Source organism: Primulina huaijiensis, chromosome 18 (genome assembly GCF_012295235.1).
Source record: "Primulina huaijiensis isolate GDHJ02 chromosome 18, ASM1229523v2, whole genome shotgun sequence".
Taxonomy (NCBI): Eukaryota; Viridiplantae; Streptophyta; class Magnoliopsida; order Lamiales; family Gesneriaceae; genus Primulina; species Primulina huaijiensis.
This window is the reverse complement of record NC_133323.1, coordinates 916,345-977,665: the sequence shown is the minus strand read 5'-3', so window position 1 is coordinate 977,665 and position 61,321 is coordinate 916,345. Positions and strand designations below refer to the sequence as shown.

General features: G+C 34.5%; 7 protein-coding genes and 1 pseudogene across 11 annotated transcripts; 4 read left to right on the top strand and 4 right to left on the bottom strand.

Moving 5' to 3' along the window:
- The first annotated feature begins 717 nt into the window (after positions 1-717).
- Positions 718-6,282, top strand: LOC140964492 (glycine-rich domain-containing protein 1-like). 2 transcript variants are annotated; one of them, XM_073424329.1, is made up of 9 exons: positions 718-1,258; positions 2,082-2,199; positions 2,291-2,542; positions 2,716-3,165; positions 3,840-4,378; positions 4,914-5,109; positions 5,489-5,656; positions 5,739-5,877; positions 6,080-6,282. In XM_073424329.1, the coding sequence occupies exons 1-8, from the start codon at positions 1,101-1,103 to the stop codon at positions 5,847-5,849; spliced, it is 1,992 nt and encodes a 663-aa protein (XP_073280430.1). In that variant the 5' UTR covers positions 718-1,100; the 3' UTR covers positions 5,850-5,877; positions 6,080-6,282. The 2 variants fall into 2 exon arrangements, with proteins under 2 accessions (XP_073280430.1, XP_073280431.1); XM_073424330.1 differs by lacking the exon at positions 6,080-6,282 and having other exon boundaries at positions 4,917-5,109; positions 5,739-6,003.
- A 50-nt stretch (positions 6,283-6,332) lies between these two features.
- LOC140964497 (uncharacterized) lies at positions 6,333-9,208 on the bottom strand. Its single transcript, XM_073424339.1, is given in 8 exon segments — positions 6,333-6,477; positions 6,799-6,829; positions 6,832-6,934; positions 7,018-7,126; positions 7,892-8,028; positions 8,158-8,277; positions 8,462-8,542; positions 8,617-9,208. Coding segments are annotated over 8 exon segments (801 nt in total). The 5' UTR covers positions 8,692-9,208.
- A 725-nt stretch (positions 9,209-9,933) lies between these two features.
- Positions 9,934-14,869, top strand: LOC140964493 (uncharacterized). 2 transcript variants are annotated; one of them, XM_073424331.1, is made up of 10 exons: positions 9,934-10,134; positions 10,892-10,980; positions 11,079-11,308; positions 11,780-11,897; positions 12,410-12,484; positions 12,566-12,689; positions 12,792-13,297; positions 13,386-13,522; positions 13,637-13,723; positions 14,355-14,869. In XM_073424331.1, the coding sequence occupies exons 2-10, from the start codon at positions 10,960-10,962 to the stop codon at positions 14,452-14,454; spliced, it is 1,398 nt and encodes a 465-aa protein (XP_073280432.1). In that variant the 5' UTR covers positions 9,934-10,134; positions 10,892-10,959; the 3' UTR covers positions 14,455-14,869. The 2 variants fall into 2 exon arrangements, with proteins under 2 accessions (XP_073280432.1, XP_073280433.1); XM_073424332.1 differs by lacking the exon at positions 9,934-10,134 and having other exon boundaries at positions 10,896-10,980; positions 11,065-11,308.
- An 825-nt stretch (positions 14,870-15,694) lies between these two features.
- Positions 15,695-22,737, top strand: LOC140964532 (kinesin-like protein KIN-8B). The gene is made up of 16 exons (XM_073424395.1): positions 15,695-16,487; positions 16,614-16,685; positions 16,749-16,865; positions 17,376-17,464; positions 17,954-18,098; positions 18,187-18,282; positions 18,494-18,585; positions 19,030-19,131; positions 19,222-19,368; positions 19,509-19,659; positions 20,024-20,086; positions 20,166-20,402; positions 20,617-20,721; positions 20,802-20,915; positions 21,534-22,121; positions 22,252-22,737. Exons 1-16 carry the CDS (start codon positions 16,440-16,442, stop codon positions 22,513-22,515), a joined length of 2,430 nt encoding a protein of 809 aa, XP_073280496.1. The 5' UTR covers positions 15,695-16,439; the 3' UTR covers positions 22,516-22,737.
- A 1,863-nt stretch (positions 22,738-24,600) lies between these two features.
- On the bottom strand, positions 24,601-26,032 carry LOC140965094 (homeobox-leucine zipper protein HAT22-like). The gene is made up of 3 exons (XM_073425151.1): positions 25,478-26,032; positions 25,129-25,214; positions 24,601-25,059 (listed from the first exon to the last, which is right to left on the bottom strand). The coding sequence occupies exons 1-3, from the start codon at positions 25,943-25,945 to the stop codon at positions 24,774-24,776; spliced, it is 840 nt and encodes a 279-aa protein (XP_073281252.1). The 5' UTR covers positions 25,946-26,032; the 3' UTR covers positions 24,601-24,773.
- Positions 26,033-31,297: 5,265 nt separating this feature from the next.
- LOC140963763 (AP2-like ethylene-responsive transcription factor ANT) lies at positions 31,298-35,109 on the bottom strand. 3 transcript variants are annotated; one of them, XM_073423152.1, is made up of 10 exons: positions 34,609-35,109; positions 34,060-34,403; positions 33,311-33,965; positions 33,122-33,204; positions 32,989-32,997; positions 32,820-32,908; positions 32,660-32,733; positions 32,491-32,541; positions 32,314-32,390; positions 31,298-32,084 (listed from the first exon to the last, which is right to left on the bottom strand). In XM_073423152.1, the coding sequence occupies exons 2-10, from the start codon at positions 34,343-34,345 to the stop codon at positions 31,498-31,500; spliced, it is 1,911 nt and encodes a 636-aa protein (XP_073279253.1). In that variant the 5' UTR covers positions 34,346-34,403; positions 34,609-35,109; the 3' UTR covers positions 31,298-31,497. The 3 variants fall into 3 exon arrangements, with proteins under 3 accessions (XP_073279253.1, XP_073279252.1, XP_073279254.1); XM_073423151.1 differs by having other exon boundaries at positions 34,060-35,109; XM_073423153.1 differs by lacking the exon at positions 32,989-32,997 and having other exon boundaries at positions 34,060-35,109.
- Positions 35,110-49,344: 14,235 nt separating this feature from the next.
- Positions 49,345-49,959, bottom strand: LOC140964571 (uncharacterized). The gene has a single exon (XM_073424442.1). It carries the CDS (start codon positions 49,957-49,959, stop codon positions 49,345-49,347), a length of 615 nt encoding a protein of 204 aa, XP_073280543.1.
- Positions 49,960-59,203: 9,244 nt separating this feature from the next.
- Positions 59,204-60,802, top strand: LOC140964874 (glycosyltransferase 6-like; annotated as a pseudogene).
- Positions 60,803-61,321: the final 519 nt, after the last annotated feature.

Sequence of the window (61,321 nt, the reverse complement as noted above, 5' to 3'; positions counted from 1 at the left end):
AAAAAAAAAAAAACCTGTTTCTACAGAGTCGATTCACTATTGTAAACAGTGATTCCACCACTTGTCTCTCACATATTTTTCAAGAAATAATACTAATACTAATACTAATAATAATAATAATAATAAAAATTGGGAGAACAAAATAAATATTATTCATGATAATAAAAATACTTAATCATAAGAATCAAATTAATAATAATATGTAACGTTCGAAATGTTGTATCCTATATAATTATTATTCTTAATAATTTTATAATAATATTATTAATTTTGTTAATATCGTCATTATTATTAACAATATTATTATTAATTTAATCATTATCTTCTATTATTATCATCATCATCATAATCAATATTACTATTATTAATTAATCCTCATTATACTTTATTATTGTTGATTGAATTTTTATTACTAATAGTTTAAATTGAAAATTAGGAAAAACTAAATAAACAAAAAAATAGTTATTACCACTTTGAATTTGATTATTGTAGATAGTTAATAGATATTTTGGAAAACGAAAATATATCGATTATATATATTTTTAAAAAAAAAACCCTCAAAATTTTTCCTTTATAAATTATTTAAATTTCTTCTCATTAAAAATAAGCATCTATTTATTTATTTAGTTACACAAATTTCCCAACACAACAAATGCCTCGTTGCCGCGTGTGTAATTTTTGTTCAGCCCACCTGTTTCTTGTATTCGTTGACCAATAACTTGTAAGACAAAATCAACTCAAATCTATTCAACGAAATTACGTGCCATCGGATATTTAAGATCAAGCAATTACGTTGGATCTTCCTAGATATTTACGATTGACTTTGGCATTGCATGTTCAATTTCTTGATTGTGTACTGTTTCAGTTTCTGTATAAGTAAAGTTATAGTGAATTTTGAGTTCTACGCCTATATTTTCACGATATTTCATTTGGATCGTATGTTATAGTTGCCCGCTGTTAACCTTTTCAGATTGCGGCTATTTTTCTAATTTCTTTCCAGCTTTTAGATTGCTAATTTGTTAAATCCATCAAAGTTGTTATCGGACTTGGAAAATCTGGCTTTGCTGGCAACTGATTGTGTAGTAGACGAAACTTCAAGAATGGAGGTGGAGCAGGAATTGGAGTGGAAAGCAGCGCAGAGCACTGCAATAAGTTTGCAACTTGTCCCTGCGGCAAAAAGACACCTAAAGTTTCTTGCCACCGTTGATAGGAACCGTTGGCTCTATGAAAGTCCAGGACTAGAGAGGGCAATTTACAGGCAAGAACCTGGTTTGAAACTTGTTAATTTTTTAGGATTGATCAGCCTGATATGTTTGATGGAGTTTGTTATTAACTAGTGATACTAAGCAATGTCAAGGATGCAATATTTTGGTTGATGTGGCAAATATTGTGTATTTTGGGAATGAAATTTACTACACTGGAAATATTGGAAATAATGTCGAATATTTTGATTGCGGCTGCCTCTTTGTAAGTATGCAATTAGGTGTGACGCATGGGGATGTGGTTATGATTCTTAAACAGAATTATTTGTACGGTACTCCTTATGCTTACATCTGAGCTTTGTTGATTTGCTGTATTTTATTAGCTGAAGTATAATTTTGGCATTATCGGTAAAGTAGAACTGCACCATTAATCTTGGAGATTTTTTCATGATTCTCTTTGTAATTTTTTTTTTAATGTATTCGTGATGCTTAACTTAGAATTTCATATATGTAGTCTAGGCAGTGACTGGAAATGATCTGTTTTGATACGGATGAACGATATTGTTAGCACGGTTGTTTTTCCTGTTATTGTTGAATTTTAACGGAGTAAACAAAATTATAATTTTGATCCTGTGTTTCTGGATGATCGAAGAGATGTTATTTCTGCAATTTTTTTTTCCAAGGTTGTAATAGATACACGTCACTATTTCTTTTAGTAAAAGTTTTAAAGACAGCTTGATCTCATAAATTTTTCCTTAGCCTAATTGTCATTAGCAATACCATGCCTTTTGGCGCGGACTTTAGTATCACATCTTGATTCGGGATGATTTTATTTGGACACTTGTATGAATTCATTGAGTTTTGAACTCCAATTTTCAGGTACAATGCTTGTTGGCTTCCCTTACTTGCAAAACATTCGGAATCCCCATTTTTCGAAGGGCCATTGGTTGTCCCTTTCGATTGTGAATGGATTTGGCATTGTCACAGACTCAATCCAGTATGATCCTCACCGTGTACTTTCCATAAAGGTCATTACTCTCTGATAGTTGTGCTGCACTAAAATGTCAACTACCACTGTATCTTTCCAGGTTAGGTATAAATCTGACTGTGAGGAGTTCTATGGGAGAATTCTCGACAATGAAAACGTTGTTTCTTCTTTAGATGTACCATCAGGCAGCGAAACTGAGAAGGTTTGGAAAATGTTGTACTCAGGTGAGCCCTATGATTTGGATTTCAGCAGTGCTCTTCAAGAAAATGCCTACCCTAAAAAAGGAGATAATAAATGCACAAAGTACGACTTAATCTTGGCTGTTCAGAGACAAAGTCCATTCTGTTACCAGGTAAGTACATTGATATTTATTGCTATCCACTTTTTATAATCAGATTACTTTATAGTATGTTCAAAACTTCTATTTTTGTTTGACAACATGCAGATTCCATTTGCATTGAAGTGATAGCTCTTTTTATTTTCTGACCGGAGGATCATACATGTTTCTCGTTTTATGCGTTGTAGGTTTCCAGGGCCCATATGAATGACAATAGATATCTTGAGGGAGCGGTGGCCAGGTACAAAGGATTTCTGCACCTAATTAAGAGAAACACAGAGAGATCTATAAAGAGCTTCTCTGTTCCAACTTATGACATTGACCTCATCTGGCACACTCACCAGCTACATCCAGCATCTTATTGCAAAGATCTTTTAGAAATAATGGGCAAGGTTTTAAACCATGACGACACTGATTCAGACAGAACCAAGGGTGAGAAACTGGATGTCGGGTTTTCGACAACCACCAAAACGTTTGAGGAGATGTATGGTTCTAGGTATTGGAGAGCAGGAGCAATGTACCGGGGTAGTACCCCTTCACCTGTGAGAACTATGCCTTACCCCATCAGTACGACCAAGAAGGTGGCTGCTGCCAGTGAGAATCAGAAAATAGATATTCCAAAGATCAAAGATCTGGAGGTAGTTCATATGGAGCTTTTTCCGACCTAAGTCCTAAGCTTTTCATAAATTTGTCTGTGTTTGTGTTTATACAGGGGTGTCAGTTTACATCGAGGTAAGTTGAATCTCAGTTATTATTGATGTGTTCAGCGGACAGTGACAAGAAGACTCTAGAATCATGAACGATATAGTTAATATTGAGTTCCACCTGTGTTTCATAAATGCTTTTTGCAATTGCGTCTTTATCCTGGGTCTATGAAACAATGATTCGTGGGTCGACACCCACAAACTTCCTCAGCAAGCCTCTTCCCTATTTACAGCCCAATATAGAATTTATTTCAGCCTAGAGTTTCTCTGAATTTTATCCAACATGAGTCCCATCGCATTTCAGAATTTTGACCTTGTGAAAAGTGGTGCACTTGAAAGAAATTAGATTACCTCATAAATCTTTTGAAGAGTTCCGAAATGGCACTTTCGTTACCTTCATGTACAAATATTTGTCCACAACATCCCAATCCACTGCACAATAGGTTGTTTATGTATCTTTCTTAGAAGCAAAGCATCAGAGCTATCGTTTTAAATAAAATGGTGTATGTTCGAGGTATCTTTGTCTCAGAAATAAGAGCTGTCTTAAGCCGATTTAAGTGTTGTTTGATTCCTTATCTTTCCTACTGATTTGCTATGTAATATTTCAGGTCATGTTGGAGTTTGTGAATGTGAGAAATCTGCCAGAAGAACAAAAGGGAACTCTCTCGGTTTCCTTTAGTAAAACACAACCCGATGCAATCTTTAATGCAAAGAGAAGCCTTAAAATTTTTTCTGAATCTGGGTTAAAACAGGTAGCTACCTTCCATTGTGAACCTACTGGGCACCTGATCTTTGAACTTATGTCCTGTTCTCCTCCCAGTTTACCCCGACCTAAATCATCTAAATCTCTGGGTGTTACTTCAGTATCTCTGGAAGATTTCTTGTCCCCAGATTCCAATCTTATAGTTGAGAAATGGCTCGATTTAGTGCCAAATCCAAACACCATAGAATCCGAACCAATCGGCTTACGTGTGGGAATCTCGGTTACAGTACCTACCCCACTGCCACATGTACTTCATATTGTTAATTCTCAGCCCTTCTCAAAAGCTTCCTGCTTGTTTCCACTGCTAAGGACTGTTAAATTAGCTAAAAGTCGTACACGTGTATTTGATGCTGCTGGAAATTTGGTCATGAACCTACAAATAAGGTATTTTTTTTAGAACCAATTGTGGTATTTAAGAGCTGTAGAAGTTAAGATGCAAAAGAGATTTTGATCATGTAAAATTTTGTTTTACAATTTTGGATATCATGATTCCTTTATTCAGTATGATAAATTATGATTCGAAAGGATATCCAATTACACTTGTCATCCTTGGTGGATCCAAAAAAATTGTACTTTAGTTGCTTAGATATTTTCTTGATCGAACTTAGAGGTTGTTTTGTGGTCAATAATCCATGTTTTGTATTTTGTGGATTCATTTAGGTATGAGTTTGTCCATGTGTAAGGTTTCTTCAAACTATTTTGAAAAACTCCTGCCAGGTCAAGCGAAGAGGTGTAATGAAACTTTTACTTATCGGCTTCATTAAAATCTGTCGAGAATTGAACAACAATAGGAGTTACATCTGTTCATTTGCATAATCATTCCGCAACTTTGATGGAGTAAAAATGGCAGAATAATTTTCTTCTGTTTGGTGAATATGTTGGATTTTCCACAAGCTTATGTTATTTGATCTTATCGCAGAAGTTCGAAGAAGTTGATGGAAAAAAAAGAATGCAAGAGAAGACTGGTAATTGGAACCACGGCAGCAGGAGAAACACGTACGCTGGCTGAATCTGTGGATTCAAAGTGGTCTATGGTGAATTCCCCGTGGTTCCTTCAGCTTCCAAGTTCTAATAATGATGATGATCACATCTTGCAGCTGTCTGGCCCTCATATAGTAAGTGTTTTTCCATTTTTATCTTTCAAGTCTCATGACACCAAACCCAAACACTGAAAACGAAAATAAATCATTTTGTTTTTTAGCTTTTAATTGTTTTATTAGAAAAAAAGTATGCAATGTTCATATTTGTGGGCATTATTTTTCTTAGATAGTCTTTCTTTTATTGGTAAAATCTCTCGATACAGGGGAGGACCCATACTTATATCTGAGGAAGACGATTCTTTATGTATTTTAGGGGTAAAAGATACCATGTTAGAAAAAATATGCATGAAAATAATTGTGGTGGGCTCGGTTGACAACAGAGTGTGAAACATAGCAGCATGTTGTCTTTGCTTTGCTTCTATCAGTATGGTGGATGACCAATGATTTCGTTCAGGTACGGCTATTCCCCGGCGGAAGGCTGGATTACGAATCAAAATGTTGCGAGAAACATAAATGTGAGCGTGAAATTGAACGTCACCTAGTTACGGCCGCAGAATTCTCTGCAGACTACCCCTACGGCAAGGCAGTGGCATTACTTGACTTGAAATCTGGCACTGTCAAGGTGACATTTTCTTGAAAAATGTACTCGTTCAATTAAAGCATTTCACTCCTTGTTCATATAACACCCTTTTTGTGTATTTCAGGTCAAAGAAGAATGGTTCCTTTTTCCGTGCCTTATACTCGCCTTGATACTCGGGAAGGAAGGACTGTATCACAGTTCGACATTGGGTGGGAAAGCCACGAAGGAGAAATGACTCCGAAACGAAGAAGTTGATAGGAGATGAGGTTCTTGGTTGATACGTCCACGGTCCACCAGTTTTCTGCATATACTAGAATTTTGGCGTTAATTGATTCAGTGATTCTTGTAAGTTGTAACCCCACGTATGCGACAAAACTAGAAATTTAATGAGACTTGTGCCTTTTTTTAACAATTTTGTTTGTTTATTTTCGCAAAACATGAACCAATGAAGACTAAATATTAGATAGGTATATTGTGAAGATTCTAGCTTGTCGGCTCCCACTGAGGGGCCGGGGTGATATTATGCATACTACTTTATTGTGATCATCGGGGGAGTTTCTTTCTTCGTCCCGTGCAATACAATAAAGCATTCACATTTAATATAAACATCAGTAAACCAACTTAATTTTCCGCATTTAAGTAATAGAGTAGCGATATCATAATTGGTATGGCATAGTGTCAAAAGGTTACCTTTCGTTTTTCCCACTAAAAATCTATGTTATCTACCTATTGCAACTTTGATGCGCCGGATATCTTTATACTCAAACACATCGCCATTTTCTATTACTGGAATAGATACCACAGCTACAACATCAGCAATCTCACTCCACTTTGCAGGAACTCTGGGCCTGTCAGCAACCTTCCTATGATTCATTCAAGAATTATGGTCAGCAAAAAAGTTTTAGCATGAGCACAAATACCAAAATTTAGCTTAAAAACTGTCATATGACCATTTTAATTTTGGTGGCAAATATTTTATCTTAACGTTAACAAGAATACCAGCTAAAAAGAACAACACAACTTCTTATTCACATAAAGATAATTAATGAGATATGATCATGCAAGATCAAATAATAACTGTCAGATTTAGATATAAAATGTATACAAAGAATTTAAGCTGACATACAGAGGGCCCAAGACAGAGCTTCTCGCCATCTTTCACAAAAAAGAGATGGATGAAATACCTTCCATGGACAGCTAATGCAGAAACACCGTTTTCTCAATTCTCCTTGCTAGTTCCACAGTGTCTTGGGATGATTTTAGCAAACGGATCTTGCATGTTACAGATGTATCTAGGTTTCTTTTCAATGTTGTCAAAATCTGGATTCGTACATAATGAAATGCAAAGTCAATTGTGAATTGACATTAATTTACTCAAAAAAGATACAAGAAGGCCTGCTTGCATCATGAATTAGTTCTGGTTTGGTCAACAATGCAGCACCCATTCCACCACTAATGGAGAAAGACTTTGGGTAACTCATGTAAACATCACTTGCAGCAACATCCAAGCACCTGAATATAACAAACTCATAATATAAATCCACCTAGACAAAGAATCAACGGTCTTCAAAACATCTAGCACGGAGAGATACAGCACATTCCAGTATCAGGCTCATTAAATTTATAGGATTGACCTTTTATGTTGGGGAAATGCAAAAAGATTGGAAAACATAAAGATATAATCTTCTCAAAACTCATAGCATAAATAAATTGGGCTGCCCAATGTAATCCAGAGAACAAAAAATGAAACAAGAAGTCCGAAGTGCTGTCCTTCTAATGATAGTACACATGAATGAGTTTTGATCTCGATCCCATTATATTCCAAAAAGAAAATTTCGACACAATTGGATTTTGACACATCTATTAGCAGAAGAGGATAAACTTCAGAAATTCTCCAACAGAATTTTGGAAAAGATATCCAAATATATCCACCTAACAATGGTGTCCGAACAAACACAAACTCACTCAGATATTAACAACCAAGAATGAAATTGTGCCGACATTTTGTTGCATTGACAATTCAAGAAATGAAGGAGTTTGTGAATATCGAGATTAAAAAAGACGTCATATATTTTGTTACCGCATTCTTAGGGTAGCCGCATCATTGTGTGTGTAGAAAACATCAACGGAGAATTTTAATGTGTCATCAAAATTGTGAATACATTTATTTCCTGATGCCTGTGCATAAATATCATTAATGGAACCATCTCCTAATATCTCGTCAAATCTCATCATAATCCATACGGAGAACTAAATACAACCAAGGTAAGTACTTACACAGTTTCGGCTGCACGAAGTGCTCTAATGGCATATGAAGTTCCTATCTGGAGTACCACCCTACCTCTTTCTTCAGGGCATGTTCTCAAAACAACGTTGATTGTTTTTTTCTCAACCATTTCAATAGTTCCAAGTATCTCTAATGAACACAACACTTGAATAAGTTCCAAATATCAAGGGAAAATAAAAAAGCTTTCCATTAACTGACCAACTTGTTGTCATAGGGCAGAACCACTGAATTACAGGGAAAAATGAGAGGAATTAACTTTTGCGAACATATCTTTGAACCGGCGCTCACATTTGAGGAGCCTGTGATCAATAATCTCCTCCCCATATGTTATGTCTGCATCATATTCAGCAGCTAGCAGCCTAAATGGCAGTGTACCCTATAATTCAAATACATGGATCAAGTATCAAACAACATTTTTTAAACAAAAACATAAACCTGTAGTTTATCAAATCGGAAAGCACGAACAGCAGTTTTATGTATTGCTCATGTACAAGAAAACTTAGTGCCGTGACCAACAAGCCAGTTATTTATCCATACTTGAAAGTGGAGAGAGAACTCACAACTCGAACCATCGGGGCCAGGACAAGCTTGTTTCTGTAATCCGTTTCCATAGAAAAACGGCAAAACAGTAAAAATAGACCCTGCAAAAGAGAGAATTAATTATGTTGGATCATAATTCCGCAAGCCAAAACACCAACCATGATAATGTACCTAGTCTTAGTAATATAACCTCGCTAGAGAAAAAACAACTCATCCTTCTCTTAGATTGATTCCTTCCCCATGAAAGCATTCTTCAACTTTTTCACAACCACAAAACACATTATTTACGGTTGTGAAAATGTCATTCATCCATCAACATATAAACACATACATTAAAAAATTCTCTAGTGTCCCTGAATAAATTTGCATCATCCAAACACAGAAAGCACAGTATCGAATGGCAAACTACCTTTCAATCCTAACATAGCAAAAGGATTACGTAATCTCCATAGAATACTTTTTGCAAATTAACTGTAACACTGCTCAAGTGAACCAACAATTGAGACAGAAGGAGCTACTCAATCAAAGCAATATAACTAATCATGCATACAATTAATCATTCAAAGTATAGAAAAGTCCGTGAAGTAAAGCTTGGAACGACAAATTCATACAAACTTATGAAACGTGAATGTCTAAATAAACACGAAGGAAGACAGAAGTTGTCGCCGGAGGAGAAGCGTGGAACTTGAACAGAGTCAGTCTATTTCATAGAAATGCTGTTGGCTGACGCTTTCACAAACTTTTTATTCTCATTGACAATTATAACCTTCGCTTTGTGTGTAGATTTTTACTAGTGTGGGATCATTTTCTTTATATGCCTTTTAAAATTATATATTTTAAATATATTCTATAATCGATCTGTATTTCAAAATGTCAGGTTTGAGTTTATATTGGAATATGATTTTTTTTTTCAAGTTGATGTCAGATTATAGTACCTGACTTAAGTGAATTTTATTTTATTTTTTTTTTCATTTTTTAGATTTCAGAATTTTATGTAATCAATAATTAATAATTAAAAAAAATTACTAAAATATATATAAAGAAATACAAAGATAAATTGACAAATAGTATCCAAATATTTTTGTATTTGAAAATGAATATGACTATTTTTTTTTATTGAAGATGTTTACGGTTTTTAGAGATAAAGATAAAAAAACAAAAAAAAATTTTCGGATCAGGTATGCCCTAAAAGAGTTAAATTTCTTATAGTGAAAATATTGTATTCAAGTAATAATTTCTACAAATATATTTTTGGGAATATAAATATAAAGAAAAAAGTTTCCAAACTCATTCATATATCTATTCAATTAATAATAATAATAATAGTAATAATAATATTATTATTATATAAAAGTCGAAATACGTCTTCGTGCAACAAAATAATTAACAGATAAGTTATTTTAATAATGGTAATTATGAATAGATATGTCGAGGGGTAAAAAAGAAATTCACTCAAAAAATGTATTCTTCATTAGAATAGCACCCACCAGCGCACGATAGCAGATGACCTTGTTGTCCTAGGTCTCGGTTGCCCTAAGCGCGTTATCTCTCCAGCCTCGCGAAGGAGTCTCCGGGAGTTCAATTCCGAATTTTATTCTCAGAAGTCGTCTCTCAGATCTGTTTTCGTTTTTGCTCGCTGTCGATTTTGGCGATTGAATTTCGATTGTTTCCGTCGGTATTCGTTGATTTCTAGGTATTTGGCATTAATTCATTCAAAGATTTGTTTTTTCTATGATTTATCGGCGAATTACGTTACTGATGTTTTTATCACTGCGATTGCTGTTGAATTTCCATCGATTGTGGCGTATCACGCGATAATCGCATCATTTTAGTTTAAAAACTGAAATATATGAGATTTCAATTGGGCTTTTGCTTACGTGTTTTGAAACGATTTTTGTAATTAATGAGCGAAGAAACTGAATTTAACGTAGTTGATGGGGAGTCATTCTTCATTTTCTTGGCTGATCAAACATTTTCGGAACATATTTCAGTGATTTCATATTTTTCTCTTGTCGCCTGGTGACCGAAGATTTTAAGGTTTGACTGGATAAGAGATTCTTTTCGTTTTGTACCTTCTTGGAAAAATTTGGTAGATTTCTGTTTTCATTTTCTTAATTGATTATTGGTATCTGATCACTTCAACCATGAACCGATATTTTTCCTGTTCTTGGGTTATTTATATTTTCGGTGTGTTGGGTCAAAATTCTTTGTATGTAAATTTGAATTATTGAACAACTAGGAGACCATGCGAAATACAAGAGTAGAGGAAGAAGAAATTGGCACTCCAAATGAGTTTATGCTAGCATTTGTCAGTTTTTAATTTGAATAGTGTCGTCGGTAAGGCTGGTTTTTCAAAAGCATTCGCGCGTGAGTCTTTGAAACATATGTTATTGGGACGATCAAATTTATCTGGGTACAAATTTATTTTTTTCATACTTCTTTCTGATCAGGTTTTTGGGTTGGCCCTGAGAGAGCTAGCATCTATATATTCTACGGTTAACTTGCTATTCAAATTGCGATGCGCGGATATGAAAGAGATGTAAGCACCTACCAGTTTCACTTTCGTTGTTTTTTCCAGATTAAATTTTATGTGATTGTTGATTTGGTACCTTCATTTAACTAGTTTTGTCAGCGCAGGAGTATGAAGACTTGGACGAGTATGAAAATGATGGTACAGAGCCAGAAGAGGAAGAGGATGATGAAGGCGGATATGAGGAGGAAGAAACTTTCCAGCCTACCCAGGATGAGTTGGAATATCTTGAACTGAGGAATCGATTAAAAGAATCGATCAGAAAGCAGATGAAGAAGGAAATGGGGACTGCCAATTCTGGTTCTCGAGACAAGGCTAATACTTATCGTAAGGACAAGTAAGTTCTTGTCATCACTATTTTAATTTAATAATGCCTTATACATGATTTATTGTTCTGGATACAATTCCAGGGAAGTCATGGTCAGAGGAGGGCAATGGGTTCCCTATCACATATATTTGGATACGATTTTGGTTGGGGCATATGCATTTGTCCATTGACATGTCCTCGTTACCCTGCGATATTCCCGGCATTTTTCTTGCGCTATTTATTCAAGTTTGTTCCTCGTGAATTTTACATTGAGTTCGACAATAATAACCGAAAACTGATTACCTTATCGGGATAAGTGGTTTTTTTTCATAAGATTCTCTCTTTTAAGTCATATGCCACATTGTTTAGCACACTTACCTGTTTGGTCCAACTTAATAAATGGATCAACTTGGTGAATGTGACAGTGCTGATGAATTATGTCTAGTACATTGTTTCAAAGCATTTTAGTTCGATAACAAAATTGACTGGCGATTTTTGCAGTTATGGTTCCTTCTTTGGGCCCTCACAGCCAGTTATTGCTCAGAGAGTGATTCAAGAAAGCAAGTCCTTATTGGAGAATCCAAATTTGGCTGCAAGAATTGCTAGACCTAAATATGATGTATGTATATGAGACTCATTTTTATGAAATATTAGCATTCTTCTCAATATATCCCTGCTGTTTGCATCGTCTTCGTGGCATGGTTTAATATTTTATGTCATATAATTGATATAAATTATAGTTATGATTTGCAAAGTGCTTCAAGACCGCTGCTTTCAGTGATAATAATAATAATAGTAATAACGTGGGACAAGTCAAAGATAGAAAGGTCATATGTACTAAGGCATGCTGTTGGTTGTCTTGTTTTGTGGTTGTCGAAAGTTTTTTGTTTCACATCATTGCTCCTATGGTTGAGTCTTGAAGGTTTCCAAGAAGAGGATGCCTTAACTATGATTGTATTGTTATGTGACATGCTCCATGTTATTGGTCCTCTTTGGATTATTATGGTGATAATCCTCTCGTGTGGGAGCATGTAGTACTTGTATATCAAAATTCATTTTTAGTTGCATACTAGCATAAATGAATAATTTCGTTAGTTCTGTTGTTTGTTGACGTTCAGAATTTCTTTGCAGAATAATAAGAGCTCTGTTACAACCAATGTTAGATCAAAGCATCAAGCTAGCCTTCAAACAAAAGTTGCAACTGGGGTAATAATTCTCTATGATCTGTCACTCTCTCTTTGGTTATTTTATTTGTTTTTTACTCTTGTCTGCTGATAAATGATGCAGTTGAAAAAAAAAGTAGAAATGCTAAAGAACACAAGGGACTATTCCTTTCTATTATCTGAAGATTCTGAGGTTCCAATGCCCATGAAAAGTCCTCCGTCTAGAAATGTGCCTGCCCCCAAGTCTGGTGTGTTCCTCTTCCATGATTCCCTTTGGTTCGTTGACGCAAGTACCTATTGCGAACACTTTTTTTATGGTGGACTTATTCTTGTTTATGCTGGTTTTGAAGAGGTTCATACCGCTCGGCTACTGTCAAATAGTAAACGGGTGGTGAATGATCAAGGAAGAGAAGTCTCCAATGGTCATGAACATAGGAAGCAACTGCTTTCAAGCAGCCAAACTAAAGTCAGACCAGAGAAGATAGATCATACCAGCAGGTTGCCAGCAGGATCTAGGAAACAACTCGGTAGCAATAGTGGAAGTGGTCCAGGCCGGCCTTTGGGGCCTAAATCTGCCCCTTCTAGGAGTGGTGGCCCTTCCTTAGGGACCAAGGTCACCCAATCTCTTGCAAAAAATTCCGTGGTTGGCCGGGAAAAATCAAATCCTTCAACATCTGTACAATCTGTTGTGCATAAACCATCGTCGTCACACATTCAATCTGGTGTGCGGAAACCTATTCCTCCAAGCTCGGAACCTTCTCTTATGAAAAATCTATCATTACAAAGAAAGGAGTATCAAGAAACGAGCAAGCCAAAAATCATACCCAAACAGACATTGCCGCCCTCTAGAAATCATGTATGACATCTATATGAATTGTTGTTACCATTAAGTTGCTTATACATCTCTTCTTTCTTTTTTGATATTCGAGTTATGATTTTGGCAGGTGAAGCAGCAGTCTGCAAAAGTCTCAGCTCGAAGTACGTTGGCAGATGGTCGCCCAAAGGCAAAAATTGGGAGGCAACCTTATGCTGATGAATCTGATGATGATAAAGCTATAAATATGATCAGAAAAATGTTTGGGTAATTATGTTTATATTTCTATTTGCACTTTCTACATTTTGTACCCATTTCTTGACACTATTTTTACGCTGCAGTTTTCCAACCTCCGACTCATCGATTTGATACCTTCTGTAGGTATAATCCCAATAAGTATCGAGATGCAGATGATGATAGTGACATGGAAGCGAATTTTGATGATATTTTGAGGGAGGAGAGACGCAGGTGAGTGAGATAAAGTGAACTTAATATTGTGTTTGTGTGGTGTTTTGCTTTTTGTTTAAATTCTTTCATTTTTAGATGATAGATTGCATTGTTTACTTCTATATCTGTTTATGAAATCAATCCATTGTTTTATGCATTTGGTTGTGTCGTTCCCCATTCACACATCTCTTTATCCAAGATTGAATGTTGTGGCCTCTCTCTCTTTGATGCAATTCTATATTTTTGTCAATATGTACTCAGAAAAATTTATTTCATGTATCCCTGGCATGTCTTAGTAGTAGCACATTTTCTTGTCATTTGCGAATGTTACATAAGGATGATATATTGTGGGACTTTATGCGTGACGAGTCTTTATTTTTCTAGACTCTTCCTTACTGTTTTTTTATATTGCTACATTTATGTTCGAAGGGTACTTACACGTTGACAACAAATGAGACAGCATTTTTCGGTAACATTTGAGCTACTTTTTTTGCATATCAAGATGCATCCACTATGTTTACATGCTAGCTGCCAATGCTCATGAATTGTACCATCCGTTATATAATACTTTTCCATATTTTTAAATTTGGTCTTTTTTAATAAATCAGTATACCATTTTGAACTCTGTCGACATCTTTATCTTGTTTTTTAGTGAAAAAATTGCAATGAGAGAGGATGAAGAAGAGCTCCGCAAGTTAGAAGAGGAGGAAAGAAGGAAGCATTTGACTAAAAAACGCAAGCTGAGCCGCTAATGGCTGAATGTCACATGCATGCAGATGGCCAATGTCAATCTGATAAAGCAAATGTGAGACCTCTCAATTTTATGTAATTAAGGAGGATGATTTAAAACGTGTTCTCTCGGTTGCCGGGTTTGGGAATTCCAAGGTCGCATGCAGAATGGGGTTGGTTTCTTAATTTTGTTGGCTCCAATTCTTGAGAGGTGCAAGTGTAATTTATCAGTTTTAGTTACTAAAATTTACAGAGCTCTTGTTGCTGTCTATTTTTCTGCCCGATATTGTTGCCCTTTCACAATAAATTTGCTGTTTCTACCGTTTGTAGTGGAAAGTGGGTGCAAAAACCCAAAGCTCTTGGACTTGGAATTTAACTGTGGGTTTGATAATGCTATCATTTAATTCCGACTCAAATGTTTGAAAGTAGTTTTTGAGATGTGCATGCTTAAACTTAATTTTGGGAATTTGATTTGAAACTTGGTGTGTATGGTTTATAGTAATTATATGTAAAATTTCTTGTCTGTGTATTAATCGAGAATGTTATAGGAAAAGCGTGAGATAAATATATTTTGAAACTGGATGAAAATTTGAAGTTGAGTTTGGTGTAAAGGCTGTTGATCATATAACTTAATCCATCTTTTTAATATAATTCTTCGAAGTTTTATATAAAAAAACATATAACTTAATAATAGATATTGTTATATATAAAAAGTTTCTTGAATTTAATTCAACAAACAGGGTTTCTTAAATTTCGAAGATATATATATATACACTCATTTATTACCCACCAAACCAAAAATGTCGAACTCTCCTAATTCCCAACGACAATTAACTGTTAAATTTTTTAAACTCTGAATTTTGTAGGATTTATCATGTCTCGATTTGTTTATTTGTTGCATAACATTATTTTAAATAGTTGGGAACCAATTTCCCAATGGGAAGTTAGTAATTTAGTCAAACATATTATTTAGTACAAAGTGCACCAATTTAATTTAACTACGGATCAACTCACGAATGAATTTTACAAAATCTTGTCAGCCAAAATCATTTTTCGTTTTTTTTTTCTTTCTAATTTTTAGTAACCACTCCAATGCACGAATAACGAGTGGTTACATGTGAAGTTAATTATTTTATACGTTTCAAATTAAATAACAAAAAAGGAAATGAAACGAGTTATTTTGAATTTACCAAGAATTTTGGTAAAATTCAAAATTATTACATTTGATTTAATGTCACTATCCGGGGGACATAACTTTTCCCTTCCGATCATGCAACCAATCTTACAAAAGCTTATCATTTTCAAATTCATTAAAGTCTCGGATCAACGGTCACGATCGTCCAACCGTTCCTGAACTCTGTTGAGTTCTCGATTACCCGCGTCATCGTAGGATGCTATTTGATGCAAAACGTTACCATTTGCCTGAAAAAATTGGGACAATTTTGATTTCTTCAATCTCTGATTATATTCTGCAGTGTCATTTCATTTGCATTGATATTTGATTCTTCATTAATTACTCGTGTTTCGTTTTTCTTTTCGAGATTTTTTTTTGTGTTTTTCTCCGTCTTCCGAGAATCCAGCTGTTTCAGCTGACTTCATTTTTTTGGTTTCATCGAGGCTTCGAAAACGATGTTTTGTCGATGTTATTGAGCTTGAGGGAGTCAATGTGAATTTTTGAATTGTTGTTATGAATTTTAAGTCCCATAGTTTAATATCGGCGAAATGTCGCAGCTTTGCTTGGAAATCGAGGGTTTATGCATTTTTTGGTTTCTATCTCTGAGATTCAATGACATCGGTTGAATTTTTTTCCGACATAAACGGTGATTAATTCGAATATATATGTATTTTTTTTTATTTTATGGTAAAAGGACTGGTTTTGTCAGATTAGATTTTCCTTTTCTGGGTGCCGATTTTTTGGGAAAATATTTTTGTTTGATTGATGAAGCTATTTGAAGTTTAAAAGAAGCTCAATTATTTGGGAGAATTTTGACACGAATGTTGACCAAGAATGGCAAGCATTAGAGCTCCTGCTACCGAAAAAACCACAACTCTTACAGTGAGCGCAGCCTTTTCCTTCGAAATCCTGTTGAAAATTGTGCTATTTTTCATTTCTAATGTTGCGTGCTTGCTTATTATTCTTTGTTTTTCAAGTTTACACATTAGGTTTTTGGTTTGACTGTAGGTGGCTGTAAAATGTAGGCCATTAACTGAGAGAAAATGTGGTCGTGATAATGTCAGAGTGCAAAATGATAAGGTTTGTTAAATTTTGATTCATAGCGAGAAGAACAAAATTGATGGGGGTAATGAAAAATTGCAGGAAGTGATTGTTTTGGATCCAGACCTTTCAAAGGACTACTTAGATCGTATACAAAATCGATCCAAGGAACGGAGATATGCTTTTGATTATGCCTTTGGTCCTAACTCCACCAACGTGGTAATCATTGTGCGCTTCTCTTATTGCAAAAATGTTTTTAAGTTATGGTTGTAATCCTCTGAGTTAAATAGGATGATTTGGATAATCTTATGTGTTACGTCATATCATCTGATGATTTGGATTACGGATTATCTGAAGCGTTACTTACTTCATATCATTTGTTTGAGTGATGACTATGACTTTCTGCATAATAGAGTCTATGTTTTATGCAAATGATATACTCTCGAGTAGTTTTCTCTTCTTTAGTGGATTTTTTAATCTCTTCCTTTTCTATTTTATCCCATTAAGATATGCGGTCAGGAACTTCTCTGATTTGGTCGGGAACTTAGAGTTGAAGGATGAAGCTCGAGGCATAATACTCATCAGGATAATTCATGCTTGAAATGTGAAATGATAACTGCTGCATCATGCATGGTTTCTTATGTTAAAATTAGTTTGATAAGTATCTTTTTGATAATGTGCAAGAGTTATTGCAGATACTGACAGCCGATGTTTTCCTGCTTTCTTCAGGATGTCTACCAGAGAAGTATACATTCCACTATTTTTGGGGTTGTCCAAGGTCTCAATGCAACTGTATTTGCTTATGGTTCTACTGGGAGGTGTATTAAAATTACCAATATCCATTCAGTTGCAGCATGGCCATCTAATTGTGATTCTATTTTGTATTTGGTTCTATGATTTAATGTAAACAATTGTTCGATACAAATTTTTTTGGCTGAATGTTACTAATATATCTGTGCTGAAAAAAGTTCATTTATACCTTCCAAGCTAAGTAAAAGTAAGTGGCATTTATTTTTTACTCTTGCTGCCTTACTGATGGGCCTGATGGCCATGGAATGATAGTTAGTACTGCAATACCTATTTATTTTTCTTGTTAACTTATATCTCCCTTGACGTGTGTCAACCTGTAGTTATGTTAAGTTGCTGAGAAGCAGGTGTCAATGATTATTATACCTCAAAGACAGCACACTAAAATAGATTCTTCTGAAATTTAGGCTTAGAAAAATGGTTGCTTGAATTTTGCCATACGTCATTTAGGAAATTAATCCCATTGCATCTTTTAAGCGATTCTTTTTGAACTTATCTAGTGGCAAAACATACACCATGGTTGGAACTCAAGATGATCCTGGACTTATGGTTCTCAGTCTCAATACCATTTTTGATCTAATCGAGAAAGACAATACCTCTGACGATTTTGAAGTTACTTGTTCGTACCTTGAAGTATACAATGAGGTAGATCTATTTGCTTGTTTACTCGAGAAAATTAAGGTTTTGACAATTGATTAGCTGTCTTTTCATATTTGACTTTTCTTTCCCACAGGTCATCTATGACTTGCTTGAAAAATCATCAGGTCACTTGGAACTGAGGGAGGATCCCGAAAAAGGAATAATTGTTGCTGGCCTTAGAAGTATTAAGGTCATTTATCCTGTTTCTGTAAAAATTTCCGAGTCTTATAGTTGATTCATTGGAAATATTTATAGAACTTCATATGCATATGAATAAGGTTGATGGAAAGTTATCTGAGACATGGCTAATGTTTTTTATTCTTAATAGGCAGCCATAAAATTTGTGGAGATGATCTATGATGAACATAGTAGGTCCTTATTGTCGTTGCTGCATGTCACAGGTGAACTCAGCTGTTAAGATTCTTGAACTTTTGAATTTGGGGAATAGTAGACGTAAAACTGAAAGCACAGAGGTCAATGAAACTTCTTCTCGGTGCGTGTTTTCTACTTTTGTGTACTAGTTCTAATAGTTTTCTTTCCCTTGGTACCATGCTGCCTCAGATTTAAGAATGGTGACATCCTTCGAAAGCGAATATCAGCAGCTGAAGATATTTCCCATTGCATTTAGTACTACCATACGTAAATCTGTTTTACATTTCAAACTTAGCAATACTTAATACAGTATTGCTTGTCAAATAGATAATCGAGCTGTTGAATATAGATGCTTAAAGGAAGATGACGGGTTGCAAATTATCCCAATATAATTTTCAAACCATGGAAGGTGAACTAGAAGGGAAAGTAATGCATACCCAGATATCGCTTCATACAAAGCACATGAAATGACTTAAAAGTGCACATAACCACTAACCCAACTGATGTTCTTGAGTTGACCTATCTTTTAGCATGGTATGATGTATTTACAAATATTTCTTGACAGTTCCCATGCAGTTCTGGAAATAAACGTGACAAGAAAACAGCAAAAGAGATATCCCACTCAGTTTATCAGAGGAAAACTTGCACTGGTGGATCTTGCTGGCAGGTTTGTGTTTCTGTTTGGTATTTGTTCCAAAAAGTTTCAATATGCTTCTTTTAGAGGTATGGAGCACCAATGTGAAAAATCATAATGCAGTGAACGAGCATCTGAGACAAATAGCGGGGGACAAAAATTGAGAGATGGTGCCAATATAAATCGGTCGCTTCTTGCTTTGGCAAATTGCATTAATGCTTTGGGAAAACAACAGAAGAAGGGCCTAGCTTATGTTCCATACCGCAATAGGTCTCTCTCTCTCTTGCCCCCACCCCCTTCCATTCCACCATTTTTATCCATCTATTATTTGATGCAAGTGCGACATGTTTCCCATTCGTGATGTATGCTTTAATTGCTGATAACTTAGCAAATCTTATATTTTTCCTCAGTAAGTTGACACGGATTCTTAAAGATGGTCTGAGTGGTAATTCTCAAACAATAATGATTGCCACTATCTCTCCTGCTGACCACCAGTATCACCATACTGTCAATACTTTGAAGTATGCTGGCCATGCAAAGGAAATAAAAACACATATACAGGTGAGAGTATAAAGATGAAAGAACTGGTGATCATGTAGGGCAATCGTGTCAAGTGTTGTCTGCATTTAACAATGCCTTTTTCTATACTTGTTTGAAGGTTGGCTACATGGAATCTCTTACACATTTCAATTAATCTAGTGTCAGGTTCTTATCAATCACCCTTTTTCTCAAGGGTTTACTTTGATGATTTTATGTCTATATTTTGTACTTGTATCAGTATGATGTCTGCTATATTTTTATCTCCTTTCAATTTAGTTTCTTGGAAGTGTGATATGCTTGTAACGTACTTTTGTTTTTGTTCAACTTAATTTCATAAAGTTCATTTGGGACATTGTCATTGATATAGCGATAATATATTTGTCAGAAAAATATAGGCACGATCAATGCTCATGTATCAGACTACCAAAAGATGATTGACAACCTTCAGGTAGTTAATATTTTTAAACAATCTACGCCTTTTGGGTCTGAAGTCCTGCTATACCATGAGAGATCATTCTAATTTACAGGGGGAGGTCATCCGTTTGAGAAAGGAGTTGGCTGAAAAAGAGACTCAACTTAATGCCAAGCCTACTGAAAGAGATATAGATGATGAAATATCTTGGTTGAATGCACTGAGCCAAGAAACTAGTGAAAACGTCCACGACAGGATAAATTTGCAGAAGGCTCTAATCGAACTCGATGAAACTAACCTTCGCAATCGGAAGGAACTCCGACATCTTGATGATGCTATTGCGAAGCAGCAGGTTAGACAGTGACTTTTCCTTCCAGTTTTTTGCTGAATATAAGAATGATTTGAGCTTATAAACCGTTGTGAAAATCTGGCTGTTTATTTGTTTCTCTGCTCCTTTGATCCTCTAAGGACCCATTTTATCCAGTTTTGTGTAATTTATCTTTACTGAATGCTGAATTGATCTTTAATTGGAAATATTATTGGAGGACTATGTTTTATTATTTCAGGCTGTTGAAAATGAAGGGGCAGTTGTGCAGGCATTGCAATCGAGGCGTCAGGTGATTCTTGACAATATTCGTGACAACGACGAGCTTGGTGTCATTTATCAGAAGGTTGTGTACCCCTGAGTGTTGATTGTGTTCATATTTTGTCATACTTGCTCAAAAATTTTCACCTCGTCTGTATCATGCAGGAAGTTAAACTGAACGAGAAACGCCGGTGTCAACTACAAGATATGATAGATGAAGCCATTAAAAACAATGGCAACAAAACTTATTTGGGCATTCTCAGTCAATACCGACTTCTGGTAAACAAATATTTATATATTTACTTCTGTCATTTATTTTTTATCAGAGATTTGTGATTTGATGGAGGCCAGATTTTTATCAGAGATTTGTGATTTGATGGAGGCCAGATTTTTGGTGTCCTCCCTTCATGCAAGTTGGCAGAACTGGACAACCTGGCGGAGTTCCATTGCTAGTGTTAGAAAACTGACTATTATATATTTATCAATTCTTTTCCGTAATACATTAAACTGTAAATAAAAATATCAATTATTGAGAAAGCTTTATATATGTGAAGTATTTTAAAAAATATATTTATGATGTGTTGAATATGAAACAATTTTTTTTATTGGACAACACGTGATAGTTATAATAATAAATCATAATCTTAAATAAAATGTAAAAAGAAAACCATTTAGACATCAGCTATACTGGAGCTTGAGCTAGAAAAGTTTTTCAAGTTCAACTCGCACTCGACTTATCAGAATTTATTTGTCTATTTGAAAAAGATGGTCCCTCCAAACTTTATGAAATTTTAGTCATCATGAATATTTGTCATTGAGTTATGGTTCCTTTTTTCCTCTGTAGTCATATTTATCAATTATCGGCACGTCAATGTCTCTAGTATTGCAAATATGCAGGGAATTGCTAACACAGAACTTCAGTTTGAAATGGCAATGAGAGACCAAATTATCTCCAGCCAAAGAGAAGCCCAGAGACATCTATGGAATCTGCTTATGAGCTTAGGTCTTGATGAAAAGCAAATAGTACAGCTTGGAGCAAAGCAAGGGATAATTGTTGAAGAAGGGACAAAGATGAAACCGCTCGGGTGGTCAAACATGACTACGCCACAAGATTTGCAACGCAAAAATTACTCTCCTTTACATCGCTCTCCATCCCGCAGTCAATGTGGTGCATTAACTTGTTTTTATCCTCAAACAAGTGAGCTCATCTCAAGATCACTTTCTAGAGACAATCAGAAGCTTCCTCCTGATTTTTGCCTAGAGGACCACCCAAGTTCATTTTGTTACATATCTCGGGGTTTCTCCACATCAGCCTATCAGCCATGGCACAGCGACCAGCCAATTTTAGGTTTTGGTGCCTTTGATCAACATTCTGATGTCTTACACAATTTGTTTCCGCACATGAGAAGCTATATCTCTCCATATGATGAGTGTGGAGTGTCGACTTCATGTTTTGAGGTCAACTTTAGGCAGCAGCAGCAACAGGTAAAATGCAAGTACAACAAAATTATTGCACAAATGTCTCAATAAACTAAACAGATGGTTAATATTCTTGAACTTATTTCTCCACAGTAGTAGCCCTCATGACTTTTCTAAACTGTGTTATGGTTTACAGGATGGATGGGCAGTGGCTAATAAGCAGGAAGTAAACGTGAATCATCATGTTGAAACAAGCAGTGTATGGGACCATCGCAGAAGCGTGATCACACACTGTGGTGGTACAATGCAAGCTACATTTGGGCATCTTCCAACGAATCAAGTTGCTATCACAGCCAATTCCCCACTGGTTTTTCCTAAGCTTCCAACTCCTGCTCAACAAAATGTTTCACCTATGCTTCCTCCGCATGTTACTTCCAATTTTCATGAAAAGCGCTTTTAGTGTGAGTAATCTTTACTTTTAGACAGAAAGATTAGTTCACATCCATTCTTGTTTTGGACCTTTTGGTTCAATTTGATGCCCCTCCAAATATATATACTCCAGGTCGTGTTAGTTGCTGAAATAGTTGAGACCCCAAGTGACCAGCTCATCTCTAGGAATGGTAGAATTGTAGGAATTCAGGATTAATTACATTTGAAAACGTGCTTTTAATTTTGATGCAGAATGAATGCATTTATTTCAAAACAAAAACGTGCTTTGAACTTTGATGCAGAATCCTTCTCTCACCCGCAAACACACCAGAGTAATGGCTTTGTAAATCAAAATTCTTGGCTCGGCATCCAATATAGTGATAAATTACTACAATCGTGAGTCCAGTGTTGATTATATAATTAATATTTTTATTATGACCAATTTCTTGTATATATTATAATCAAATAATTTGTTACGTTCGTGTGGTTTGGATTGCCGTATTTAAAATTAATAACTAGCTAGATTTTCGTATGACGCGATGAAGCATGCTTCTCTCTAGTCGACTTTAATTTCTACCTCTTCATTCAAGAGCCACACCACATTATTATGGTTTGACATGCATATTTCAAATCCACGTGAAAGATGCAATTATTGCATCAATAATTGACAATTCAAACTATGCATGCATCTCGAAATTTCACAGCAACAACGCCATATAGATATAGATCTATACTTAGATACTTTGATCTTACTTTATGCAGCGAAGAAGTGTTCAAGTTGTTCTATAGCTAGCGTTATTACAATTTACAACAAAACTGACTAACAATTAATCATATGTGTTGTCTTTCAACTTTACAAGTTAGTAGAATAGTTGAATGTTTGACCAATTGTCGTGAATTTGGTTTCTTACAACACTTTATCGAGCAATTGCACCTTTTATTGTTATATATAAAAAATTAATAACACCGACAAACACACATCTCGTCCATTAATTTGTTCCCCTTTTTTATTTTATGATAATATATATTAGTATATAACCAGTTTCTACATTACAATATTTGCATTCAAATTTCCTTTTTATATCTATAGTATGGTTATATTATTAAATGTTAATCTCTTAAAATAATTAATTCTTATCAAATAAATGGATTAAAATACATAATTTTTAATTTGTTAAAAATCACTGTAAAAATTTGTTTATAATACACTGGCATGCAGTTATCATATTGCAGGTTCTCACCTATTACTAAAAAAAGTGAACGTTTTTTTATGTTAACCTTGTAATGACCCCTAATTCTTCTAATTACCATGTTTCTTATTAATCCTAATTAGGAAAGGAATCGGCGGTGACAGAATGATTGGAAACCACGTATCAATATAGTCGGAATCAAATTTTAATTGGAAGATGAAACATTTCTTTTAATATAATTAATTACATATTTATTTTTGTCTTCCAAACATAAAAATGAAGTCTAATTTATTTTAAGAAAATTGGATAACAGGAAACAAAGCGCACCAACGACAGTTTCTTTTTTAACCCACACATCTCTCTTTTTATGTGTGCACCATACAACCACAACATTTAACAACGAAAAATGAATACTCACATGTTTTAGAAAACATAAAAATTCATGTAAAACGGTTTCACGAGTCAAAATAAAAAAAATATTACTTTTTATTATAAATATAATCATAGTTGATCCGTCTCACGAAACGAAAAAAAATATGTTAGATTATCTTACAAGAGAACTATTACGTCAAGTCTACCGCATAAGCCAACTTCTACATTTATCTAATCTATCAATCATGTTAACTCACATTTTCCCACGAGGATGTATATTTTCAATCCCATTATATTGAAGAGGGCCGGGCCTCTATATTTACATCGTCTATTTTTATATATATAGAAATGTAAGTAAGAACTAGGCCTTACATACATTCATAATAATTCAACAATATTACACAAATAATTGAAGATTTCCATAGAAGAAAAAGGATGTATATGAAGAGGAACAACAAAAAATAATCACTTAGCTTCAATACATCATATTATATGATGCTTATTTGTTTCCCACCCATTTAGCATATATTAAAAAAAGATTAAGGAAGAAACTAAAAGGGGAAAAAAAGAAAATATTCTCTCTAAATTACTTAAATTTTCATATTTTTTTACAATCCCTTGACCAATCAAAAAAGAGGGTCGGAGGGGAGAGTGGGTCCACATTTATATACGCTACAAAAATATATAAAAATTTATTTATTTATATCCGAAAACGGAGGCTGAATAACTAACAAGCCGCCGATGGACTATTGAAGTGATTATAGAAATGTGGCTTCGTAGCCACCGTCAACGAGCCCTTATCCACGGCGGCGGCGGGTGACGAGGAGGCGCCGACCGTTTCACAGGACGGACACATAGTCAGGGTGGCAGCGGGAAGCTGCATGTAGAGTGGCTGTGCCGCCAATTTTAGCGCCTTCAACTCCTGCAGCTCTTTCTGCAGCCGCTGGTTCTCATCTGTAAGAGTCTCGCAGCATTTCTTCAAAAATTCGCAGTCCGCTTNATTATTTTTCAAGGTTTTGCGTTATGATTTTGTGAAGAAGCTTGAGTTTCCCTAGAAGAGGATGAATTATTGATGATTCGATTCCAACCTGGCTCTTCTATTCTGGAACCACACTTCAACCTGCCGTGGCCTTAGCTTCAACTCCCTCGCCAAATCTTGCTTTTGTTTCTGATGAAATAATGGAAAAAATATATATCAGTTTATAATGATTCTATATAGACGAAAATCAACCTGCAAATTATATATGTATTGACCATATATTACGCAGGTACAGCACCGTATCAGATCTATCAAATCCCTCAATCCAAAATAAATTTCAAATATATGTGTGATAATATTTTTTAGAACACAAGAAGTCGATTATTTTTTTTTATCAAATTCTAGGTGTCTCGGCCGGTATGTATATATGGAGAAGAACAAAATTAAATTACATGATTGAGAGTGCTGTGGATCTTGAAGCTTTCCTCCAAAAGAGCAGACTGAACTTTAGTAAGCCTGAGTTTCTTCCTACCATTGGGTCCATCATCATCTTCTTCGCCAGTTCTAGAGGAAACCCTTTCGATTTCTCCCTCTTCACTGCTGCCAAATTCTCTCCCCCTCTTCACACTAACGTTCGAGAATGAATGAGTGGCACTGTCTTGTCTGTACAAACGTCCACAGGACAATTGACGATCACTGAAAACCACCTTAATCTTATTATCAGAATCCACCTTTTTTCCAGCGTCATGAATCTGATAAGTTTCGTCAGAAAGACTCAGATTCAGTGAAGGATCATAAAACTCATTAAGCTTTTGAGCTGGAGATGCCTTTTTGGACTTGTTTTGCAGGGTTAATGGTGATGAAATAAAACCCAAACCTAAAACCAACCCTGCCGTGTTGTCTAAATCATCAAAACCCATTTATTTTGGAGAAATTGGGTGGAAAGATTGGAGCTTTTTGGCGTGGGAGAGAGAGAGAGGAGAAGGGGTGTTGTTTTTTTTTGTGTGTTTGGGATCAAGCAGGATGTTTGACGGTGTATATATATATATTTGGAAAAAAAGGATCCCCTCTTTTTTTCTTGATTATTTTTTTTGTCTTGGATATGAGGACTATGGCGGAGACTTTTGTTAAAAGGAGAGAATGTAATGGTGGAAATTGGCGTGTGTGTGTGTGTGGGTTTCTTCAATTATGATGACCAACAACGAGGAAACGAAAACAAGCTAACAATTCATTCGAGTACGTCGGGGAACGAACATCACCAATTCAATCATTCCCTTTCCCCCTATACACACACAGTACTCTTTCACCAGTACTCTAGCTAGCTACCTCTCTGGTTCCATTTAAAATCCCATATTTTTAGCGGAATTATATTTTCTCACGATTGCTGAAATTGATTAAAAAAATATCAGATACATTTTTATGCATAAATTAGTTAATTTAATAATGATTTGAAGCGCAAATACTAGTCTTGTACAGTATATATGATCATGATCATATAATTAAGGTCATGAAAGAAACAATGAGTCGATAAGCACTCATGAATTTTAAAAAGAAATAGTCACGTATATATAATATTTATTATGTATGAAAACTTTTACGATCTGTCCTATGTGGGTGTGATCCAAATCAACTCAGGAAAAATAATATAATGTTGAAAGATGCATGATATGAATCACAAATAAGTTTTAATGTTTGACAATTAATCAATACTATATTTTAGCAGACCACATGACCTGTCTCTTACTCCATGCTTGGTTTAATTAGCACGAAATGGGTTTCATGTTACTTTCTTTACTAAACAAATACCTTTCCTCTTCTTTTTTTTTTTCTAATTAAAATAATTTCAAGGATGGATCAGAGTATATGTATTGCCCACTTCAAAATGCTGGCCCGTACCATATACTTATCTATATATATCGAATTGTGCTTGTAAGAGATATATAACCGGAGAGGGACGTAATCATTTCTGGATATCACGTCATCACTTTGTTGCTGTCACGTTAGCACTCTCTTGGAAAAGAAAAAAAATGCTCATTAGGGTATCAAGACTGTGAATCAACTGACGACAAAAAAAAAACGTATAAGTTAGATGACCAAAAATATAATTATAGAATAAATACTAATCATAGGCATCAAAGAACCCCCTCCCAAATACTTTACATGAAAGTCTCTTGTACGTTCATCTCCAATACCAATTATATACCGAGTCAAGCATGCAAGTTTCCAGTAGAATATCGTGAGAAATAGTAATGGTAATGGTAAATAATTATAAATACAAATATCATAATCATAAATTCTATTATTGCATGCATGCATGCATTCATCCATTGCGAGTACCGAATCATTAATTGAAAGACCAAGGTTGCGCAGCATACGCAAGCTAAGGGGTTTACATATAGTAGGTATCTATTTCTCTATTATTTTCTCTTTGATTTCGAATTGAGACTTGAAGTTTTAGCCGGAAAGAAGACAAGACCATGAACTAGAAATCCTAGAAGTAACTTGCACTTTTTCTTACCAGACCGAGCTAACGAGCTTCCCTTCTACTACCGGAAAAGAGAAGTTTACCACCGCCTACGCCTACATATTCCACTCACCCTATCCTCTTTCATTCTATTCCAAGACGAGGGTTCGAAAGAGACACCAAAAGTTTTTAAAATAGTTTATGGTCCTAATTAGATATGGGTCTATTGGTCTGCCCTCAAAAAGAGTGAGATCATTAATAACACTTTATAACTAACTCTAAAGGAGTGGAACCAAGTGTCAATGAATGTGCTTGCAGAGTGGGGAACTATAAGCATAACAGCTCTTGAAGTCTAAGGGGTTGGTTTACTTTTAGACATACTTCATTTGCTTTTCTTATTCGGACACATTTGGCATGGTGCTATAATTTTGTTTAGAGATGTTTTTGCTGGTAGTTGAATAAGGCATGTCAATCCCAATACACCGACAACTCCCATCATATGAAATGGGTTCAATGTCCAATTACGGCTGATTGCTGATGCAATATGGTAAATATAACACGGCCGTGGTAAGAAATAAGGAAAAATTAGGCAAAACACACCATAATGAAGTAGTTGTACGGGGATAATTGTAATGGTGATGGAATATGATTCATGTATATGATCAATCGGGATCTTTGGTAAAGAAGAAAGTTGAGTTGATAGGGAGTGTTTGGTTTCGGCCCAGAAACACATGATCCTGCATTGTCGTCTGCGGTTTGTGCTTGTCATAAATTTCACATGAACGATTAAATAATATCTCTCTTGTAAAAATAAATGAATTTCAATATTTTTTAGCAGATAACTGAAGTTTTACAATAAGAGCCTTTTTATATATATTTACTGTTTTAATTCAACGTTTATATGCTCTAAAAACATGTAATCTTTCAACTTGTACAACAACAACAAAATACTGAAAGGATAATGAAAGACATCATGTTTTGGGACGTTCCATAGGCAAAAACAATAAAATACAAAAACAAGTACTACTGCTTTATCAGTACCAAATTTGTTTCTATGTGCACAAAAGTCTTAAACTCTAATCTGATCATTGGACCATTATTACTTTTATTATTATGAAAGAATATAAATTAATGATTGATATACAAAATCCATTTGGTAATAGGCAAAAGAAATCCATATATGGTTTATTCATGTGTGAATTACAAATAACCATTTAATCAATTATGAAAAGGGTAAGAAACGTGTCGTGTGAAAAGAATTTTTTATTTTGAGAAAACGTAAAGAAGACATGAAACATTTAAACAAAAAGTTCCCCACAAATTATTTGGTATCATGTGAATTGGATCCCAGTCTGAGGATATTGTTATATGATTTTTAAAATAATAATAATAATAATAATAATAATAATAATAATTTATATAAATAATAAAATAATATTGTGGCATAATAAATTGAGTAAATCTCCTGTGCAACGTTCCCACATATTTATATATATTTATACATGTGAGATGGGTCGAACCAAACTATACCTATAATGAAAAGTAACATTTTTGATATAAAAGTAGTATTTTTCACTCAAATCAACACATATTATGCAATATTTTTTATAACAAAATTAACAAAAAAAACACGATATTTTTACAGTAAAAAAATATTTTATACAAAAAATGAGCCGAACCAGAGATTCGTTGTTTGGTTATAAATCCAATAGAAGCATCATCCCAAAATGTTCGACTTTCACGAGTATTAATTAATAAATTAATTGGCTTTTCGTACACTATAATCAACTTGTGTTGTATTCCAATTATTCCTCAGGCATCCAACACAGTCAATGCACGGATAAATAAATAATTTNAATAATAATAATAATAATAATAAATATCCAAGATTAAAGACAAAAATGCTTCTTTACACATTAACAATATGCAGGGTAGGGAATTTTCTTATTTTATTAATTAATCATTAGTTATTAGTATTTAAATTGCGGGGAAAGGGTGGCGTCAAATTAAAATTTATTTTTTTAAAACGAAAATAGAACATCACATTAGGCTTTTGAAAAAGTATCATGGGCCCGTCTTTTATTGGGCCAACATCCCATATACTATTGGGGGCCTTAGCCACACAGTCAGCCCATGTAGGTTTTCCATGCTTCGTGATATTTAAATGCTAAAGATATGTAGATAATTTTAAAGAAACTTTCAATATTACTTGTGCACATTTATGTTTACCTTATTCTAAAATTGAAATATATGACCTTTCTTAAAATGGTAATGAACCAAAATATGTCTCTTGACACATTATTGTATGTACGAAATGAATTAATAACTTGTATGGATTTAAACAAACCGAGCCGAGCCTTTCTTTCTTCTAATGAGCCAGTGCTCCCCGACTAAATCACCGGTGATGAGTTAAATAAGGAATGTTTTGACAAGATGTTCACTGGTCCATAAAGCTAAAGCCTTGAATTATGGAATTGTCTTGCAATGCCTGCTTTAATTCAGAGCATCTTTTTGAGTACTTTAAAGCTTTGCTTTAAACTAATCAGCTGATCAATCACTTATTGAGTTGATTTCTGTATGTATTCTGCTGCAAAAAGCAATTGGGATCCTGGAGACCAAAAAAGATAATTCCCTATTTTTCTTGTTAACTAATCTAATATTTTCTGATGTGAACTACATGTGTTGTTTTTTGAAGGCCGGGAAGTGAAATTTTGTATTTTGGGAAAAAATTATTTTGATAATGATCAATAATGAGTTCGAATTCCAGCAGTTACATGATGTTATTTTAATTATATATTTTTCGCATGCATGCATACAACCTTTGAGGACACAACTAATTAAAATACTAAATAATTGTTAATTTATGTGTGTCTTTCCTTTATATCCAAAAAAGTCACATTCTATGTCTTTTCGTAAGTAAAAAGGACTTTTAAGAAGGGCCCGACTTATGGTGAAACCCCTAGTGAAAAAGCCACCCAAAAAAAATCAACATGTTTTTAGCATGCGCAAAAACATGCTTCTGAATTATTCGTCTGAAATAAAGTCATGGAAATACAAAATCAATATACACGGTTAGTTATATATATATATATATATATATATAGACCCAACTACTATTTCACAAAATATAAGTGAGGCGGCTGAATACAAAAGAAAGAATTCTCTCCCAACCTTCTCCAACAACTCACGTGCAGAGCAAATGAAAGACGTAAGGATTTTCTCTCGACTTCACTCCACACTTTTAGAATAAGTTTTATTTCTGATTCAAGGAATATTTTTACTATTTCAATTTATCACTGTGAGGCTTTTTGTGTTTTAATTTAATATTCGTATTTTGTTCAAGTATTTGTTGATTTATGATTTATTTATATGAAAGTTGTATGTTGGTTAATCAGATAATTTAATTCGATATATAATTTTCTACTGTTATTCATGAATTGAATGATCCGTAATTGTCATGAACGATTAGTACATGAATAGCGATATATTAGGTGTTGTGCTATTATAGCATATTTAATCTAAATAAATCAACGAAACTCGATCTATCAATTGCAGCTATCTCAGTTGTAAGATTTTAAGATTAACTGTTTTCACAAAACGAAAGCTATTTTTAATTAATATGGAACGCTATCGTACCCAGTTAGTTATTGATAAGTTTTGACTGGATGCTGAGTTTGGTCAATTAAATTAGGAAAACACAACGATTTTAACTGTTATCCCTATAATTCTAATATTAATTCCTTGTAACTGCATGAATAAATAATATGTTAGTTGTTGAACAGTGACTTAAAGTCATTTAATCTCAAAAGGTGAAAGTAACGGATATCAACATCATTCCATAAAAACCCCAATAATTTCATTTAAAAGATGCCCCACTAGTTTTCTTGAAAAACATAGAAATAAAAAGTTGATTTTCAGCCCACAAACAAATCTGCCACATAAGTTAAGCCATTTAACCTCTAAAACCAGTCCAACGAAACTAAAACCAGTCCGACTTCCTAGATCACATTATGATGCATCAGTCCACGCAGTAAAAAGAGGCACTTGTGGCCTCATTTGGGCAGCAGATTGATTCCAAGAACTCGAGTTAGAAATCGCAGATTGGGCCGGGGAAAAAGTTGCTCCCGGTGGAGGCACCGGAAAATGCATGGGAAGACTGTTATTCTTATCTGGGCTGCCATCTCTAGAACTGCTCAAACTTGTAACCAAAGAAGAATTCCTGGAAAAATTGTTCACCATTTTCCCCGACTCATCTCCAGAAGGAGCTGAGAAGTTTGAAACCTTAAAATCTTCTATAGGTTTAGGATTAGAGGATGGATAAAGGGTCATTCTCCAATCAGATACATTGCTGCTGCTGCTCTCTTTTGACACATTTGAGTCCATAATATTGTTTAGATTCGAAGGAATGTTAAGTGAGCTGTCGTTAATTGAATCAGCCAATTTGTTTCTCCTAGCCATCTCCCCGGAAAGAAGGGCGTTGCTTTCCATAATCCTTTCTACATCATACCTTGAGATGTCGAAATTTGTTACAGCATTTATGCCCCGAAATTTGATAGCTGCTACATCATAAGCCTCCGCCGCTTCTTCTTGAGTGCCTGAAAATGTATGTAAACCTGTCAGTTTAAAAAATGTACGGGAGGCATTCGTTTCCTGTCAAAATTTAGCATATACAAGAAATAGAAATTTCAACAAATTTGTGTTTGGATTGAAAGATTTCAAATTTATGGAATTGTTTTTTTATAGATTTATAGAAACAATGATTTCAAGTCTATCCATCCAAATACGAAACTGTCGGATTCAAACTTTAGAATGCTGAAAACTTACTAAATGTTCCAAGATAAAGATCCTTGTTTCCTGCCACTCGGCCTATACGAGCCTGCCACCGACCATGTTGATGATGTCTGCTAAAAAACAAGGCAACAACAGAGATCTCACACAGTAGCAACGCCAGAATATAAATTTTCAATCAGGAAAGGTTTGCATAGAAGCGGATTTTCAGACCTGGTAACCCCCCTGTATATTGAAGCTCCCCTTGAGAAGCCACTGCTTTTCCTGTAAACGATCATATAGCAGTGGCAACGTAAATTTAAAAATGCAGTAACAAAATATGGGGAGAACGAAAATCGTCAAGTTGACAGTCCGTGAGATCCCAACACGGACGAAAGACAACCTTCTCAAATGAGCAACATATTCTTGTCTGCTCATGTTCTTCATATCTTCAAGTTCTTGATGATAATTTTCCAACTGCGTCAACTCAAGAAGTTCATTGTTCGTGTAACTTTGATTGCAGAAACAAAGAATAATTAATATAAAGTGAATGAAATCCATACCGGGAAATTGATATGCGTGGAAGGTCCCCAGTATTTAATTGCAGCCAAATCATACGACCTTGCTGCCTTTTCTTCCATATCATAACCTCCTATAAAAAAATGGCGGCAATAAATTAGTCGGCGACTAGAATGTAGCACTTTTGATAGTAAAAAGGGAAGATCATTTTACCTAAATAAACTGGAAAGGAGATTTCAAGTCATTCCAAATGTTCCATGATTTCCGGAAGAAGTTGACACGCTTGAGTTAGTAAAACGAATGAGATAATGAACAGAAAACAGAAAATGTAGTTTATGTCGCAGACCTTGCCTCCCTTTTCTGCTTTGGCCTTCTTTCTTGCAACTGTTGTCCCACAAATGGGCTTCATATCTACCAGTCCACCTGTGCCTGGTTCGCAAATATCCAACATTTTAGTACATTACTAATTAAATAATAATAGGTTAATTTCCAACAGAAAGATCAGAATGTGTTTAAAAAACGTTTAAAAATCAACCTTGTAACGCCTCTATACTGTGAGGTCCTCTGCCCAAATGTATCAATGGATTTCCTGTGCACAATTTGCTTCTGTTCATCTTTTTCAGGTCCCCGTTTCTTGTTTTCAAATCCCATGCCATCTGCCATAGCCGGCGGAATATGCTGTGAGCCAGTGACACAGCTAGACTGTGAACCAGGGCTCATTGATAAGCTCAGTGATTGCAAATCACCATACCCCATCGCACCAATCTGCCCAGATTCTCCGCCATTTTCTTCCACACTGAAGCCCATTTTCTGCTCTAACGCATGGCTATTTGTGTAGCTTCTTGGAACCCAGTTTTTCATTCCAGATAACTCATCATCACACATTGTTGGAAGCTGCAAATTTCCATCTGAAAGCTGAGTATCTTTAGGCTCATTTTCTGATCCCTCGTACATTTCTTGACCCCTGAATGGGGTGTAATCTGTGTACTCTTGAACTTGAATCTGGTGGTTCCTAGAGTTTTCTTGACTATGGCTTAGAAAATCTTGAATATTGTGAGTCTGACTTTGAGGATTGTGATTATAGTACATACTATCTAGACTAAGAACCATTCCTCCTCTGTTATAGTTATGGGTACCCATCGTTGTGCCACCAAAGAAATCTTCAAGTTTGGGAGTTGAAGTCACCATAACTTCAAGGTAAAAGTAAAAAAAATAAATTACAGTACACAACAAGAAACAATAAAAAAAGGGTTTAAGCAATGAGCATTGTTCAAGCTAACTAACCTTGTGGTTGTGACCTGTTGATAGCTTCCATCAAGCACAATGAGCCATCAGATTTAAGTGGCATCACAGTTAAAGGAGAGTAAAATCCAGTGTTCTCACCTTCAACCCCATAGAAAAACCCTGGATAACTACCGTAACCAGAGGGAAAACTCATTGGAAGTGCATTAGGAACGTCATTAGAACCAGGCTGAGCATGATTATTGTTGTCCGAGGAACCCTCCATGTTTCGAGAAGAAAGAGAGAAACCTAACCAGTTGTTACTAATTTCATCACCCATAGCCTTCATTTTCCTCCCTTCGAAAAACAAGAAAAAAGGGAAGATTCTCACGAGTTTTTCTTTTTCCCTTGTTGCAAGAAAGCAAGTCAATGATTGAAACCAAGTAAACTAATCATATGAGAAGTGGGAAACTCTCCTCCATGGAAAATTAAAAAATTAAAAAAAAAAACAAAAGAAAAACTGAAAACCAAAGAAACTGGCTCGTTTTGTTTTGTAGCTACAGACTTAAGTAGGAATGAAATCTAAACAAAAATCTAGCCAAAGCGCATCACTCTCTGCTGAATCACTGAATCTATGGTCTCTTTCTTTTGCTTTTTTATCCCTCTATCTCTCTCTCTCTGAAAAGTTTTCTAAAGAGAACAAAGCAAGGCCCTTTAAACTTAAACAAAAAGAATGAGTTCCAGCAAGCAATGCTGGGTATCCTTCCTGCATTCCATTGGGATCCGAGCCTGCGAAAGACATCTTCTTTTGCTTTTTTCTCCGCTCCACACCTGCTTCCTCTTTTTTTTTTTCACGTCTCTTTAATTGCATACAAATATGCAGTGTATTTGTGTGTGTATATTGTATTCTAAAATAACATGCTTGCCTCACAGTGGATAGTGAGGACAAGTTATTCGGTCCAAAGCCTGCACCATTAGTTTACCGAGTTGAGCATCTATTTCCGCAGGCAGAGATACAAGCTCCTCATTACCAAGAAAAATCTCATGTCCCTCAAACAAGGGAGGCGGGCTTTTGTCACAAAGTATTTTTGAATTTATTCGTTATTGATGTGACGCAAAATTCAAAGATTGTTGGACTCCTGGGGAAAAAAAGAAAAGGAAAAAACAAGAACATGCTTGGGAGTTGGGACAACCCATAAATTTTGCTTATTTATTATGGTATCTAAATTATATTAATCAAAGAATTTATTCAAAATATATTCCCGAAAATAATATAAACTAGTAAAAGATGCACATGCGTTGTATATATTATTATTATTTTTAATTTTATCAAATAATACTAAACAATTAACACGAAATTACTTCAATTTAGAAGAGTTGTTCGATTTAAAAGATAAGTTTTGTTTAGATTTTTTTGTTATATAAAATATAGAGTCACTCGAAGAGGATTTTACTAAGGTAAAAAAAATAATTATGAAATTAAATATTTTAATGTCTTTTAAAATAGTTATTCTAAAGTAATTAAATTTAATAATATAGCATAAAAACGTGTCATTGAATCTGAATAATTTTATTAAATATATAATTTGAATGATGGATATGTACAACAATAATTCTTGAAGTTAATAATAAATGGCTAACATTGATGTGATATGATAACACAATCAATTGGCATGTTATGCTGTGGAGTGAGTCCCACCAAGTATCTATCTATATATTACGAGCGAGTATTTTGTGTCTCAGAAGATCTTTGGACTAGATTTCTCCAGGCAGGAAACAAACAAATTTTGAAATACCTCATTACAATTATTATTAATAATAATTATGTAAAATAATAAAATACTCGAAAAGACGACGTCCACAAATCCATCTATTTCTCATAGGCTTAAATATTTTCAAATGCAAAAGATTATCAGAATACTTAAATACATTAATTTAAGAGTAAGACTTTTGTATTGAGTCAAATGAAAGAAAATGTGTACATATATAAATCACAAGACAAACACACTCACTTGTCATTTCGATTCACATGCATACATACAAAAACACTGAACCTATACATGCATGCTACTGCTACCAAATTGTTTACTGCGCGCAGGCACCCTACTTACATTACTAGACAACCCTAAACGATGCCGTCTGGAACTGCCTTTGACAAAAGTCTTCTTACAACTACGTACGAAAGCGTGCGATAGGTCACGAGAATTCGATCACCAAAATTATAAATATCTTCTTCTTCTTCCTTCTTTTTTTTTAAAAAAAAAATTAAAAATATGTGGTGTTTTATTGAAGTTTTAAGACAGGAGGACAGTGGGCATCGTACCCTTTGTAAAGAGATTGAGCCAATGTTTGAATGGCACGCTATCCAAATGTGGTTATTTGGCAGTTCCCAAATCTTAATAACTTTGGTACATTTTGTCGTGCTATTACTTCATTGTCCTCCGCCCACGCCACTCTTTTAAATATACCCTTACTTATTGGCCGCAGGGACCGACCGTCGTACGTATAATTATTCATGTTTGAATTTCATATTGTATAAGTAAAATTATTTGGAACCAAATACATAAATTCAATTTATATAATATTTAGATATGTTAATTTTTATCGGTGAGTTGACAATTTAAGCACAGACTGTGATATATATATATAAAAACATTAAACTGTACTTTTTTCTCTTTTGGAAGCGCAATTCTGCCCAGCTTTCAAAATTATTGTCAAATAAGTAGTACGGTAGTTCATGCATTCATCTGATCTTATATTATAATATATACAACACAAATTCTGCGAATATTAATGTAGACAATTAAAATATATTTTGTGATATTGGTCCATCGGTCATGATTTAATTAATCCACATATATTTAATGTAGTTGAAAATTATTTGGTGTTTGGATAATAAATTATCCAAGATGTACGTGTCCATTAAACCTTGTGGGCTACGTAGAATAATACTGCAGGCAGGTTGAACAAAATAATAATTGGCTATGTAATTATGTGACTTAACTGGACAAACATAACCTTGAGAAATTTCCATTATCGGCAGCATACTTTCCCTCACAGAATCACTTCAAATTTTATATCTTCAAAAGCTGCTTAATTATTTATCAGTGCTATTTTAAATCAAATGTATCTAATTTTTGCCCATATCGGGTCCATCTGTTACTAAGTAAAGAGGGGAGCTATTTTTTTAATAGTAATTATAAAAAATTTGAATATGACAAATTCCTTAACTGAGTAGGTAGGTAGGTATGTGGGATAGGGGCTACTAAGAATATGTAGCATAGTAATTAAATGAAACAAAGCAAAAAAAAGGCAAGTGGAAATCGAATGGTTGGACCAGAAAATCCAAGCAAGATCTAAAAGAGAGAAGAGTAATAAAGTGGACAATGGAAAGCAACCTATCTCAAAAATGACCATAGAAGTCTGTAGTAACCTGCAGATTATAAGTCACCCATTTCCCTTTTACATCTTTTCCTTTTCTAGACAAAGAACGTTGTAAATCTTCTCACCTAAATAGTAAATACATCAGAACATATATATATTGTGTATCCATCTACCTAGCTACTCACCTACAATAATTTTTTATGATACGAGAATAGTCGTTACACTTATGTGTACATTAAGTAAATAACGTAAGTCGTTATCCACGATCATTTATCAAATATTTGTTCACCTACTCCATCAATTTGGATACGAGCATGTATCATTACATAATAACATGAAATTAAATTAGCTGATAATATAACCATTTTTTTTTCCTTTGGGGGGGAAAATGGAAAGCATGGGAATTGAAAGCCATACAGTACCCCCACCATTTAAAACTCTAGTGGCCAACTTTCAGGAAAATCTCTCTCCCTCTCTCCTGAAAGGTCATACTCCTAAGCATGAGTGTCATGTCGTATTCACCCTAAGATTCTATCTCCACAGCCCCAACATTGATTAAATGCAAATCTTGTTATATGTATGTATATTCCCGTAAACTGGAAATAATTTGAAATATTATTCAGTACATCTCAATTGCATTATGTTCCTGGAGTTAATAATTCTTGAAAATACGTACAATTGGTTATATAATTTCAGCTGGCTTTTATTCATTATAATGTTCTAACTTAAGTGTAGTGTAAGCTAATCAATATTTGCTTTGGTTTAAAACCTAAATTAAGATCTCCTAGTTTATCTCTAAGATTTTTTTAACAAAAAATATTTGCGTTGTTGATCTATTACATATCCTCACATCACATTATCAAACATAAAAGGAGGATTTGGATTTTAATATATAAATTCATTGCACATCAAATTATTAATTTCGTGTTGAATACCTTTTATGTAAAAACTATATTAAAATATGTTTGTAACGATGTGATAATTCAAATTTATATATATACGATTGAAGCAGATCATTCAATTCAATTTACAAAAAAAATAAAAAAATATTTGAGATGGATCTCTGATTTGAGTTACACGTGAAAAGTTTTTTATTTTTATGTCAAAAATATTATTTATTATTATAAATATGAACAGAGTTGACATACATCATAGATAAAGTTATGTGAGACCGTGTCATAAGATATTTGAATATTATATAATTAAGTTGATGAGAGTGAATGATTTTATCCAATCTTGGTGTCATCACAAAATGATCAGATTGCCGCATATAAATGAAAGGTTATAAAATAAATTTAAGTTTTAAAATAACAAATTACTGAAATAATTAGTTATATTAATTACCAAGAAAATAAACATTTTTTTTAATAATAAAATTGTTAACTTTCTATGACTATCAATTCTTAGTATATAATTAAAGTTATCTGTAAGCTAGCTAAATCTTTGTTTTGAGTCGGTAAATCTTAAAGATATCCAAGTTTATTGTGGGACTAGTTTTTATTTTCGCAATGTTAAATCTGTTAGATATCAAAGTTCCTAATTTCATCGTAATTTATAATTCCTTAAAAAAATAAAATAAAATCACACAATACCGTAAAATAATATACATAAAAAAAAATAAATAAATTTGGGGAACAAACAATACTTTGTTAAGTCGCTACCTACTATCTTGAGCTCTTACTTCTAGAATTCTAATTCATCTTTCCATCCAATTATTTCAATATTTAGTGCATACTAAAGGGATGACTTTATTTGAAAACGAACTACTCCACTTTAAAACAAAGCTTGTCGGTTGACCAACAGGAGATCTAAATCTGTGCTGATAATCAACGTCCAATAGTTGTAGTGAAATCAAGTTGCCATCGTCTTCCCACATATGTTATAATTTCTACAGATAATAAAAGTGGCCAATATTAAATACAAAAAAATACAAGGAAATCAATGCAAATATCTCGTAGTGAAACTATAGTGTATCCATGAATATGAGAAAGAAAAGGCGCTACGTGCACACACTGCATTGCATGTTTTTAAAGCAATCACTAATATGACAACAATCGGCCTCTAATTAACCCTTAAAGAAGATGAAGACAAAAACCGAACAAAGGGAAAGAATTTATGGCATAAAGCATTTAATTCAACTGCAAACAGTGTGGCCCTCTTGTTGACAGGAAGGGTGCCTTTCATGACTCCTTTTATGGGAATGAGTTGAGAAATTAAATCTATTTATTAATTTAAAGTTCAAATTTAACCGCGTGCTTTGTGGTAATTTCGGGGTTTTTGGGCATCCATTTTGAGGGCGGAATGAACAATTTTAATGAGAATGTATTTAAAATGACAAACCACAGTCACCCTTATTTGCATGGACTTCATTACTCGTAATTTTTTTTTATGTTTTAAAACATACAATCCTAATATTATTTTTGGTCGTGAGATAAATAACCATGTTTTGCTTAGGTTTCTAAGAACATTTTATACATGCTATTGGCTCTGAGATATTGAGAAGAAATGTTACATAAGCGTTTTCATGAAAATTAAAAATACGTGCGCATATGTTTAAACAACTAGTACAAAGTTCATCATCGGTATCGATTTTAAGAGAAATATTTACGATGAAATTCTAACAGAACAAACAAATCAATCAAAGTTGCACGGAAAAATTGTTGGTATATCTATGAGGAAATTTGAACATCAACAGTTGACAATCATGTTCAACATGATTTTTTTATAAAGATTATGCCACGTTCTTGGTGTTTCGGAACGTGACACTCATCTCCCAAAATACAATAACTACATTTGTGATTACAACACAATAAACACAAGTTCATAAATCTGAAAATTTGTAAACTCTTTGGATATCAAAAGAAAGAATGAAATATGAACAATATGAATGCAAATGACCTTATCCTTTCTTGTATATCTATATTATGTATTATCTCTATGATATATACATTTGTTCTTTCAATCAGATAGAGGCATTTTAGTGTGCAAAAACCGACCACAAGTCCAAAGAACACATCTTGGAACATTGGTCCATGAAAAGAAAACATTTTTGTTAACAAACACTCCTGACGTCCCCACGCCATTTTCCGGACGTAGGTACACTCACCGTTCAAAAAACAGACTGAAAATATTGTCAAGTTTCGCCCTCGCACCACGTCATGGGTACGGGGTGCTCCCACTCTTCGAAAATGCACATGGAAAAAATACCACGTGGAACGGGGGTGCCAAACAGTAGCGTCTTCGCAGTGCTACAGTCACTCAATTTTTTTTCTTTCGAGCCTCGAGTTTTTCTAGTATTTTTCTTTCTTAATCTTCATTCATTTAGTTTTCCAACAATCTCCCACACGAATGAAATTAAAACATTAATGAACATGATTTCAAAAGAGTTTGCGTGAGAAACTACTGCATCAGATAGTTAGCTTATAGCCTTGAACCTTTCTTAGTAGAATACTACGTGATTTACTAGGTCACAAATTGATGTGATGTTGAACTTTTCGATGGTTTATGTAAAATCAAACAATAGTATTTACACAATAATCGCTATAACATTCCATTTGGTTTTGCAAGTTGTGTCTGTTTTTGTTATGGAACATATCTCAACTCCATAAATATTTCAATGAGGCGGTCTGTCCTCACACTTATATAGGTGATCTCCTTATAAAATTATCTTAACATATTTCGTCTTTTCCAAGTTAAGGAATCATTAAAAACAGAACTTTACCTCCCTACATTGGTAGGTGACAATACTCTTCATCTTAAGAATTTGAATGGAGGAATTCCCAAGTGTTCTCCCAAGTTTTCATAATTTAGTTGTCTCAATGAACTAAGATATTGGGATCTCCAATCTACAATGTTTGGTGTTCAGTATAAAAACTTTGTTTTGTAGGTTTCAACATAATTTCTCTTGACAAGCTATATATTTTATATATATTAAATGTATTTGTAATCGGATTCGCCAAGTTATCATTTGACTTGACATAATCAACAATGATAACTCTATCATAGATCAATTGCCAACCAATAGTATGTCCACTACAAAAAAAAACGGGGTTAGCGACGGTTTAAAACCGTCAAAACCGTCGCTAAAAGGGTTAAGCGACGGTTCTAGCGACGGTTTTGGAAAACCGTAACAGCAGGCCGCGTCGCTTTTTTGCAGCGACGGTTTCTCAAAACCCGTCGCCTATAGCGACGGTTTACTTGAAGAAGACCATCGCTAATGTAGCGACGGTTTAAATATAAACCGTCGCTAATATTAAGCGACGGTTGTACATAACCGTCGCTACATGACAGCGACGGTTTTTTAAAAACCGTCGCTATACTAATCGACGTTGTTTGGAAAAACCGTCGCTATATTAAGCGACAGTTTTTCGAAATACCGTCGCTATATAAAAACTGTAAAAAAAAATTTAAAATCATCAAAAAATACTACGCAAAATTTCATAAATACGTTACACCCCAAATTTTAAAATTAAATATTAAATTTTCGATAAAAAAACTTTAAAAATCTTACTTGCACGAAGATGTGCAGATCCCGTAACGCTGAAAGATTACATCGACGAACAATTCTACGAAATTAATACAAAAAAATGTTAGTACAAAGTAAAAAAAAGAAAATGCGAAAAAATTGATAAAATTCCGCTAAAAAGTAAAAAATCCGAAAAAGGCGAAAATCGGTGTAATATGTTCGCGAGCTTAGGTATATAAAAGAATCATAGCGACGGTAGTCAAAAAATTCGTCGCTATTAGCGACAGTTTTTGACAAACCGTCGCCGATCTAGATCGGCGACGGTTAGCCCAACAGTCGCTTTTGGCGACGGGTAAAAAAACTGTCGCCTATTGCGATGGATTAAATAAACAGTCGCAAAATAATGCGACGGTTTGTTATAATACCGTCGCACATAGCGACGGGTATATAACCCGTCGCACAATATAGCGACGTGATTAGTAAACCGTCGCTACGATAACGACTGTTGTTGTAAAACCGTCGCTAAAATGTCGCTTACTTTAGTAGACGACGGTTTTATGAAAAACCGTCGTTATTATAGCGTCGGTAACCGTCGTTATTATAGCGTCGGTGTATACCGTTGCTATATTAGCGACGGTTTTTGAACAACCGTCGCTATAATAGCGACGGTTTTTAGAAAACCGTCGCTAATATTTTATGGCGACGGTTTTTGAAACACCGTCGCTATTATAGCGACGGTTGATCAAAAACCGTCGCTATAATAGCAACGGTTTATCAAAAACCGTCGCTATTCTATCTGTTTTTTTGTAGTGGTCTTCGACGAATATGTCGAGACTTGTTATAAATATTGTTTTGTGTCCTTACAATAATATATTAACTATCCCAGTGTATCATTATTGCAGACACTTGTTCTGTCTAGCAAGGAATATCCTCTTGAAAAGGGTGTAGTCATTCGGTTTCTTCCACAGTTTTGTCTAGAGGAATAAACTCAGACTCTATGGTAGATCTAACAATGTAAGTTTGTTTGGATGACTTCCAAGAGACTGCACGAGCTCAAATAAATCACTTTGATTTCATGCATCAATCAACACTCTCAAACGATAGGCCAATTTCGTCCTCGGGAATGCTAGGGGGATCTTCCTTGAGGAACCTTATCAAACTCAAGGTTGTGATATAGAAAAATATCTTCTATTGTCATCGTTTAAATTTTGTGTCATTAAACTTCTCTGATTTTTCTTCATGAGTTGCAAAAACATTTGTTGTTGTTGATATGAAAGTCATCTTCAAATTTCAATAATATTCTTAAGCTTGTTGGTAAATCTCTGAGGAAAATTGGAAAATAAACAGTTGAGACTCGTGTTGAATATGATTTTCTTAAGAAGAATATGCCCCACTCTCGGAGCTTCGGAATATATATATTATGCATTGTGTTTATGATATATGTTCTTTCTATCAGATGAGGGCTTTTTGGAGCATAAAAACCGACCACAATTCCCAAGGACACCTTTTGGAAACATTGGTCCATGAAAAGACGACATTTTTTTTTGTAAAAAGACACTACCGGCGTCCCCTAGCCACTCTAGCCACTTTCTGAGCGTGGCTGTGTTGCTGAAAAAATTGTGAGGTGGCCCCCGAGCCACGTCCTGGGCACGAGTGCTCCCACTATTCGGAAAAAGGCGCTTGGAATAAATTTCAGGTGGCGCGGGAATGCCCAAAGAGTGGCACCCCCGCGCTGCTATAGTGACTCAATTTTTTCTTTTAAGTCTCATGTTTTTGTAGTATTTTTTTGCTTAATCTTGAATCAGAACACGAGGATAATTGCTTGTTCAAGAACCAAAATCTCGTTATGTACAGCGTTGGATTGTTATGTAGAATCCCAAAAATAAATGAAGCAATATGATATATTTCAACAAACAAACCTGAGCTGACAAACAGGAGAAAGATTTTAATTAATTTTGATAATTTCAATAATCACATATCTGAAATAAAAGTCACACAACTGGATTTTTACTTACGTGAATTTGTGTTCAGTTTGTACCATGTGGTCCTTGGACAATACACACTCGGGCTCAGCAGTAGCTATTTCGCAAAACATTTTCCTATGTAACTCCATCATCTTCCATCTATACTGCCAACTCTGCACAACTTCAGATAAGGTAACCTTCTTGTATCGTTGCACTTTTGACAATACCATTGCCATATGCAGCAATTTTAGCTTTTGCAACACCGTCCACTACAAAAAAACGGATGGAATAGCGACGATTTTTGATAAACCGTTGCTACTATAGCGACGGTTTTAGATCAACCGTCGCTTTTTTTGCGACGGTTTTTCAACAACCGTCGCCTTTAAATATTAGCGACGGTTGTTGAAAAACCGTCGCTATTATAGCGACAGTTTTTGAACAACCGTTGCTAATATAGCGACGAGTTTTATATACCGACGCTATAATAGCGACAATTTTTCATAAAACCGTCGTCTACTAAAATAAGCGACGGTTTATCAAAAACGGTCGCTATTATAGCGACGGTTTTACAACAACAGTCGCTATATTAGCGACGGTTTAATGATACTGTCGTTATTTTGTGCGACGGGTTATATACCCGTCGCTATATGCGACGGTATTATAATAAACCGTCGTATTATTTTGCGACTGTTTATTTAATCCGTCGCAATAGGCGACGGTGTTTTTTTACCCGTCGCCAAAAGCGACTGTTGGGCTAACCGTCGCCGATCTAGATCGGCGACGGTTTGTCAAAAACTGTCGCTAATGGCGACGGGTTTTTCGACTACCGTCGCTATGATTCTTTATATACCGAAGCTCGCGAACAAATTACACCGATTTTCGCTTTTTCGGATTTTTTACTTTTTAGCGAAACTCTATCAATTTTTTTTTCGCATTTTCTTTTTTTTTTTTACTTTATACTAACATTTTTTTGTATTAATTTCGTATATTTGTTCATCGATGTAATCTTTCAGCGCTACGTAGATCTGCACATCTTCGCGCAAGTAAGATTTTTAGAGTTTTTTTATCGAAAATTTAATATTTAATTTTAAAATTTGTAGTGTATCGTATTTATGAAATTTTGCGTAGTATTTTGATGATTTTTATTTTTTTTAAAAGTTTTTATATAGCGACGGTATTTCGAAAAACCGTCGCTTGATATAGCGACAGTTTTCCAACCAACGTCGCTTATTTTAGCGACGGTTGTTTAGAAACCGTCGCTTTCATTTAGCGACGGTTATGTAAAAACGTCGCTTAATATTAGCGACGATTTATATTTAACTTGTCGCTAAATTAGCGACGGTTTTGTTCAGGTAAACCGTCGCTACAGGCGACGGGTTTTGAGAAACCGTCGTTGTAAAATAGCGACGCGGCCTCCTGTTACGGTTTTCCAAACCCGTCGCTTAATCCTTTTAGCAACGGTTTTAACGACGGTTTTGACCGTCGCTAACCCCGTTTTTTTTTTGTAGTGGTCTGTATGCACATCTTATCTTCCTCCAACAGGCCTCACGCACTGATCAGATCACTACTTCAACGTTCTGTACTATAATTTCATATTTGTTCATGACTTGTTTATTTTGAAATTATAACACATAGTTATACATGGAGTACTGGACCAGTATTAATAATTTATTTTTTTTAATTCATTCACGGAAGACTAGTCTTCCATCGTAAATTTAAATTTAATACTTCATCCAATCCCAATTCCCAAATTTAATATATAGCACCATGTCAATTTGACCAAGTTTTAATATATAATTTTGTTTTTAATAATTTTAAATTTTATATATCATAAAACATGACTTAAAAATTATCCTTAATTATTTTTGTCAGACACTCAATGTATTAAGCTATTCATATTACTATAGTAAATGTAAATATGAAAAACGATATAGGTATTTAAATAATCGAACCCACTTTCAATTTTCCCTTGGAAAAGTAGCCACAATTATAAATATTCTCTTCATTATTATACATCGCTATGGTTGCATTTGATATTTGAAACTATTGAATTTTAATTATTGTTTTATTGTTAATAATAAAATAATAAATTAAATTTTAAATTTATATTTTATTTATTTATATGTTGGTTGCTCAATTTAAAAAAGATTTCAAATGTCGGGGTCAATAAATAATTAATTTCAAATATTTTGGTTGATCAGTATTTTTTATTTTTGTTCATATTTTTTGTTTTGATAATCTTTCTCACTTTTTGACAGGGAAAGGTATTTATATTGGCAAAAACTTGTGTGAGACGATCTCAATGGTAGTATTTGTGAGACGGATCTCTTATTTGGGTCATCCATGAAAAAGTATTGCTTTTTATGCTAAGAGTATTACTTTTTATTGTGAATATGAGTAGGGTTAACCCGTCTCACAGATTAAGATCCGTGAGACGGTCTCACATGAGACCACTCATTTATACTTCGCGGGGAACGTATATTTCGGATTTTATCAGAAGTTTGATGATAAACCTGAAACTAAAATTCAAGAAAATGAAAATAAGATCTCACTTCAACGCAATATCTTTCATTCTCTTTGCCCTCTACCGATCTTGATTATTGTAATTCTGCTGTCTCGATGGAGTCTGAAAGTAACAAAGCATTTCGTTGGGGGAATAACACATGGCACAAATGCAACAAATCTTAGAGAGTATTTCAGCAAGTATGGGGAAGTGAAAAACGCCCAGGTTATGAGAAATCGGGTCACGGGTGTGAGTCGAGGGTTCGGATTTGTTTCCTTTTCGGACCAGTCTTCAATGGAAAGCGCACTGCAGAATGAGGAACACAAAATTCTGGGAAGAAGGGTTAGCAAGTTTTCTCTCCTTTTTTTCGCGGTTTCTTCGTTTTTGTATTCTGNTTTTTTTTTTTTTTTTTTTTTTTTTTTTTTTTTTTTTTTGGTGTTGTGATGTTTTCTGATCTTGGTTAATATTAAATGGGATATACAGGTTGCCGTTAATATTCCGAATTTCCGAGAGCAATAGAGAAGAAGCCCCTGCGTGAAGTTTCGTTAAATGACAGCAATCAAAAAAGTTCTCCATTGAAAATCAATAAAATTTTTGTGGGAGGTTTCCCACAAAGTTTAACGAAAGAGGAGTTTTATCGGTATTTTGAAACTTTTGGCAGGATTATAGATTCAGTGATTATGTGCAACAAACAAGACAACAAGCCACTGGGGTCCGGGTTCGTTACCTATGATTCCGAGGAATCCGTACAGAAAGTGGTGATGGATCGTTTCCACCAACTTAGTAACAAGTGGGTCGACGTCAAAAGGGCCATACCTAGAGGAGAGGCACCAATAAAATTTTATAATTGTCATGATTCTTACCAAGTTTGTTGGGGTGTTGAACCTTCTTCTATAGTTTATTTGAGTTATCAAAGGCCTAGTCCCAGTGTTGGTTGTTATTATTACGATGCCTGTGCTAATCAAATGGGGGCATCAAATAAGCAATACCATGGTAAGCAACTTTGGGTGAATGACCCCACTTTGCCCTTTATCCATCCTATTATTATAATACGCCATTTGGAGGACTGGGGAATTCTTATTTTGATCCAACGTACATGGACTACCGTGTCAATGGGAATGGAAGGCAGAGGGATGATGGAACTTCCAGTGGTTTCATTGCTAAAAGTGCAACGGTGCAAGAGGTCATGGTCATGTCGAGAATAAGACATGAGAATGGACCATCTGGAAAGCCGAACGATGAAACATCACAGGTTATAGTACGTGAAGATGGAGTTGTAGAAGCTCCATCGCCTTGTAGTTTCTGTCAAAGACCATTGGTAGTCGACAATGAATATCTGGAATGACGAAGAAAGAAGTATCAAAGGATATAGTAGTTAATGGAAATGGCGTCGCATGTTTCTTCGTGGTTCCAAAGATTTTATAAGTGTTTGAACTACTCAAGAAGATATTGGAGTTGCATACAAAATGGGTTGTGGAATACCCATGGTTGAGCCAAATATATCATCAAAGTACCTCACACTACTTACTAATTAATTACAAACTCGCACAAGTATATATCCAACTGTACGTACTTTTTACTTCTATTTCATGAATGAATTCAATTGTTGTATTATCAAACTTTAAAATCTCTTCAGGTTTGTTTAAAACATTGTTGATATAATACAGATTATGTTATCATGGTTCTTGAACAAACAATTATTCTCAAATTTTGACAGATGCCATATTATCTCTGTCATTCTATATTCAAGAATGTAGTTATCTATTTACGTCACGTCAGCTGGAAGAAACTAAAACTATAGATAAATATTATAATAATTAAAAGTACAAAAAAAATTATATTAAATTAATTAATAATAAAAAAAACGCGTGTTTTGATTTGGTTTTTAATTTCCATTTATTTGTTCAGTTTTATATTTTACTTTTGTTAAATTATTTTGGTTTTCTATTTCACTATTACGGGCTATAATATTTCAATTTGATAGATTATCAATTTGGTAAAATATATTTTTTATGAGTAAGATGAAAATTAGATTATGTGGTTGTTTTTATTCAAATATATTTGGCTAGTTCAATTGGAAGCGAATGTCGGCCACATATATGTAGTGGATTCACCGAGGACGAGCACTTGAGCAGTCATATTTTCCATGAAAACAATATTCATGCATGATTTTTCGTTTTTATTTTGTCTTATTAATTTCATTTTTTTGTTCTTCTAATCTTAGTTTTCGAAATAATATATGGATTTTAGAATATTATTTCAGCCAATTCTTTCTCCGTAGTACATGTTCATCATATATATTTTATTAAGAGAAAGACTCCAATATTACTTAACTAATTTCAAGTGAAACATTTTTTTTTAATTCCAAAATAATGTACCCTCATACATTTGGCTCTAATATATATAATATTGTTCTTGGATTTGACATTTCAATTTTTTTTTTTAAAAAAAGTGTTTTATTTATTAAATGATTAATATTTTTTATTTTATTTTTATTTAACATAATAGAGCGTGCTTCTAATCTTTAATAAATGAGCTCCAACTCACTTCACAACTTGCCTTTATTATATAATAATAGTAATATGATCCGTAAAATGTATACATAACACGAAGTACCCTCTACTTTTTCTTAGCTAGGGATATTTTATATAATATGAAATAATATATATTAATTTATATACAACAGAGTGGCCGTTAATTTCATTTCAATTGATAATTACATTTTGTTTTATAAGCGACATGGACGTGGAATTATTGAATAATGCCGAGAAAAGTATATAACCCAAAAATATAAACAGAAAACGACACTAGTAACAAGTACAATATAAACTGTACATATACATCAAGACTTTGAAAAAGACTCTTTAATTACGAATAATTTAGCCAAAAACAAACCATTTTTACCAAAATTTATCCCTAACTATATTATACTCGAGAGAGCTGAGTTGATCTTCCTGCGTGTTTAATGGCGACAATTGATAATTATGGAGCAAATTTTAGTTGATTAATAATTAATTAAGTCATGTAATTAATTAAAGAGTACTGGTGCTCAATTGTCCTCCATTAATGGACGTGAAGTTATTGCAAGGCCATGCAGACAGATTCAGGTTCTGCTGAAGCTGACGGACGAGCAGTACTTGCCGCATGTCCCACAGTCTTTGGCGGAGCATCGCCGATTCGGACTGGATGTATTCGTTCTCCTGGCGGACCAATTGGTTCTGTTGCACAGCTAAACTCAGTCGGTTCATGGTTTTCCGGTTCGCGACTTTAAGCTTGTACACTTGGCTCCTCAGGTTATCCAAGTGTTTTTGTTTTCGCATACGGGACCGCTGGGCTGACTCTCGGTTCGATATCATGCGTTTATGCTTTCGCTCATCTATGTCCGAGCCAGAGCTCGAGTTTTTAGAAGTGTTTAGATTCGGTTCGGGAGAGCCAGAATCCGGGGTGGTCTGGACTTTGCTGTGCTTTAACGAACGGGAGTCGGAAATCGCCGGTTCCTGGGAAGACGGTGGTGGGGTGACGACCACAACTGGGTCGTGTGTGTGAAAGACAAATGGCGGTTCTGGATCATTCGAACCCCAAGGAAATAAACCGGGTTCGAAAACCGGGAACATGTTTTCGAACATGGCGGGGAATGTAGATAACATGGGCGAGAAGAGAAGCGGGGAAAAGGGAAGAACGTAAGCGCGGGGAGCCGCTATTTATCGGCTAAGTTAGGGGTAGTTTAGTCATTGAACAAGGGTAGCTTTTGAGTCATGAACCACTAATGGTGCTTACGTCATCGGGTAAGCTTAGTTCTGAAGAAAAACAGGTAAAGCGAGGTGACCGAACATTGTTGGTTTGGTCATGGCTGAAGTGTCAATAGATCTCGCTTTTCTTTATTTCCCTTTGGGTTTTGTTGTGTTAAAATTATATCACGAAATGTAAAAATTTGTGTTAAATTTAATTAGCATCGACATGATATATGTTTTCTAGTTCCTTGTATAAGTAACGTAATTTCAGTATTTTTTTAATAGTAAACTCATGTAAGAAAATAAATAAATAAACTTTTATGATTTTTCGTAATTTTAAATTTTTCAAGCATACATTAAATATGTTAAAAAGACACTAACACGACATGTGTATATATAACTTTCGAGAAAATCTCTTGTGAGACGGTCTTTCGGATTTGTATTCGTGAGACAGGTCAACCATAATATTTTTTCGTATGTGACTCAAATAGAATATATGTCTTACAAAATAGACCTATGAGACCGTCTCACGAGAGTTTTTTATTATGATAACTTCAATTATTTATCATATTGATTTTGATTTGTGTTCTGAATTGAATTTACAATTAATTTTGTTGATCCACTCCTCACGACAATAGTAATCACATTATCAAGTCATGTCTTTCTTACTTTTACGCTAATGTACTCGAGAGAAATTAAAACAAAATAAAATAGGTGTAATATATGTTTTTTGTTTGTTTTTAATTCCAAATCAAAACAAATATTTTTATTTACTTATTTATTTCGTTGAGACGTCACGAACAAAAGAGTTTCTAAAGTACATATTTCCTGGTATTTAATTTTAAAGCAAGGCGATTTTTTTTTTATTATGTAACACTTGGTCCTAATTAAACTTTTTTTATTTTGGATAAAATATTTTTACAAACATCTTGACAACTTTATCGATTAGCTCAAATCATTAAATGCATTTAAAACTTCGCAATGACTTTGCATGCACCATACATATTATCCGCTAAAAATCAATTAAATGATGATAAATATTTTATGTTTGAACCCATAACATTTCTATTTGGAGAGGTTTATGCTACTATATCATGTACAAGTAGCTAGAGTGCCTATTTCTCAATTTCAAACCAAATGCAAAAACATTTTAACTTGTACCAAAATTTTATATACAATTCCGTAACCGATTTCAATATATAAAATGGATTTATTGTCACAACCCGGGACCGGAGTTAGTTGACACCGACGTTGTTTAGCAATCACACAATTGAAAACAACCAGCCTCGTAGCACAGTATAAACCAAATCCAGTTTATATCATAAATTCCAAAGAAATAACAATGTCTTTACCACTTAATAACCGAAAAACGACAGAATTTAATGCGAAAACATTACAACTGAAATAAAAGCTTAAACTTAAAACTAAAATCTCAAAATCTTCATCAGCCCCAAAATTGGTCTGACTCCTCTTCCTCGAGTTGTTCCTCGAGTTTATCTGAGAAGGGATTGTAAGGGGTGAGTGACGTGGTCGTCGCTCGGCAAGTAGGGACCGTATCGAGCACAATATAACAACATGCATAATTTCGAAAATCACACAACATTTATAACATAATTCATATCTAATGCATAACATTGACCATACACTGAGATTCCTCTACTTTCTATGGTTTATTGATATGAGTCCCTAATTTTTACTCTTTTAAGGGGACGAGACCATATAATGGTTATAATCCCACCGTGTAAGGACCATAACATGTCATATTGAGATTCCCACCCATATACAGTTGAATCCTCACAGTGCCCAAACTATATGACAACCAACACAAAAACAGAGTATAAGAAGAATGTGTACTCGACCGTATTTAAAAAAAACGAAAAATGCATAATTGAAATTTAATATTTAAAACAAGCCCACTTAATTTGGTTATTGAATACTAAAAATGTGGGTGCACAGCTTCGTGGATTGGATTGCTTATTGATTCTTGCTCGGGCAGCACTTCAGCTCACTTTCTAGCCTAATTCTTGGACGAATGCAAGCAGAACTTCGCCTCAACTATGCTGCTGGAATTCTGAATTTTTGCAGCTAGATATTTCGAAAATTGTGGTGTGGGGAATGCTAAGAGTGATGAGTTATTTATAGGTGACGGGAGGAAGCTAAAAAAAGTAGTCAAATCATGTCCAAATTGGCCTCAATCCCACGTTTTTTTGCTCGCAAAATCCATTTCATGATTGATTTATTTAGCTACCAATTTGTGGGATTTATTACTTAATCCCTTCCCTTTTTATTTGGTTCGAAAATATGTGGCTAGATCCAACGATTTTGAGCAACTTTGATGATTTATTTCCAATTAACCTTGTAAGCATCCTTGTATTTATGTATCACAATATTTAGGTATATAATCTAGTAGGATTTTCGAAATTTTCTTGCAATATTAATTCATGCCTTAATTCCTCTAGACTTGTATGATATTTTCTAACCTTGCAATATATCCTACCAATTTTTCGAAAATATGCATGTTTATGCATATTCTAATACCCCTTCAATAAAATTTTGTATTTCCAAAAAAATGTTTCAAAGCATTCCTATCTAGCATGTGTACACAAAATAAAATAATAAGCGTCGTAATTTAGGGTTGCATACGAGGGTTTTCACATTATGCTTAAATATATGTGTGTGTGTGTGTCTATAAAATGGATTTATTATTAGTTTCTAATGTCAGTACATTCACCATAATATCGCTAAAAATCATTAAAAAATGGTTATTCCTTGTCCACTTCGATTGATTAAGAATCACCATTGTTCGTTCATGGATTCCATCCATTATTGCTTGGTTCGTCTTTCAGTAGCAGGAATCTTTTAACTTATCTTATCGGACAAAACGGAGCGTAATTCAAGGAAAAAGGGGTACTGATCGAGCATTTTTTTTTTAACAAGTTGCCCATAGTAATTAATGTATGGATTTTCCAAAAATAAAACCATATGTTAGAATACTGTATTTGATATTCCATATCTACATATTAATATTACAACGTTTTCTCTCATTAATTCTGGTACTTGTGCGGGACCTTCCAAGTTCCATATTTGATAACGTAGATAAGAATTTTACTCGTGGGACGTGTTGCGTTAAAATGAAAGTTTTCAAAAGGTTTTGAAGATAAAATGAGATGAAAGACAAATCTACAATATGAAATTAATTAGGTATTTAATTTTGGAACGGCAAAAAAGCTTCTGCAAAATTTCAAAAATTAATTATTCTAGAGGATATAAATTTAATAAAATATGAGTAGGCCTCTTTTGAGACGGTCTCACGGATCTTTATTTATGAAAAATGTTTCCATATTTACAATAAAAAAATATTATTTTTGACATAAAAAATTATATTTTTTCATGAGTGATCAAAACTGAATATTTGTTTCACAAAATTGACTCATGAAACTGTTTTACATTTGAACAGCATTGCACATACAATTAAACGTGGACCATGTACGAAAAAAGTCGGGTTGAATTATTAACCATTAGATACACATTCAGAGGAAAAAAGATTAGATCGAATCTAAAGGGAAAAAGGAAAGAAAAAGAGAAGAATAGAGATTTATCAGCTTTAAGACTTTTTCTGAACTTCCACTTAATTTTCTCGTCACCACCACCTAGGTGAGAATTTGACACATGCACATTCTTTCAACCAGTTTTTTTTTTTTTAAAAAAATAAATTAAACTTCATCGTTATCAAGTCCAGAAGTCCCGATCGAGTTCGTAAAACATTTCAGACTTTTGATAATTATTAATTATTATTGTGATATATTAATTATTATTGTCCATATATACAATCCCTAATTTGTCTCAAAAGTCGAGAGTTGCGATACACAGAAAACCAGCTTTCCTTGAACTTCCACTCTTGATTTTTTCATTTTATACACACATGCATGTCTCTGTGTTTGTGTGTGTGATCAAGTGTAACTTTGTAGTATAATTTGATATCTATCCACATCACTTAGTGATCAAGCCATCGGATTTTGAATTGTAAACATTTGAACACTCTCTCATTCAGTAAAGTTGTTAAAATTGGGCTGTACCAGCAAGCTAATGTTGCTATTTGGACCACAATTCTCACATGTAATATTATAGTAATTAATTTATTGTCTGGGTAATTTTGGGGGCTTTCTCTTTACCTTTATTTATTTGTTTAATCTTTTTTTACCTATATTTTTTAAACTCACTTTATACATACATATACATAAAAGCTAATGATTTCAATGATCATATGTTTCACTGTAGGAGGCTTATCATCAGATTTAAATGTTATGAATTCAACGTTTAAATTTAAGTGGCATATGCTCATTGTTCTCAAATGTGGTAGGTGGGAGGCGGGCGGTCACCCGGCACTTACGCTGTTTTTTGTTTTAAGTCTGAATGTCTAATTATTTTTTTTTTTTTCATCTCCATATTTCTCAAATACTTTTATTTGCATCAGATTCAAACATTAGATTCATGACATTTTCTCTTTTTTTTCTTCAGATACAAATTATTCTTCTTCGTTAAGTATTATTTCAAATAATGAAGAGGTGATAGACAGAAAAGGTATTTGAATAAATTAATATGGAACAGATACATTACATGCACAAAGCCGATTAGCCCTTCACTAGTGATTTAAGACCTAACCCGTTAAGACCAAGTTAGTGGGCCAGATCGGGCGTAACATTTTTGACACACAAAAATTATTGATTATGATTTTAACTCTTAAAATCTCTCTCTTTTTGGCTTGATAATGTAATAAATTTGGAGTGAAAGGCTTTCAAATCCATCATAATAAATTTATTTGGTTTGATTTTATTTTTAGATTCATTTTCTAATTATTTCCTAAAATCATTCGATCCAAGTTTATTAAATACTAAATTTAAATGTATAATTTTCCCAGCATTAATTAATCAAAATTTCTCCATTTCATCCATCATGCTAAAATATATAATATTAATATAGTGACATTGGCTTTTGTGACATTCTATTTGGCGTCATCGTGAATCAAATGTGATACCCAATGGATCCATCAAGATCAGGCCTAAACTCCCGGCATATCCCTAACACAGGTAGAGGGCCCATGACAGGCCTAGATATTCTCTTATAAATATCAGGTTTGAGCATACGGTTCGTTCATTCAATATATTATTTTTCAGCAGCACCCTTAGCTGCTCTCATCTCATATCCTCAGTCTCTGACTTGAGCGTCGGAGGGACTACGCCGAGACACTCTCTCGGCCCCCTTCTAACGGTCTTCTTCGTTATTTCAGGCTCAAATCAAATTCGAAGCTTGCGTCTGGACTAGTGATAATTGCTGGAATCAAACCCTGAATTTTCCGTGAGCATCACTTGGGATACATTATACCACGTTAATTGTGATTTTTATGAGAATGCTGAATATCTTCGTCCACTAATATTCCAAAAACATGAATTAGATTTTATTATTTTTTTTATTCTTAAAAATTCCAAATCAATCATAGCAATGGACTCAAAATTCCGAATGCAGACATATATTTTATGTTTCCATAGGTCTTTTCTCCAAAAATCAATAATTAGTCAACCGGCGACCCTCAAGAAAAGTTGGATAATGATCCGATGAATGAAGCTTCCACATTTAATTACTTTCCTGCGCTTGTGTCGTGTCCCATTTTTAAGACATTTCAAGAAATTAGGGGCTATCATAATTTCAAATTATCGAACAAAACCAAATTTTCAATATTTAATGAAACAAAACTCAAAATGAGACAAGTTAGTGAAAAAAATAATAATTTTCTAAACGTTTTTGACCAATCAAGCAAAATGGAGCATTAAGTAGTGCATCATCTTTCAGTCAACCTTTGCGTGTGTAAATTTGTCAAATGTTTACATTCATAACATTGACTCCACCGTCACACATTAAAATCCAAGTCTCCAATATTACACTTTCCGAGTTCACTCCTTCACATTTTATTAAGTTAGCCATTTGATCTATATAAATTAACTCCATTCCAAACTTTTTCCACCTACCAACAGCAAACAAACCATTATTAGGTTAGAAAATTAAAATGTCTAAAGCTACAGCCACGGTATTTTTCCTAATGGCACTCCTCCTCCTCTCCAGCTCCTCTCTATCCTCTCCCCCTCTTCATATCGATCAAGAGGAAACCAAACAAGAGGTATGGCATCAAGTTTTTTCAGAAAAATAAATTATTTTATTATTTATTCATCCATTATAAGTTAAAAAAAACTATGTCTCGATTGGCCTGTATCCGATCCCGTGTGTGAAGACCCGAAATCTTGCAACGAAAAAAAAAATTTATATATGTCATAGGAAATTTCAGCTAATTTTGGCACAACATTTTTTTGTTCCATACAATCATAATCTTGAAAATTTGAATAATCATTGTCCCTTCATTATTGACCATTTATCACCATGTGCAATATGGAAGTGCACCAATCTTGGAAGAGATTCATGCAGCAAAAATCACTCTCCATTTGCACTTAAAGAAAACCAAAATCACTCATGAATATCGGATGTGTATCTTGAATCAAGAAGTGGCCACGTTCATTCGGGAGAGAAAAGTGCAATCATCACTTTGATTGAGCAATCAGCGACATTCTTGGAGTGATACGGGCTTACCTTTATAGTTGGTTATTCAAGCCTATATAAGAAGCAAACTCCCTCCCCATAACTTCAAGAATTCAAAATTTAGCATTTGCAGCAGTCTAGACGAAGCTCTACCGGAACAAGACGAAGCTCTACCGCAACCTTGTTCGAACGAAGTTCTTTTGGCACATCCTCCTAGCGTTTTAATCCAAACGAAATCAGTAAGTGGGCTTTTGCTATGTATTTCTTTGTAATTTAAACTTTGTATAAGTATTTCATGATATACTTGTATGTGTGTCAAACCACTTTCGAAAATGCTATTATATATTTCATAAAATCTCGATCGATGTACGATATGTTTCCTCTTATTTCCGATGTTCTTTGATTCTGCTGAGTTCATTCAAAAATTCCGATAAGTGTTGTTCGATACATCTGATTCCGTGGTGCACTGTTATGATTCGAGTGGGATATGGAACGACGATTGTAAATTATATGGCCCCCATCAGTGGGTATAAAACTGTGTTCCGGCCCCCATCAGTGGGTATAAAACTGTGTTTTGGCCCTCATCAGTGGGTATAAAACTGTGTTTCGGCCCCCATCAGTGGGTATAAAACTGTGTTTTGGCCTCACCCCTTAGAGGACTAACATATTGGGGACAATTTGACCATGGATAACGAGATGAATAACAGTGTTTTCGTTTGTTCTGATTCGTTCTGTTCTGAATGTCTGATAATCTCTGTTTCGCATTTCGATTCTGATTCTGATCTGATATGATATACTACGTTTGAAAATCAGTTTGCAATATGGGTTTTAAATTATATTTATATGTACTTGTGGTAATCGATCGGCCCCCACTTGCTGAGTGTTTCCCAAAACACTCACCCCTTACATCTCTCTCCAGATAAGAACGAAGATCAAGTAGACGACGATGAATAAGACATGCTTCGGGGTTGGTGATGAAGTTTCGAGATATGAAGATTTCTCGCTTAAGTTCTTCCTAAGTTTTGATTCAAGTTGTACAATGCTTCCGCACATTTTATTTCGTTTTGGAATTTATCGTTGTAGGACAAGAATATTTTGAGTTAATGATGAAATAGACTGGTTTTTGGTTTATACTGTACTACGAGGCTTGTTGTTTTCAATTGTGTGGTTGTAAAACAACGCCGGTGTCAACTAACCCCGGTCTCGGGACGTGACACCGTGTGCATGTAAATTCCAAAAATCTGCATGTAGATGTTTTAGGGGTGTTTGCAACCTTTTAAAAAAGTGATTATTGTCCAAAAATTTGTCAAGGAAAATTCAATAATCATTTTTTTAGAGGTTACAAACACTTTTTTAGTAATATTTTATAGGCATAGCATCAAAATTTTTGTTTAAACACTTTTACCATCATTTTTTTTAAGGAATAATTCATCACTTAAATTTATATAATTGTTAAGGTGCTAGAGGTGGAAAATAGCTGCAAAGGAATTGGAGATGAAGAATGCTTGATGAGGAGGAGTTTGGCTGCTCATCTTGATTACATTTATACCCAACAAAACAAGCCGTGAAGACCAGTTTCAGAAAAATATATAATCTTGTTTTATCATGCTTAAATTACATTACATTATGGTTCGGCTTCTGTATATCGGCGTCGCTTAACTTAATAAATGTTATTATAAAAAGTTCTTTAAAATATGAACAGTCTCTATATTAAAAGTACATAGATATAGTTTGCATTTTTAATGAATGCTCTCATATGTACCATATATATAGGCGCGCGTGCACACACACATATCTAGTTGATTCCATAAGAAGATGTTTTTAAGACAACTTTTAGAATTAGATATGAGCATTATGAATTTCTAATAATGACGTTTGGTTTAACAAATACATCATGAGTATTTATGGATATGATGAATAGAGCGTTCAAAAATTTTCTGGATAAGTTTGTTATTATCTTTATTGATCATATCCTGGTGTATTTGAGATCAAAACATTTACGATTGGTTTTTCAAACACTTCGAGATTGTCAATTGTATGCTAAATTGTCGAAGTATTAACTCTAGATGGATATTGTTATATTTTTGAATCACGTGATAGCATAAGGAGTATTTATTGATCCTAATAAAATTGAAGCGTTTATCATTGTATATTGCTTTCTATATATATATATATATCTTTAGTTGCGACGGCCCGAGGCGTGACATAAAGGGTTATAAATTAAACTCGATCCAAACCGTATTGTCTGGTTGCTGAATGTTGTTTTTACACACCCTGTCGACATGTACGATGTTGACTTCACATGCCACTACTAAATTGGGCCCATCGCCACATTCTTAAACATATTGTTATTTCAGTTTTCAAAAATCTAGAATGCCTTCTTCTAAATTGGCCCAATGGTCTCATAATAACTTAATGTATCCTTCTTAAATAGTTTTTATATTCCACGAAAATGTTGAGGCCCAATATATGGTTTTGTGCAAAGCCCTTGTCCCAGGTCGAGTTAAGCCCGATTGGACAATTATTATGCGATTTTTTTAATAAATATAAACGGGCTTAAGTGAAATTTCAGTTCACACACTTTAATGGACAGAGATTGTGTATTCTTCATAAAAATCACAATGATTTTACATTCCAAAATGTTTCCTTTGTGTTTTATCATGCCGCAATAGTAAACCATTGAGATTAAAGCAAATCCTGCGATCTTTTTTTTCCCCTGAAATCTTATCCCCTCCTCCAAAATCCCCTCAAAATCAACCTCCAGCCATGGCCAAATCTGTTGTCCAAACAAAACCTTCAAATCTTGGTAAAGATAGGTCTTTTTGTATAGCATCTGCGACGGCAATTCTAATGTTCTGTGCCCTGTGGATCTTTACGGACCCGTTCCCAAGTTTTTCCACCTTACTCTCGACATCCAACGAAATAAACTGCACAGACGGTGCTCCAATCCTGAACATGAGTCAAGAAATTACAGAAAAAACATTCTATGATGACCCAAAAGTCGGTTACACCATGGTTAGACCTGTGATGGAGTGGGATGAAAAGAGAAGGGAATGGCTAAAGAATCACCCCGCTTTCGGGCCAGGGGTCGAGACCCGTGTGCTCGTCCTGACGGGTTCTCAACCAACTCCGTGTAGAAATCCTGTAGGGGATTATTTGCTTTTAAGGTTATTCAAGAACAAGGTTGATTACTGTAGAATTCATGGCTATGGTGTTTTCTACAACAACGCGATTTTGAATCCAAAAATGCGCTCCTTTTGGGCCAAGATTCCGGTAGTCCGGGCCGCCATGGTGGCCCACCCGGAAGTGGAATGGATCTTTTGGGTCGATTCGGATGCCATTTTCACAGACATGGAGTTCAAGGTTCCACTGGAGAGATACAAAGATCATAACCTCGTCGTTCATGGCTGGCCCAATTTGATTTACGAGAAGAAGAGTTGGGTTGGAGTGAACGCTGGTATTTTTTTGATTAGAAACTGCCAATGGTCCATGGATTTCTTGGATAAATGGGCAAGCATGGGTCCAAACAGTCCAGATTATAAAACATGGGGCAAAATCTTGAGATCAACCCTGAAAGACAAATTGTTCCCCGAGTCAGATGATCAGTCGGCACTTGTTTATTTACTATTGAAAGAGAAGAAGAAGTGGGGCGACATGATTTACGTAGAAAACGAGTACTTCTTGCATGGATACTGGCGTGAAATCGTCGGGAAACTCGACAGCATTGATGAGAAATACGATGAGGCAGAAAGACAAGCGCCGGAGATTAGGAGGAGGCACGCGGAAGCGGTGACGGAGAGCTTCTGGGCGGCACGAGCAAGTCACGTGTCGGTGGGGTGGCGTCGGCCTTTTATTACTCATTTTACTGGATGCCAGCCGTGTAGCGGGGAGCATAACCCAGAGTACGGGGAAAATTCTTGCAGAGTGGAGATGGAACGAGCTCTTAATTTCGCAGATAACCAGGTGTTGAGAAATTATGGATTCGGGCACCCAAATGTTAAGGATGGCTCCACCGTTAGGCCAATTGCCGTTTGATTTTCCCGGCGATTAATCCGATTTGCTCATCTGAAACTGGAAATCATGTGATTTGTTATCTTTTTCTTGAAAAAAAAATATATATATCGTGTGTAATAAGTGCAGAAGTTGTTAAATGTTAGTTTCATCTTTCGACTGATCTAGTTAGATGATTACTTTCTCGTGAAAGAGAAGATATTTCTTCCCACTGTAGCTTCAATCAACTCAAGTGAATTATTAATCATAAGCTACTTGAGTCGATTAATGGCAAAACTGATTATTTTTGAGTTTGCGATTGAAGATTTGTTGCCAAGTCTTGCTGAAACTCAACTTTTACTTTTAAAAATTTCTATGTTTTAATGATATCACAGTTAATTTTAAACCATATATGATAAATTTTAAATAATGTCAGTGGGGAAAGAAAAATATATTGACTGTAAATATATTTTATAAATAAGATAATTAGGTTCAGGTAATATTTATAATGTCCACCAAACAAGTGTATATTGTAAATAAAATTATTTTTGAATTTTAATTTTACAACTGATTGAGTAAATAGGATCATACACTAAAATGGTTTCAAATCAAAACGCGTCAAAAAAATCAAAACAGAGCAATAATTATCTTAGAATTCCCTCATATTTAATTAATTAATATAGAGTACACCCTCGTGAAATTT

Excerpts from the sequence above, each read along its gene's own strand:
- LOC140964532 (XM_073424395.1), top strand. The coding sequence starts at position 16,440 with ATGGCAAGCATTAGAGCTCCTGCTACCGAAAAAACCACAACTCTTACA. Across the intron at positions 20,087-20,165 it reads AGATGATTGACAACCTTCAG|GGGGAGGTCATCCGTTTGAG; the intron begins GTAGTTAATATT and ends TCTAATTTACAG. Across the intron at positions 20,916-21,533 it reads TCAGTCAATACCGACTTCTG|GGAATTGCTAACACAGAACT; the intron begins GTAAACAAATAT and ends GCAAATATGCAG.
- LOC140964571 (XM_073424442.1), bottom strand. The coding sequence starts at position 49,959 with ATGTTATCTACATTCCCCGCCATGTTCGAAAACATGTTCCCGGTTTTC.
- LOC140964493 (XM_073424331.1), top strand. The coding sequence starts at position 10,960 with ATGCGCGGATATGAAAGAGAT. Across the intron at positions 10,981-11,078 it reads TGCGCGGATATGAAAGAGAT|GAGTATGAAGACTTGGACGA; the intron begins GTAAGCACCTAC and ends TTGTCAGCGCAG. Across the intron at positions 13,724-14,354 it reads TTGAGGGAGGAGAGACGCAG|TGAAAAAATTGCAATGAGAG; the intron begins GTGAGTGAGATA and ends CTTGTTTTTTAG.
- LOC140964492 (XM_073424329.1), top strand. The coding sequence starts at position 1,101 with ATGGAGGTGGAGCAGGAATTGGAGTGGAAAGCAGCGCAGAGCACTGCA. Across the intron at positions 2,200-2,290 it reads ATTGTCACAGACTCAATCCA|GTTAGGTATAAATCTGACTG; the intron begins GTATGATCCTCA and ends GTATCTTTCCAG. Across the intron at positions 5,110-5,488 it reads AGCTGTCTGGCCCTCATATA|GTACGGCTATTCCCCGGCGG; the intron begins GTAAGTGTTTTT and ends GATTTCGTTCAG.
- LOC140963763 (XM_073423151.1), bottom strand. The coding sequence starts at position 34,345 with ATGAAGGCTATGGGTGATGAAATTAGTAACAACTGGTTAGGTTTCTCT. Across the intron at positions 33,205-33,310 it reads CAGTATAGAGGCGTTACAAG|GCACAGGTGGACTGGTAGAT; the intron begins GTTGATTTTTAA and ends TTTGCGAACCAG. Across the intron at positions 32,542-32,659 it reads TATGTTGCTCATTTGAGAAG|GAAAAGCAGTGGCTTCTCAA; the intron begins GTTGTCTTTCGT and ends GATCGTTTACAG.